Below are 72,089 nucleotides of genomic sequence, written 5' to 3'. Positions count from 1 at the left end.
CTGTTTTTAACCTTTTGAGGAACCTGCATACTTTTCTCCAGAGTAACTGCACCAGTTTGCATTCCCAACAACAGTGTAAGAAAGTTCCCCTTTGCCCACATCCTCACCAAAATTATTTTCTTTTAGTTGTAAATTTAAATTCATTTTACTTTATTGGCAAGGTATGGATATTATTTATACCTCACAATTTTTGTTTTGTTTATTTCTAGCTTTCTTGATTTGTATTTGCTTTTTTCTCTTCATCCTGTATACACAATAAGTGACTTAATTTTTTTAACCTAATCATCTGGAATGTATTCAACAATGCTTTGTTTTGGTTTGTTTTGCTTTAATTCACATTTAATGATAGTATATTTGTTAATTGAAATTGATTAGCTGTGCCAAGAAAGAAGTGCAAATAGATTGACAAAATAAAAGATTGTAAATATTCTTAAATATTTTCTATTATTTTCCTTTAATAATTTGGAAATCATATTTTCTATATTTATTTCAAATAGTAGATTTATAATTTATTATGCCTGTACTTATATAATTTTTTATTGTGAAGAGAAGACATATATTGATAATCACTCGTGTATTTTGAAACATATATATTCTCATTTCTATGTCCATCCAAAATTCTGTATTTATTGGCAATATGTGAGGCCCCATAACAAGATTTTTAATGTTAAATTTTTCTTTTTGGTTTCACATATGTTTATTTAAAAATTATCTATAGCTCTTCTCTTTTATCTCCACATTTTTTTTTTTTTTTTTATGATAGTCACACACACAGAGAGAGAGAGAGGCAGAGACATAGGTAGAGGGAGAAGCAGGCTCCATGCACTGGGAGCCTGACGTGAGATTCGATCCCGGGTCTCCAGGATTGCGCCCTGGGCCAAAGGCAGGCGCTAAACCCCTGCGCCACCCAGGGATCCCTCTTTTTTTTTTTTTTTTTTTGAAGATTTTTATTTATTTATTCATGAGAGACACAGAGAGAGAGGCAGAGACATAGGCAGAGAGAGAAGCAAGGTCCCTGCAGGGAGCCGAATTTGGGACTAGATCCTGGGACTCCACAATAACGCCTTGGGCTGAAGGCTCAGCTCAACCGCTGAGCCACCCAGATATTCCTTATCTCCACATTATTGACATGTATTCAAATAGAATACAATGTTTACTTCCTTTCAATGCCTATTATATTTCCTCTTATACATAATTTTCCACTCAATAGTTCTTTACTGCTGCCTAGTCTTATAAATTAATAGATCAATTTTTAAATCATATTCCCCTCTGGAAATGTCCATAGGTGTTTTATTTCCTAAATATTTGCACCTATGATCAGATATTTGTGTTGTTTCACAGATGACTGCTTTGTGGCTGAGTTGAAAAGCTGTACATCGCAATTTAAAAAATGTATTTATTTGTTTGTTTATTTATTTGTTTGTTTATTCATGAGAGACACAGAGAGATAGAGGCAGAGACATAGGCAGAGGGAGAAGCAAGCTCCCCCTGGGGACCCTGATGCAGGACTTGATCCCAAGACCCTAGAATCATGATCTGAGCCAAGAGCAGACGCTCAACTACTGAGCCACCCAGGTGTCCACACTGTTTTTTTCTAATTATTCTATACAATTATTTTCTAGTGTTTAATATTTGGAGGTGATTAATGAAAATTTTCACTTTTTAAAGATTTATTTATTAGAGAGAGAGAGAGAGAGAGAGCTGAGGCAGAGGCAAAGGGAGAGGAAAAGATTCTCCAGCAGGCTCCTGTCTTGATTTCATGACCCTGAGATCATGACCTGAGCCAAAGCCAAGAGTCAGAAGCTTATCTGACCAACCTATCTGACTGAAAGAGTTTCAGTTTTTTTAAAAAAAATTCTTCAGTAATTCTTTTAACACACATGGATGCTTGGATGATTTTGTGCTATTTTAATTTCAACATGTTTAATCTCTAATAAGGAGTATTCCTTTTGTCAGATGTAAATGTGAAAATTATAGCAATTAATTTTGATAGCTATTCTCTTGGGAGTAAGATGCACCCTTTGTTTTTACAGGCATCTTCTGTAAATATATTTGAAGTAATAAGAGGCCTAGCTAAAGGAATTTAAGAAACAGAGCTTAATGATAAAAAATATTTCTTTAATGGTAAAAGTTATCTCTTAACACAACACAATGGGAATCTGAGACATTCTCTCTCTCCTTCATGGTGAATTCCTACTTCTATGAAGTTTGATCTTGTAAGAGGACAACTTCTATCTTTAATTGTTGTTATTGTTAGTAGTTCTTAAAGCCCATTAATACCAAAGTCTTTCTTAAATGAATTCTGTAGCCAGTCTTAGCCTTTATGCAGATAAGCCTCCGACTGCTTTGCTGAACTATTTCAAAATCCTAAAGGAACAATCTTCTCATATCATGTTCCCAAAGTCACTTATTCTGCTAAAGTCCCGTATATTATGTAATTTAGTAGACATAAAATGTTATAAGGTGTAAGGTACTTTTGAATAAATGTATACTGCTGTGTGTTTATGTGCATTGTTTTTCAGTGGTAGACATTAAACTTTATTTTATTTTTTATTAATATTACTTTTTTTTGAGAAAGAGGGAGGGAGACACTAGGGGGAGGGGCAGAGGGAGAGAAACAATCTTAAACGGACTCCACATCCAGCACTGAGCCCAATCCAGCACCCAATCTCACAACCCTGAGGTCATCACCTGAGCCAAAATTAAGAGTCAGATGCTTATCTGACTAAGCCATACAGGTGCCTCTTAAATTTTACTTTTAAAACACATCTGTATTCTCTACTTTTCTATAGTACTTATTTCTTATTAGACTTATATGTGGCCTGGGTGGGATCGTTGTGGTAAGATAAGCTCTAAGGTTGGGCCAAGTTATCCCCACCTATTGGCACACTTGTTAATCCCTCCTTCCCTCAGTGTTGGCTAATCTTGTGGATTCACCTCTAACAAATAAAATATGGAAGAATATATGGGACATGATACAGAAGTTGTTATAAAAAGACTGTGGCTTCTGTCTTTGGTGTTCTCTCTTCTTTGCCTCACATTTTCCTGGGAAGCCATTAGCTGCACCGTTAAGGAGCCTCATGGTGGCTCATGATGAGAAATGAAGGCCTGCTAATAATTACATGAATATGGACAGGGATGCAAAATCTCATTCTTAGTCAAAGTGCAGAAACACACACACACACACACACACACACACACAGACATACACACAGACATATACACAGACACATACACACAGCTCTGGTTTACAGCTTGCTTGCAACCTCATGAGAAACCTTAAACTAGTCACATACAGCTAAACTGTGTCTGGTTTCCTGTACCACAGAACCTGTGGGCTAAAAAAAAAAAAAAAAAATACTTGGTTGCTTTGACTTGCTAAATTTTGAAATAACTTGTTTCACAATGGTAGATAACTAATATAGTGTTTTTCCTATTTATATTATTTCCTCTTCAACTAAGTTAATAGCCAGAGTCCCACATATTAAGGTGGGGAACATAGTAGAATAAACCAATTATTCATTTAATCATTATTAAAAGATTCTGCAGGTAGAAATTCTGTTTTTTTCTTCAAATACACAATTTTGGAATGAGCTCCACAAAAGAATAAAAATCAAAGGGATTCCTGTGTAGCCAAAGTAAGTGTCCATATTAATCATGTCAGGAGATCATGTCCTACATCATTCTCACACCAACCTGAATTCTGGCCAGTTCATTGAATTGACTATTATTGATTTTCTTTTGTTCTTTTTACCATTTTAAATCATTACATGTTATTTTCGCTGTTGTTGTTGTTATTCTATTTTATAGAAATTCACCAGGAACTAGGCTTTATTTACATTTACATGTGACTGAAAACTAAATTTGGGTCAGTTACAGTAATCAGGATTTTCTAAATTGAATTTTTAAAAACAATAATTACTATAATGATATATTTCAGGATAATAGTTTCTTTTATGTCAATAATTAAAGTAAAAAGTTTTAACTCATGTATATTTTACTAATCATTTTTGAGTATTGAGTACATAGACAGTGGCTAAATCAATCTCTTTTGGAAGCTACACTAACATTTTGAAGGCATGAGGAGGAAGACCATGCAATGCCAAAGCTAAAGAAATACTAACAGTAATTTAGGATGATTCTGTGTTTTCAAATATATTTTCGTAAATATTTCTCTATCCTAACTTGCCCTTGACAAACAGATTTCTTTTTTAAAGTATTAACACTGTTTCTTTAAAACAGCCTGGAAGGCTATCGTGATAACAGCTTTGAAAAATGTCATAAAATCTTAAAATGTGGTGTCAGGTAGGAAGCTCCTGAATCCAAAAGGTCAGGATTCTAAAAACTACTAGAAACTATGGTGATACATGTTGTTATCTTCAGTGAAAATAATTTTTGCAGCTTTTTATCTTAGATTAATTTAAAAATACTTACATAGGTTATTTTTTTATTTCATTTTAACTGTAGCAAGTTAAATATATATATTTTAATTTCTAGGACAAATTTCAGCACCAGAGAAGTTCTTAAATCTTGGTAAAAATCATGGTATTGTGTCTTATCTACTTGCAGGTAACTATCATGTATTAGACTAATATTTTCACATATACAGCAAAACATAACAAATGTGAATATAAAATATTTCCAAGGATCCCTTTCCTCAGTACCTATTAAAGATTTTCTGGTCAATAATGAACTGAGTATGGTAGCTTATACAAAGTGACCAGCATACTCAGTTCTAGGCAGAGTGGTACAAATTGTTAAAAGAAAGAAATTAGATATTCATCACGTAAATATTTTCTTTTCTTGCTACTCAAGTTGATAATTGGAATTTTGGTATTGTTTACCAAACTCTTTGGTAAATGTTTTAAACTGTAAAAGTGAAGTTAACCTAGTGTCAGTTCATTGATAAAGTATTCTGATAACATGGTAAAAATATTGTGGAATTAGTGCTGAAAGGGGCCTAAGAAAGTCTGAGTATTTCACAAGTGGATTCATTTCCTAATTGATTAAATATTATTTAAGATAGTGTTTAGGTTAACATGCTAGTGCTATCGTAAGAAAGTACCATAGATTGGTTGGTTTAAACAAAGATTTATTGTCTCAAAGTTCTAGAGGCTAAAAATTCTGGAAAAATAAAAATGGAAGCTGGAAGCTGTGGGGGAGGATCTGTTCCAGGCCCCTCCCCAGCTCCTCGTGATCACTGGCAATCTTTGGCTTTCCATGGCTTTTGCTACATTGCCCCAGTTTTTGCTTTTATCTTCACATGACATTCGTGTGTGTGTGTGTGTGTGTGTGTGTGTGTGTGTGTGCCTTTGACCAAACTTCCCCTTTTCACAAGGACACCAATCCTATTAGATTAGGGGCCCATCCTATTCTAGGATGACCTCATATTAACGAAGTACATTTGACATAACCTCATTTCCCAAAGATGGGTGTATTCTAAGGGACTTGGGATTATGATATCAACATATGAAATTGGGGTTGTAGAATTCAACCTACAATAGCATTCCCCTTGCTCTCAACCCCTACCCCTAAATAAATGAAAGAAAAGACACAGTCACCACCTAAGAGTTTGTAGGTTATTAATGGACAATAGGGTGGTGAAGCAGCTGCACAGGAGGACACTTAGGTGCCGAATCCTGTCCTTTTTTTTTTTTTTTAATCTTGGAGACTGAGTATCTTTGTTCTTATTTTCTCTTCAAAGATTCCAGCCTCCCCACTCTTTACTTTTGAGTGATTCTCCTCCAGCTTCACCAAATTCTGATATTAGTTTTGAAAGTTAAAGAAAAGGAATAAACAAAAATAACCATAAACAATAAAATAAAAACAAATTATTCAAGTTCTTATGAAGTCCTTCTGTATTTTACTTTTCTGAATAGCAATTAATTTCACTGAACCTTACTACACAGAGCCTTTATTAAATTGCATTACCTTTTTTTTTTTATTTTGGTCTAGGTAGAGGTTAGGAAATATAAAATACTGATCTAGTGCTGTCCTATGAGACAGCAGAATATGGTGGAAGTGTAGAGTAATACATATGTTAAGGACTGAATATTTATGTCCACCCAAATTTGTGTATTGTAGCCCCGACCCCCAAAGTGATGTATCAGGAGATGAGACATTGGGAAATAATTAGGTCTAGATGAGCTCATGAGAGTCAAATCCTCATGATGGGGTCAGTAACATTATAAGAGGAGAAAGAGACACCAGAGCTTCCTTTTCTGCTGTGTGAGGATACAGTGAGATGTCAGCCATCTGCAAGTCAGAAAAAGTACTTTCACCAGAACTCAAACTTTGTTGGGACCCTTGATCTCAGACTTCCTAGTCTCTATAACTGGGAGAACTAAATTTCTGTTGCTCAAGCCACACAGTTTGTGGTATTTTTATTATAGCAGCTAAAAGAGCCTAATCTTCAAATATAAGCCTATCACATAAGTGCTTAATCTCCCAGAATGTTGCTGAGAGATCTCCTAATGTTCACCACACATAACTTATTTGTAAAGGGTATCCAATAGAACAAAATAGAAGAAGAAGCTTAATTGAGCTGAAGAGCTGTTGTTGACTTTAAATTATTATGTTGAAAATAATGACATTAGGACACAGCACAGAAAGTATTTTGTTCAAAGGCAGACACCTGGGTTTGTGAAACTGTAGTCATTGTCTCATGAAATCTTGTTCAGTGAACTACAGTAATGTCTCATTTAATGCCTTAAAATAAGAGTATGATTACTTTTGTCATTTTTAAAAATTACAAAATAGATGAATTATTTTTCTAGTTCTGATGGAAGAAGCATAATGATGCTGCATTAGCAAATGGAAACCCAATTAACCAAATACATGTAACATCTGAATAATTACTTCTAATATTAAAATAATTATTACGTAATTACACAGCTTCCAATGGACTAAACTACATTTTATGAAGCCCATCAATAAGCAAATGTCATAGCATCTTATGGCGTGTGAATAAAGCCCTGTAACACTTTCATTTTATTTATGGACCACTATATGTTAGTATTTTATTTCAACTGCATCCATCACAGTTTATAGAACTAGCTTTTGGTGTCAACAGATGAAATGTCTAATGAGTTATGATCAGAAAAAGGAATACAGATGTACTGTATGTCAAATTCTCTTTTCCTCATTAGTATAGCAGCTGTTTGGCTGACAGTTTGAATGATGTTTTAGTGTTTATTCTAGATTGCTTTTATAATTTATGGAAGTTTTGGTTGGAATTTCCCTTATGCTTCTTTCATTTATTTTTCAAAGAAGTAAGATAAAATAAGCTTAGGTGAACTACCTGTTATATTAGCGAAGCATGATTATATACACATTGACCAAATAACCAATAGTATAAATTATATCATATAGATGCATCTACAAAAAAATGAAAGACAAATTATATTTCGACATTTAAATGTATTATGATTTGTAAAACCTATATAAAAATCTATGCAACACTTTAAAGAGGACCTATACATTTTACTATTTTAAGAAATATATCTCAAGCATATTCGTGGATGGAAGGCTTCGATTCTCCCTTAATACACTTACATAAATTAACATAATTCAAATAAAATAATAGAAAGAACATACTACAGAATAATTTGTCCCAATATATTATTAAACTGCAATACAAAATATCTGTTACTGGTGCAGAACTGGGCATACATATTATGAAATGATTGACAGAGAGGTGTTGTAAGTGAAACTGAATGACAGCTAGATAATTTTGTCTAATCAAATGAAAATTGACATAGTTTGGGGATGAAAGAAATGTAATTTATAAATTGATTAAACAAGTTGAATGGGGAAGGATATAATAAAGAACATGGACTGGGTATATAACTCCATTACAGAAAAAATAGTTTTAAAAACCCAAACAAAGAACCTCTACATATGTCAGGATTACACGCCAAGCTCAAACACATGACTGGTAGGATTTTCATGAGAAACATTTTAATTATAAATACATTTGAGAATCAGACTTCATTCTTAAAAATAATAATAGTAATTCTTGAATTTATGCTTTCTGAATATTTATCTAACAACAGGCAAAGATAAGTAGTATCTTGGTAACTTGTTGGAATCTTAGTGAAAAAAGTCTTAGTACCTCTGTTATTTGTTCAACAGACAAAAGGAATTTCTATGTGGATAAATAAATATCTATAAGTGACCTCCTTTTATGAAGTATTATGATAGTGTTTTTTTTTTTAAGATTTTATTTATTTTATTTGAGAGAGAAAAAGAGCACCAGTGTGGGGGAGCAGAGGAAAAGGGACAAGCAGGCTCCTGGCCCAGCAGGAGTCTAAGACCTGGCTCCAGGCAGGGCTCATCCCAGGGTCCCTGGATCATGACCTGAGCCAAAGTCAGACGCATAACTGACCGAGCTACCCAGGCTCCCCTCTGATAGTGTTTTTAAAAAATTCTTCAACTTTGTACATGTTACTCTTTTAATATTAAGATCACTTGGGCTATTAATAGTTTTATAAATTATAATATTCTAATTTTATTTACTATAGTTTATATATTAGAAACATATACATTTTTATGTACTAATAGTTAAATATTAACCTATCTTAACTCATTCCAGGAAAAGGTGAATCAGTGTTGAACAAATGTGACAAATTGTTAGTTTTTAATTTCAGATTCTGTCTTTGCTGCAATTAAGTTCCTTTCCCAATTGCTTCATTCAGGTGAGTCACTGCATTTTCACACAATTTATTAATAAACACAAATTTAAACAAAGCCTGAAGCTTATATTAACCTAAAAATACTAACTCTGGAGACTTTCCTTTGTATTATAAAATGACCTATATTGCATCATTTAATTTTTTCTTAAATTCAAGCCTTTCTAGTAACTTTCCTTATAATGACCTGTAGGCAAATTAAACTTCTAAATGTATTGGGTTTTCTTTTGAAAGAAGTAACCTGTAACAGTTTGAAAAAAAAAAATTAGGAAAATGCAAAGAAATACAGAGAAAGATTATAGAATATAGTACTATTATCAATTTGATTTATTATCTCTGTTTAGTTTTTAATTTTTATATGACTGTAGAGATCAAGGTGTTTACTGATTTCTTAGTATTAAAACACTCTTATGCTTTCATCTTATTTTTATTTGTATGTTTGTTGTGCCCAAGATTGCGAATACGAGAAACCACCAAGGAGCCGACACCAATGCAAACACACGAGGGTTTATTCACAAGCTCGAGCTTGGGTCCAAGTGTACCCGACACAGCAGAGCAGGGACTTGGACTTGGAGGTGGGCTTCAGCTTAGTTCTAAGGACTGGTCTCGGGGATCTCCAGAAGGGCTGGAGCAATTCCTCAAGTTCTGTTTACATTTTGATATGGGGCCTTCAGGGACATTGAGCTCTGTTCTCATTCTAATAGGGGCTTCCTGCCCATGGCTTGGGCTCTGTTTTTATTCTAATACTGGGCTTTCTAGGATGTTAAGCAATAAACTGTTTTCTTCCTGTAACTGAAGTAAGGTAAAGTTCAGCTCTTATTCGCAGGGGCCTGGGATGGCTGCACTTGTGATAACGCTGAACTTAAAGTGGAATGGCCTTAATTTTCTCGGCCTCCACATGTTAAAGATTTTTCCTTTATCATTAACACATAGTTTAAAAGAGTCTATACATAATCCAGAATAGGTGTCTACATTATATATACACCTCATTTGCCAAGATTCCTTTAATTACCTTGCCATTGTCAAGCCCATGAATTATATCCTATATTTTCTATAAAGTGAGAGGGATGAAGGTTCCAATCTCAGATATCTGGCTGGGCAGAGATGCTCATTTCCTTTCTTTTGCAAATATAGTATCTTGATTTAAAAACAAACAGGCAAACAAAGAGAATAATAGGAATTATGGAACCTGAGCTAGGTTGCAATGACTGCTCCATTGGGGTGTATGTCTTCAGGTGACATAATTTGTATTTAAGTCTAGGCCTTGTTTTGAAACTGTAATTTAATTTGCAGGACTCTGGTATGCAGAGTATTAAAATGTATTCACAAAATACATGTATAATTACCCATTTAAATAAAAAATAAATGGATGATAAAGAAATGTAGCAGGGGCACCTGGGTGGCTCAGTTAAGCAGGTTAAGCATCATGATCATGATCCCAACGTCCTGGGATGGAGCCCCGCATCTGGCTCCCTGCTCCTCAGGGAGCCTGCTTCTCCCTCTCCCTCTGTCTTCTGTTTTCCCTGCTTGTGCTCTCTTTCTCTCTCTCTCGTCAAATAATTAAATAAAAATCTTTTTTAAAAAGTAACAAGAGAAAAGTAAGGTATTTTAGAGACACTGAGAAATGTTCTAGTGAAGAATAATTTTCATATTATTATATTAATTCATTCTGTTTATATCAGCAATATGATTTTAATAAACCAGGTACAAAATCCAAAGTTTGTCTACTATAATACCTTAAATGTACTAAATAACATTTACTTTTAAAAAGTCTCAGTTGTGCTTTTTTGGATTGTCATATTTTTAGATTTAATTTTCTATTTTTCAATATGAAACTTTATGAACAAAACTATGGAAAAGAGCAAGTGTAATAGAGGTAGAAAAAAAAATAAATGTCACATGAAAGTACATTGCCTATATTAAAACTATAGGGTCCGAGGGAAAATATTATGTATTGTAAATATTTTGAAAGTAACATACCATCCAAATACACTACATTATAATATGCTAATTATTTCCTGGGTTAACACATTATTTCTGACAACTCTCTTTTTCTTAAAGATGTATCTGAAAAATATGCTGTGTTTTTAACATAAAATATGTTACCAGTTGATACTCCCTTAAAATTTCATATTTCTACCTTCCATTAATTTCATTTTACTCTTTGTGTATGTTTACTGTTCTTAGAGCTATGAAAAATCAGAAATATTAATAGGTACCTCTCAATTTTTCCCAAGATAATTTATCACTGATAATTTTGCTACTCTCGGAATCTTTCTAGAGAATTTACCAGTAACCAAATAGCAGCAGAAAAAGTTGCCTTCCTAAATTAAATAAAGTAAAACAAAAAGCAAAATGTCCTAAGAATCTACTAGCAGCCATAGACCAAATTTGGTCCCTCTCTTCTGGTCCTTATGATCACCATCTATAATTCCTTCTTCACTTATTACTTAGCCATTTACCTTTTCTATAACCATATTCAAAAAGACTAGATTTTTTGGAATATATATAACTATGAATTATTGCGAACTCGGGGAACATAAGAACAAGAATTTTGACCAACAGTGTATTGTTAATTCAGTCACAATAGTGAACATACTGTTCCATAATACATGCATGTTTTAATAATTACGGGTTTTTTTTATAATATACTTTATGGAGTACTGACAAAATTCCCTACCTCATTACTCATGCAGAGATCTAAAATACCAAGCAAGTTATGCCGATGTACAGCAGTGCCAATGTTAATGTCTGTAGTTAATAGAAATATTATTTTGCTTGTATGTAAATCTTTAAGTGGAAAGTTTGCATTAAGAAAATGGAAATCTTCAGGAACCACAGTTATATAATGAATTTCTTGCATCAGCAATGCCTGATACTTTTTTTCTTAGGATGATCCATGCTTGAGGTGTCTTTAGTTCCATTTTAAGCATCCTAGTTCTTGTTGCACTCAACGTTAGTACATCTTGGAGGCACACAGGATTCTTCTTTGGTCTCAGCCTCCACTGAATTGGCGTCTTCTCTGCACCGGTGCTTCATTGGCATCCTGTCTTGCACTCACCTCTGAACCTTCTGGCCCCCTACATCACATAGAGGCTGCTGTGTCTCTAGCCTTGAAGAAAACACAAATAACAAAAGTGGTAACACTAACCAAACCAGAGTGCTCTGGCTGCAGCCCCCTGGAGGTGTTTTACCCCTCTCTTACTTTTAGCATTGATCATCTCTATTTTTCCTCTTCTTTGCCTTCTTCTTTCACCAAATAATCACTTTGTTACTTGGTGTTTTTTCTAATACCCTTTTAGAGTATATTTGTCTCTTAGAGTTTCACAAAAATACTTTTAGCATAATGACTTCCCAAATATCTTACCTTAAATATAGAGAGAACTTTGCAATAGACAAGAAAGGACCTATTAAAATCCAATTTAACATTCTTCTATGTTAAAAGGAGCAGTATAAAAAATACATGGGAGTAATTCAAATGCAGGGTTAGATAACTGAGAAAATAAAATAGGAGGTGGTAATTTTATATCATTTTAATTGAAAAAATCTAAAGTATTGTGGATTATAAAACAACCTCCAGGAAATAATGCAAGTTTTTAGAATTCAGAGTAATTTTTTCAACAATGAGAGTGAGGTAGTAGACATTTGAATACTATCTCAAGGAATTTTCTTTTAAGTGACTAGCATTTAAGAGATTATTTTACTTTATCTAGGGATAGATTACATGCTTATAACTGCCTTGAGATCCAATGATCTGTGTACAAAATTCAGATTTGCTAATTCCCATTTCAAATAAAAAAATAAACTTTTTATGAATGTGAATATTACTTACACATTTTCATATGTGCACGTCCTTTTACACATAAACACATATGTAGGATAAACTGTTCATCAGTGTTATTATTATTTGTACATTTTCATATTTAAGTTATTTCATATTTAAGTGACTTCTAGGCTTAACATAATTCATAATGCAATGCACATCATTTTAAATAAATTAGCAAGTCCTCCACTGTTGGCAATAAAGAAGAATCCAACTTCAAAACTCATGCTAAAATAATTAGATACTAGATAATTAAACATCATTTTACGTATAAATGCACACACATAAATACACACAGGTTTACAAGTCATGGTCTTATAGAATAGAACAATGTCTGTTCGAGATAAATGTAGAAACTACTGATATTCAAGCGTAACTGGGTTGGGCACGCAGAGACAAAGTGTCTCGTTATTGAACCAGAAATCATCAAAGATTAGATGGACGAAATAGCTTCTGCATTGGGTTTGAGAATAGGTAAGGTTTTGTAATGTAATGTGTTATTTGTGAGTGAAATTAATTGCGTTCTTGAATCACATAGTAATTAGGTGATATAATGGATTAATAATATTATTTTTCTGACAAAAACTCTGAAAGCTATTTGAGCATCATAGATTCTGTTGAATATCACCACGCAGCTGCTTAACAATGTGAACGGCTCTATGCCTGGTGCTATTAAGTGAAGTTACTCTTAGAAAAATATTGGATATTTTGATTAGGGCAAAAGTGAACATATTTTAAAGGAGACACCCTTATAGATGGTTTAAAATAACATCAGTGACCAAATGTATCTGACCTTTGAATGTCACAAAATGTCATTCTAATCTTGAAGCATAGAGTGAAAATAAAGTTTCATTTACTATGGTTAGAAAATGGTGGTTTTAGTTTCTTGCTTATATATTACCATCAACAGAACAGCCAGTATGAGTCTATTTTTATGTTAAATAAAAAAGCCATTCTTTCAGTACAATGAATGTTTGTTAAATATTTTTATTGTATTTGGAATTACCAAATACTAGATTCAAGGAGAGTATACTGTCGTGGCTATTGCCTCATAGAGGTACATATACTATAACAACTTAGAAATCACTCAGTTTTTATGTATGTATTGATCACATATTTTGTGTTGAACCATCTTTTTTTTTTTTTTTTGAACCATCTTTTATTTGGTGAGAATAAGAACAAAGAACTGGAAAAAAAGACTTGAGAGGAACTTAAAGTGCAGTTGATGAAGGGAAAAAAGCAAGACAAAACATACATTGCATTATGTTAAAGGAAGTGTGAGGATCTTAGGCTGTCAGAGAGTAGATAAAGGGAAATCACCTTAAAAGTTACTAGTTGCTAATACTGCTAGTTGGTTAGATATAAATATAAAAAGTGTATAAAAGTATATAAAGTGTATAGGAAAAAAGTTCAATGCAAAGATATTTTAAGAAAATCTGAAGAAAAAAGAAAAAAAAGAAAAAAGAAAAAGAAAATCTGGGGGATCCCTGGATGGCTCAGCAGTTTAGTGCCTGCCTTCAGCCCAGCACGTTGTCCTGGAGTCTCAGGATAGAGTCCCTCATCGGAGTCCCTGCATGGAGCCTGCTTATCTCTCTGCCTGTATCTCTGCCTCTTTCTCTCTCTATGTCTCTCATGAGTAGATAAATAAAATCTTAAAAAAAAAAAAGAAAATTTGTACATAACATGATTTAATAAAAGAGGTGATGAGAAATCAAACTGAACTTACTGGGAACATGTTACCATGGGGACTGTTCTTGTTCAATATTATCAATAAACTCTACATGCAATTTCCAAGCCCATCCTCCATCTAGGTAGTCTGCACTATCAGAATTCAGGTTCATTACCAACTGGTGAATCTATGAACCACCACTCTGATCTTACAAGTTGCTCTAAGTTAGGATTATATTAGAAATGGAAAGGCTGTGACTATGAAGAGATTTATGTCATCTGACAAAACCATTGCTTTGTTTTCAGGATTTGAGTTTACTTGATGTCTTTTTGTTTTGTTTTGTTTTTGACTTGCATAACTTTCCACTGTATAACAATTTATACATTCTTATGTATTCACCAATTGGGTAGTATCTGTAAAAACAGGTAGGAAGGAAAATGAGCACGAAATGTATATAAATAGTTACCAGTGATAATTTATGTAAGAGAAGTTAAAAGAGGCTTCTTATTGCAATGTAGTCTTCAGAAAGACGTATCATTATATCTTGGTCATGAAGAATAATTTGAACAACTGTCTACAGAAATGGAACATAAGCTGTTACAGTGTAGACTGAGAAAAGACATAGAGATCTGAAAAAGCTATGCTTTCCAGAGATTAGGGGTTTTCTAAGTTATCTATTGGTGTGTAATGAATTACATCACTACTTAGCAACTTAAAACAGCAAATGCTTATTTTATTAAAGTTTTTGTGGATCAGAAATTTGGTAATAGTTCAGTTAAGTGGTTTTGCCTCAGGGTCTCTCATGAGGTGGCACTTAGCTGCCAGGTCTTCAGTCACATCAAAGTTCAACTGGGGCTCTAGAATCTGCTTCCTATTTCACTCTATGACTGTTGGTAGCCTCAGTTCCTCACTGAAGTTTGGCAGAGGTTTCTGATCCACATCAGGTAAGCTCCCTCTATCTTTCCATAGGGCTATTTACAACATGGTAGCTTGAACAAGCGATTTAGGGGAGAGAAAGAGAATCCAAAATGGAAGCCATCGTCCTTTTTAAGCCCAATATTGGAAGTGACATATCATCATTTTTGCCTAATACTATTAGTATTTGTGAATTAATTAATCACAAAGACAAGCTAGTACAGAGTGAGAGTGAACTAAACAGAGATGTGAATAGGAGGCTAGAGTCATTGGGGCCCTTTGGAGATGCTGCTACACGGAGTAGAGCAATCAAAACAATCAAAAACATTACCCTTTACCCCTTCCCAGAAAACTTTTGGCAACATATGGAGTCAAGTTTGGTTGTCAGAACTGGGAGTGTTGCCTCTGGTATCTAATGAGGAAAGGCCAAAAGATGCTGATAGACATCCTACAATGCACAGGACGGGCCCTCAAAACTAATTTTCATCCCCTTATGTCAATAATGCTGAGATTATACAACACTGTTGAGCCAAGCTAGGAGGCTATTAAAAAATAATTTGTGACATGCAAATTCTCTATATTATTTGCAAATGATATTCTAAGGAAGCCAATGATATACTCAAATAAAACAAGAGAAACAAAAATAATACTAAAAATATAAATGTAAAATAAAATGATCAGAGAGAAGAAAGGTGCTTGTTTCAAGTGATCTGATCATATGTGTAAAACTAAATAAGCTCTTCTGACAAAAACTAAGAGAATATTTTTGAGAGTTGCAGTAAGAATTTCCTTTATATAAACCAGAATACGCTACTTGCAAATAAATATATTTTCCTGCCATTTTGTTTTTTCTTTCCTCTTTTATCCATGAGCTGAGAATGTTTCCAGCAAGCCAGGAAGTGGGGTTCTGTTTTTCTAGTTTTATTAATACTACTTAGATTTATCACTGCCTAGCAGAGATTACCATCTGTGTGTTTCCAAATTATTTTAGAAAGGATTGAGTTTTCCTTTGTTGTTTAAGACATGATCAGTTTTGTAATTTTATATGATATAAAAAGCATTCTTTTGTGTGTTCCTATTCTCTTTAGCATTATTTAATATTCATTTTAAAACATCCAATAACTTTCCAAGCTGTCTTTTCAAATAATCAACTCTGGCTGTATTATTTCCTTGTGTTTCATCTTTGTCTTTTTGCTTTATTCATTTTTGTTCTTTTTTTATTTTCTTCTTCTTTCATTAGTTGAATGTTATTGTTACTCTAAAACCTTTAATTTGTAAATTTATCTCTGTATGCATTTAAAGTAGATGGCAGTGTTTGGTTTATGTTCCTCAGACCAAATTTGTTACCATGTTCTTTCAGTCTTCTTTACTTTGATTTTTTTCTACTTTGTTTTATTCACAGTTACTGAGTCACCATCTAATATTATTGTGCTTTTATATATATTAGAATATTTATTCGCGTATGTATTTTGTTTACTCATTTATTTTACATGTATTTGTGGTCATTTGTTATAAATTCATATTATTATGTTCTTCTGATTCAATGAGTATTAATTATAATTTTTCTATTAATATTCTTTGCCTTAATGCTTATTCCTGTCTTAAGTTAACATACCTATACCAAATTTCTCTTTGCTACTTTCTGCATAAATATATTTTCAATTTGTTTATTTTCAACTTTCATAGCCATTATGATTTAATCATTATGAATTAGGTATCTTTGAAAAGGGTGTGCATATACCTATGTATATATTTTTGTATGTTCATTTGTATATATAGATATGTAGTAAACTTAAGATACATTCTATTCTACTTAAAAATAAACAGATATATGCATATTTGTTTATATATGTAACTATAATTATACATATCATATATATAATTTTATTTTAATTTATAAACAGTCTATTCTTCATGTTAATTGATACATATTTATTTATTGAACATTTTGAACACTCTATTTGTATTTTCTCTGGTAATTTTTTTCTCATTTTTTACTGTTTATCTGAGTGATTATTTTTTTCTATTTCTGTTTTTTTCCATCTGTTGTTACAAGAGTGAAAGACTAATAATGTTGCTTAAGAGGCTACTTGGCAAAAATTTCTATGACTGTAGTTTGCAGAGTCTGTGATTAATCATCCACCTGGATAATTAAAGAACTCTTGGATGCTCCACCTCAGATTATCTCTTCCTAGTGTCAGGTTTATATTAATATCCCATCAGTTTTTTTCACTATTTTCATTTCATATAAGCTTTGGAATTACTAGGTTTTAGTGAAAAATATTTTAATTCTTCAACAGTTATTTAGATTATCAGTGCTTTCTTTGCTTACTTTTTCTTTTTGCATGTCAGAGTTCTCTCTGTGATAATTTTTCTTTTTCTTAACGTATGAACTCTAGAATCTCCCATTAGATATTGTATTTTTTTTAAGATTTTATTTATTTATTCATGAAAGACACAGAAAGAGGGAGGCAGAGACACAGGCAGAGGGAGAAGCAGGCTCCCTGCAGGGGAACCTGAAGGATCGATCCCGGGACTCCAGGAGCACACCCTGACCTGAAGGCAGGCTCTAAACCACTGAGCCTCCCAGGGATTCCCAAGTTATCATATTTTTTAATATAATGTTTCATTTCTTTGAAAATCTACTTACTTGCTTTTACCATTGAAAGCTATTTTTGTTGTTTGTATAATTAGAGGTTGACAGTTATTTTCTCACAAACTTTGTGATATTTAATAATTTTTTGTCTTCCACTGTTATTCAGAGATCACTTAATTTTTGTATATTCATTGTACTAAAATTGAATACATTACTATTTAATTAGATGTGTAGTTTGATAAATGATTAGGCCCTCCTAGCCTCCATATTTTTTTCTTGCTTATGTTCTCCATATTTTTGTCTTCCTATGTAACTTGCTGATTACCTAGTACAAACTCAGGTGAGAGAAGTCCTGAAATTAAATATTTTCATAATAGACAGTGATTTGTTATACAAAGCGCAAATTTCCTTTGCCAGAGATTGGGTGCATTTCTATTTAGGTTATACTAAATCTATGTGTTTTTATCTATCTTGATCTATCTATCTCTATCTATCATCTACGTATCTATTATCTCTATATCTAAATTGTAGACCTATATGGCTTTAGGCTTGAGGGAGGAAGGGAAGGAAATATCTGGAATTTATTATTAAGGCAGAAAGTTTCAGTGTATCCCCAATACTCATTCTTTTATTTTTACATAAAAATAAAACCTGATTTTTATTTGTAATGGCAAAGAACCTAACCAAAAACACTACATATCCCATCATTCTATGATAGAATTATCCAAAGAAATGTTTATTTAGTGCTATGATAAGATTTTGGGAATAGCCCTTTTACACTTTGCATACCCTTTCTTTCTATTTGGAAAGATACTTAAAATACCAAGATTTTAACCAGTCACATTTAGACCTTCTGGATGAGTACTAGGTATCAATAGCAAACAACGCCTAAGGGTCAGATGGCTACTTACACTGTTGTATAATACTTAGTTGATGTTGTTTTTTACCTTGAACTTTCTTAGAACTTTCCAGATGTTGCTCCATTGTTTACCTGATTGATTTTTTTTTTTTTTCCTAAAAGGACATGCATGGCAATTTTATTCTTGTCCCTCTCTAAGTAATATGTCTCTTTATATTGACTTTATAGTAGTTTTATTATTTTATGCTTTGTTGTACTTTCTTTGTACTTATTCTCTGGTTTTGTTGAGCTTAGTAGATATGTGAATTTATAATTTTTTTATATTTATTTAAATTCAACTAATTAACATAGAATATATTATTGGTTTCAGAAGTAGAGGTCAGTGATTCATCAGTCTTATATAACATCCAGTGCTCATTACATCACATGCCCTCCTTAATGTTCATCACCCACTTACTCCAACTCCCCAGCCCCTACCCTCCAATGCCCCTCAGTTTGTTACCTATGATTAGAATCTCTTATGGTGGGCAGCCCCGGTGGCACCGCGATTTAGCGCAGCCTGCAACCCGGGGTGTGATCCTGGAGGCCTGGGATCGAGTCCCACATCAGGCTCCCTGCATGGAGCCTGCTTCTCCCTCTACCTGTGTCTCTGCCTCTTTTCTCTCTCTGAATAAATAAATAAATTTAAAAAAAAGAAAGAATCTCTTATGGTTTGTTTACCTCTCTGATTTCGTCCTGTTTTATTTTTTCCTCTCTTCCCTTGGATCTTGTTTTGTTTCTTAAATTCCACATGAGTGAGATCATATGATAATTGTCTTTCTGATTGACTTATAATTTTCATCACATTGAAAAGGGTGTATTTATTTCTTTAATGACTTTCTCCCTTCTGCTGTGTGCTCTTGCTCTTCTATTTTAATTATACATGTTAGACAACTTGAAGTTTTTCCTCACATGACTGAGATTCTTTTTTTTTTTTTTTTCATGACAAATTCTTTATTTTCTCAGGTAATGTTTTTCTCTCTGTGGTTAGTTTTTATTTTTAGTCCTGTCTTCAATTTTACCAACTTTCTCTTCTTTAGTGTCTGATTTTCCCTTCAGCCCATCAGGTCAATATTTCATTTCAGGTATGGTATTTTTCAGCTCTAGAAGTTCAAATTGATTTTTTTATAACCTCTATTCTCAATATTTTTATGTTTTAATTTTTATCCATGAATATTTATTCATATTAGGTCTCTACAAGTCATTGTCTGTTGATTTCATAATATTTTTAATCAATACTAATTGATTATGGGTCATACAGTCTTGCTTCTTCACACTTTCAGTAATTTCTGTCAATTTTAGGACCAAGTGATTTCTTTTGCTAAACACCATATGTAATATATGTAATTTTCTAAGTATGTGCGTGTGTATCTATATGTACATATATATTAATTTAAATATATGTATTTTTATATTTTATTTTTTGACACATAATTAATTTACAAATCACCTTAACTCTTTCAAAGTTCTTTAGGACTGATCTATGGTTACCTTTGCTCTAGGGCTATTTTAACCCTATTTTAAGGGTGTAGCTCCTCTGGGATTTCTACCAAATGTCTCATGTTTAAAAATAATCTCTGGGATCCCTGGGTGGCGCAGCGGTTTAGCGCCTGCCTTTGGCCCAGGGCACGATCCTGGAGACCCAGGATTGAATCCCACGTCGGGCTCCCGGTGCATGGAGCCTGCTTCTCCCTCTGCCTATGTCTCTGCCTCTCTCTCTGTAACTATCATAAAAAATTTTTAAAAAATTAAAAAAAAAAGAGATTAAAAAAAAAATCTCTGTCCTCTAGATGATTTGCTCTAGTATTATGTGAGCTTTGGGTAGTCTTCCACTTGTAGCTTTCCTGGTAGTTTTACATTGTCTGTTAGTTTTTCTTTGACTGGGCTTATGGATTTTTTTTTTTTTTTTTTAAGATTTTACTTCTCTATTCATGAGAGACACAGAGAGGCAGAGACACAGGCAGAGGGAGAAGCAAGCTCCCCATGGGCAGCCCCATGCGGGACTCGATCCCAGGATCCCGGGATCATGACCTGAGCCAAAGGCAGATGCTCAACCACTGAGTCACCCAGTTTCCCCGGGCTTATGGATTCTTGTCATTTTCTTAGTATTTATCCCAAGGCAAAAGGAACCCCTATACATGTTTTGACAATTTGCTCTCTGAGTTCCTTCCTTTTATCTGGTACTCTGTCATTAAAGCTCCTGCCTCTTTCATTTCCTAAACTCTGATATGTGTGTCCTTAAATTGGTGGAATTACTGTAATCTTCTTTTGTTTGCCATCCCACAGAAGGTACTGTGTTCTGTAAAGAGTCTTTGTGTAGAACACTGTGAGCTTGTTTTTCTCTGCTGTTAGAAATCACAGTCCAGTGATGCCCCTTTTCTAGTGTCTAAAACAACTGTTGATCTCATGTTTTAGGCATTTATGGAGGTTGGATAAATCTGGTACCATTTATTCTTTATGGCTGAAACCATGTTCTGGTCTTGCTATTTATGGATTATGTTTTTGCTTTTTAAAATTTTAATTCTCATCTCTCAATTTATGGATATTTTCTAGTAATATCCTGAAAATCAGACTCACCTTTGAGATTTATTATTATTTGATTGTTGTGCAGCTGTTTGATAGTTCAGGAACAAGTATTATTCTTTTAATGGTAGCTGTTTTCACATTTATGAATATAACTTCTGCTTATTCCTTTTGTTGGATGAATCATCTGGCATGACAGAAGTTAAACAGCATTATATATTGTTCTGAAGATCATAAATCTGGTCACCATAACACAAACACTAAAGAAGGGATTCTCATTAAAGTTTAGAAGGTACTTCCAAGCCATTATCCTAGACTTCAGATCTGGACCATGAAGACCTGCTCTATCATCTGTTTGCATCCGCCTTAGATAAACAAGTGTTATTGTCCTTTAATTTGGTTACAGATTGCTTAATAATGCCAATTTCTCAAGAATTCATCTTATATCTGGTGTTAAAGATCAAAGTGTTGAAAAAAAAACAAATGTTAAGAGCCATCTATTAAAAATAGCAAACCCCATATCAGCAAAGATGAAAATTGGCAGGAAAATAGAAAATGGAAGTGGAAAGAATCACAGAAGCCTGTAGCGATCCTTCGCTCCAGCATGGAGATATCTTATTCCCAATGGTCTTGGTTACAGATTAACTTCTATTTTAGTATAAAGACTTATAAAATTATAACTTTATGTTCCATATGTATTATTTATAAAACACTTTATGGGAGATGATTCACAAGTCTTTTTTGTCCTTATGAATATATTCATTATATTTTACCAACTTTGTCCAAAATTTTAACCAATTTAATTGATTCTATCTTATTTTTGTAAGTATTTATAATCTTTTTTGTAAGTATTTATAATCTTACACAAGTAATTTATTTTTCATCATGCAGTCTACACTTATACCATACTTCCAACTTCCTGTTTTAGTATCTTTTACTCTGAAACAGTTAAATACTTCTTATTTTAGGACAAAATTATACTTTTTTTTCTTTACAAACAAAATCACATTGGTAACCTTTGAATACATATGCTTCCACCCTTTTATTCTTTCCTCATAAACACACATATTTACATAATACAAAACCATTTAACTATCTTTTTACCTATTGATTTATGGCTACTTTATAATGTGTTAAATACAAACAGGAATATTAGAATTATTTTTGTCTGGAATTGAAGGTGGTTTGTCAATTAATCTAGTATTAGTTTGACTTTAATTTATCTAAAGATGTTGAAATTACAATTTGAAAGAACATATTGAATTTTAGTGTATGACATTTTAAGAGATTTACAAGACTAGGCATTTGAAAAAAATCCATTGTGGTAATTATGTTTGGTTACACATAGTTGCATATGTTTGTAATCTTAAACAATATATCTGAATAGGGTTAATTTACAACAAAAGAGATCTAGAAAGTGTAAACATGAGAAAAAACTGCAGGCATAGATAAAGAGAATACTATTAAACTATAATAGAATTAGGAAGAAAGAGTTGCTTGCAGAAATATTATTAATTCACTGTAATTGTTTTAGAGATATTATATAGGCCTTTTTCATTTAATTCATAAATATCTCTATTCACAAGTTAAGTATTTATGAACTTTTAAAATCTTGTTTAAAAGGTCCAAGTATTCCAATCTCCTTCATATTCAATAATCTTGTAATTAAGGTCATTAGCTTAAATCACAGTTAAGACATTCTTCTCAGGGTTGATGTTTCAATGGAAAAGTTTACCTTAGAATAATTAAAACTGTGAAAATACTAGTAAGTATTTCTTGGAAGAATTTCTTATGAAAAATCTCCCTTATGTTAAAATTTTCCCCACATTGTACCTGAAACTTATAATTATGCTTGAATTTATGCTATTTAGAAAGATAAGTACAAGAATGAGACTACATTATCCAGTCAAGTGGAAGTACAAGTTTATCAACCAGTGAATCTGTAAGGAATTGACTCATAGTCAAAAATGAAATATCATTTGAGAATGCCTTGGTGTAGAAATCAGCAGAATATGTGGAGAGTAGCTTTCTTTCAAAGCAAATTTCTCATATATAATAAAGAAAAGAAACGTTTTTATAAAGTTTCAAAAAATTCCTCCGGCAGTTTATGCAAATGATACCAATCTGAGGGGAACTCCTTAAATTGGCATTCCTTGAGATGAATTCTGAAGACGGATATATTGGCTCTTTGCTCCTGATTTAGGAGCCTAGTCTAATAGATATGTAACAATGTTGCTTGCCTATAGACAGACAGAATGGTTAGTGCAAAACAGTGCTCCTGCAGACATTCAGCAAAGAAAATAAGTACAATTATGATCACCCAACCAAAAAGCTATGAGGATCTTTATTCATCTAGGATAAAGTAAATAACCTCAACCCTGAAGATCTTAATGTTGTAATCAAAGCTTTGATTCAGCATAGATCTTGTGACAGATAAGTTGGCCGTGGCTAGGCTGAAATTTATAAACATAAAAGCTATTACTGAGTCTACAGCAGAGAGATTCATGGCCAAATCTAGTAGAACCTCCAATTTTTTAGAAACCCAACAGCCAATTGCCACAGTTACTTTTCCTTAGTGAAGCAACAAACAATATATATTAAGGGAATCAGTGTGTGTTTCATGAGGAAGGCATTTGGAGAAAAGTACTTAAAGAATTTGATGAACTAGAATCAGTCTTTGAATGGTTTTGGCAGGGTGGATCAGTTTCAACCTAGAGAAGTGCTTCAACAGTAAGTGGAATGCATGATGCTGTAAGGAATTGCTGATAGATCAGTTTTCCTGTAGTAGAAATATGGGACTGAAAGTACTACTTAAGTGAGTTTGAGCTTAAGCATTTGTCTTAAATTTCAGGTTAACTTTTTTTGTAAGTCATAGTATATAGTTTTGCAAGTTCTGGTGTTTTTCTAGGATCGATTCTTAAGTGTTTGTTGTATTTTATCTAGCAATCTTATGCATAATGTAGTAAAAGTTTCTTTGTTTTTTAGGATATCACATGTCAAATATTGCTGAAAAAGGAAATGTCACATTATTATGAAAATGACAGGGACGCCTGGGTGGCTCAGCGGTTTGGCACCTGCCTTTGGCTCAGGGCATGATCCCGGAGTCCCGGGATCAAGTCTCAGGTCAGGCTCCCTGCATGGAGCCTGCTTCTCTCTGCCTGTGTCTCTGCCTCCTGCCTCTCTCTCCTCTCTCTCTTTCTGTGTCTCTCATGAATAAATAAATAAAACATTTTTTAAAAATGACAAAATAAAAAAATTATATATATATATATATATATATATATATATATATATATATATATCTTTACTACCATGAAGGGCTCCAGTGACTGACTTTAGGCATATCCTCTTTCCTTATATCAAGGCATACTCAGATAAGTAGAATTCTTAATATCAGTCAAAAGTAGAACATATTTAAGTAAACATAATAATATTGAACATCCAAATCTCTGATACCTGAAGCTAGAAAGGTTATTCGGTATTACACAGTGTCAGTGATTTTGTGTATTTTTAAAAATGTTTTGCTATGCATTCAACCTAAAAATTGTTCTAATCTTGCCTAAATTCAGACCAGGGTAATACATATATTCTACTTCAAAAATGTGTAGAGAGAGAAGTAATTTTCAGGGATGGGTAGCAAATGAAACTCTAGAATACATTTTTAAGAAAAGTAATTTTTTTTTTTAAGAAAAGTAAAATTAACTGCATGAAGCTATTCAACATTTAGGAGGTCTACACTATTTGGAAAATATGCATAAAATCTGAAATTTTATGTTTTGGGCAACTTATTCTTGGACTATCAGTCCTATTAAAAAACTAAGTCAGGGATGCCTGAGTGGCTTCATTGGTAAGTGTCCCAGTCTTGGTTTCAGCTCAGCTCATAATCTCACAGTTGTGGGATCCAGCCCTGTGTTGGGCTCCACACTCAGTGTGGAGTCTGCTTGAGATTCTCTTTCCTTCTTCCTCTGCACCCACCCCCCCCCGCCAAACAAACAAATTTCTTTTGAACCACAAATTATGTTAGCATTCAGGATTCTAGTAGTCATCAAAATTATACTCTGTAACTATCATAAATTATAGAAGATGATTATTTCTTCTTGAAGTGATATAAATAACAGTACTAATAGAGAGTTAAGGGGAAGGGACTTGGTGATTTTACATCTGTGTGTGTGTGAGCACATGTGCACGTGTGTTCAGCATTTACACATTATATAAGACTGAGAAAGAAGTTCCCTTGGTGGGAATCCCTGGGTGGCTCAACGGTTTAGCGCCTGCCTTTGGCCCAGGGCGTGATCCTGGAGTCCCGGGATCGGGTCCCACATCGCGCTCCCTGCATGGACCTTGCTTCTCCCTCTGCCTGTGTCTCTGCCTCTCTCTCTCTGTGGCTTTCATGAATAAATAAATAAATAAAATCTTTTAAAAAAAATTAAAAAAAAAGAAGTTCCCTTGGATAAAACCATCTGATCATTTGTGAGGTAGATGCTTTTCTCAAGCTCCATTATTCTGTCTATAAACAATGTGGGTAATGCTAAGTAGATAGTTTTAATATACACTTATAGTAGTAAATGGAAGACAAAACCAAACTTAACTAATGTGCCAATGCAATTTACTATATGTGCCAATATAATTTGAAATACACATATATTAAAAATTCAGATGTACTTATAACTGCATTTCTCTAAGAAACATACTAGGGAATAAACTACTATGTATTCATTAGAACATTTGAAAGAATTGGGGAACAATTGAAAACAGAGCCACCTGTTTTTTTTCAAGATTATGTTTTTATGTTTATTTCCTAAAAGTTGTTTTGAGATGCCTTGATGGTTCAGTGGCTGAGAGTCTGCCTTCAGCTCCGGGTGTGATCCTAGAGTCCTGGGATCGAGTCCCACATTGGCTCCTCACAGGGAGCCTGCTTTTCCCTCTGCCTGTGCCTCTGCCTCTCTCTGTGTCTCTCATGAATAAATAAATAAATAATATATTTTTAAAAAATATTATTTTATTACATGTAACAAAAAATAAATGTGACAGAGGAAGCCTGGAGTTACAAATAGGAAATATTAGAATCAATAATAATGATCTTCCCAATATTTAATAAGGCATTTTGCATTTTAAACATTTACACATGATGAACTTAAACATGTATGTGACAAATCCATATTTTATTTTATTAAATTTATTTGCAGCAACCAAAATAAAAAATGAAATTGGAGCTGCGTGCCAAAAAAGAGAAAGCTCATAATGAGAACCTGTACTGAGAGAGATAAGCTCAAGTATGGAGGGGAAAACAGTTTAGATTACTTGGAATGCTTGTTTCCCTTAATTTTCTAATGACACTCTGAGGTATATTTCACCAAACTGATTAATGTGCTATAGTACAGAAAGTAAAGTGCCAAATAAATTTTTTTCCCTGATTATGTCAAGATTAAAAATTGCAGTTTTAAAAACTGGCCTGTGTGTATGCTCATTTCAAAATGTGAGCTTCAATATGGCATGGTGGATAAAAAAGAAGAGAATGACCTGAAGCAGTAGTTTGACAAACGGGAAATATAACTTGAAATAAATATAAATGTATTTTTTGATACAAAAATGCCATTGCGCATAGAGTTCCTGGGTGGCTCAGTCAGTTAAGTGTCTGCCTCCAGCTCAGGTCATGATCCTAGGGTCCTGGGATGGAGTCCTGCATCCCCTGGGATCAAGTCTCTGCTCTGTGGGGACCTGCTTCTCCCTCTGCCCCTCCCTCTCCTAGCTTTCTCTCACACATGCTTTCTCTCCCTCAAATAAATAAAATCTTTTTAAAAATGCCATTGCTCACATTTAAAATACACATCATCAATCACCTAATATTGTTGCTTGCATTCTAATTTTCAATATTTCCTTTAAATTTCCCAATTTAACATGTGAAATATATATTCCTAAAGACAGGTATCATAATTATATTTAATACCTCCATGGTTGTTTAAAACATAACCCAAGCTGTTTGCAATAAGGTTTAATGAGCATTTAGTTTGCATTCATTAAATGATGTAGAGGATGACAAGAGAGACTGATTTTAGCTTTGTGATTCTTATATATCCAAATTAGAGAAGTTAAATTGGTAGCTAAGATGATTTATCATATTACAATGATTTCACAGATGGATTTTGTAGAAAGTATATGCTATTATTAACTCACTTTGTGTTTTTATTATATATGTTCAGGTTGTAAAGTTATATTAAAGTATTAAATCTTTCTGGATGCAAAATTCTACTGAATATTGATTTTAATATTTTTCAAAGTATTGGGAGGTGTACCAGGGAAGTGTATTTAACAGCTTCTTAGAGAGAGACAGAAAGGAGAGTGAGAGACAGAAAGGGAGAGTGGGAGAGAGAGAAAGGAAGAAATGAATATTGTATTATGATTCCCAATTCTTTTCAATATTTTATATTTACTCAGAAATTCATGTGAAACTTGTTTCAATGAATGAATAAGATAATTGAAGAGGTAGAAGAGATATCAAAAAGCACAGTATCAGGTTGGTGCATACTTTATAGATACTCTGATATATATTCTAATGTTTAGAAAAAAAATTACTCTCAAGTAGTGCCTCAAAATTTACAGAAATGTTGACTGGAAAGGTGAGAGCCTCTCTCTCTTATCTAATTGTATACTTTTATATTTTTCTTCATCTTTGCTACGTGGCATCCTCTTTGAATTTACTTCTATAGAAATCTTCCTCTCTGTCTTATGTGACTCCAATACATAGACTGTCTATCTCATCATCAGATCATTTATTTATTTTCTCATTCAACAAACATGTATTTGGTGTTTCAAACACGCTTGACCTCATGCCAAGAAGTACAGAGTTGAATAAGGTAGACACAGATACTGATTTCAAAAATTCGCATTTTCACCTGCTAGCTACAAAGTCCACCAAGCTAAAGACCACTAGAGTTACCTCCTTTTCCAAGGAAGAACGTGATATTAGCTCCCTATTTATTATGTGATAGCTACTAAACAAGGAGATTTACAAATAAATTCTCATTCAATCTCCAAAACATCCTTTTGAGCTAGTTGTTCATAGCCATATTCTCAGCTGAGGAAAACAAAGCTCAGAGACGTAAAACAGTTTGTCCAATGTCCTTAGGTTGGCAAATAGTGGACTCAGTACAAACTTTGTTTCAAATCCATGTCAAACACAACTTCATTAGGTCAAGAATCAATAAAAGATGGAGGTCTTTTATTTTTTTTTAAAAAAATTTTTATTAGGCAGATAATTGCAGATATATATTTCAACTTCTCTAGGATTTCCTTTTTAAAAATAATTCTTCCTCTTAGGCTATTGTGAAAAAAATATAAAGAAGTTATCTAAATTGTATAGACCAAATAAAGCATGCCATTTACATATAATATGAGCTTACTATGCTATGAATATAAATTCTTTCATCTTTTATGAGTCATAAGTCTCCTGGAGGTGAGGCTACACCTCAGCAACCTCATGGTGAGAAGGGTATGAATTAAACTAGACCCCCAAAGCTACTCCAGATTCGAAGATTTGTGAGAAGAATTATTCAGACTCAACTGAGTTTGCTTAGTTTGCTTTATTTTGTTACTGAGCCAACAAGCAAGAAGTGAAAAGGGGAAGATGGGGAAGAGAAAATGTTGGAGTAAATGAAACCTTACAGTGCTCTCATTTACATCATTAATGATATGCCATATCTGAGGAGCCCAGGACCACTAGCCCACTGACTTTTATCCTGCTTTAAATTGAAGTGGATTATTTAACACAGGACACTGTGTTGTCATAAACAGAATTTCACTTTGTATGTGCTTGCCTCTCGGTTTACTTGATGCTGCACCCTGAGCTTGCTCAAGGTTTCAGGGCACCTAGCAGGATGCAGTCTGTCCCAGTACAGAGAAGTGATGCAGTTGCTGGGATACAGCAGGGAGGAGACAAGTAGATGAGGAACATGAGAGACTCCAGAGTGAAGTAAGGAGGCCGCAGTGGATTGCGCTAAGAACAAATAGATGCTTGAATAGAGAGACTGATAGGGCTGGGGGTGGGGAGCAGTAGGGAGGAGAGGTTCACAGCAGAGCTCATCTATTTAAGGGTAAGCGAAAGACTAAAATCAGAGTATACTCATCTCAGGATGTATGACCTTCCGAGGCACTGGGATTGGTGAGCAGAGCTAAGCCAGGGCATATTGACTCAGTGATGGGAAAGATTCCCAGAAGCCAGGCAGTTAAAGTGATTCAATCAAGAGTTTGCCAAGTTAATACCAAGATTAGAACAAGCAGTTGGAAAATGAGGTTAAATAGGTGGAGTTAAGCAGGACAGAGAGGATCGAGACCCTGAATGCACAATTACCAAAATAAAATCCTGCTAGAAAATTGGGTGTTTTCCTTACATATTCTTTTATTCCCAATAGTACACATGTGGATTGTGAATTGGAAAGCATTTGATAATTTGTTAATGATTAATATATTAGTCCTTATAATCTAATACTCTTCATCTCAAGGTGTCTTTTCATTTTTTATAGGTAGACTCTATGAAAGGCATTGATCATTGTATTAAATAAAAAAGTTTTTAGGCCCAAAATGGAAATATATGCTCAGAAAATTGCTATATATATGAATATATATTTTAGAAAGTGGGAGCAGGAAGCCAATAATTTCAGAAGAAACAGTTTGGTTATATCTATGAAAGCATATTTTGTGTTCATATCTGTCTCAACATACTTTTGGTATATAAAAAGGCAACCAAAAAAATGAAGGTTCAGTATTACCTCACACAATTGTCAGCAGTTTGATGCAAACCCATTCAAAGAAGTGAAGATATATCATGGTCAGATATCATGTTCCTCACTTGTTAGAATTCCACCAAGAGAAAATTAAAATGAATAATTTATGTAATACAGTTGGATATAATATATTTGGAGAGCTGGAAAGATACATTAATGAGATAGTTAATGCTTACGTAAGTGATTACTTTTGCTAGGCACCTTTCTGAACATTTAACACAAAAGAATACACACACACAAATACAGACATGCACACAAACATTCATACATATATATTTTTCCACATGTAGTGTCCATACAACTTTGTGACTTACATGCTTTTATGATCTTTATTTTAAAGATGAGAAACTGAGGTACACAGAAATCACATTACCTGCCCAGAGGCGAACAGCTAATTAGTGGTAGACTTGTTACTTGATCTCTGTTTGGCTCCATAAACTTGTTCTAAACCAACACCTAATGCTGCTTTTTCTGAGATAGAGATAAATTTCTAGACTGCAGATAAAACACAATGATAAACTGAAAATATAGAACATAAATGTACATACAGAAACAGAAATATCATGCCAGCCCGCCCCCCCAACCCCCACCGCTACATTATGTAGGACAGTCAGGAAGATATCTCTGAGGGAACTCTGAGGATGTAGAACTCAAAAAGGAAACTCAAAAAGAACGTGTAAAAGGTGTGAGGTCTGAAATGGGGGGAAGAAATAATATTTCAAAACATCAACCATTGTTATATATACACACACACACATAACACACACAACAGATTTTGATAAAAGTAATGATTTGGGGGAACTTACCCAGTAAAATATCAATTTCTTTCTGTTATATATTTCCGTTGAATAGACAGTATCAAAGCTAGTGTTTAATATCTTGGACAAATGTTGAGCTTTTATAAAATACAGAAAGCGATTAGCTTACATTACGTTCAAGACAGAAGTACACCTCCTCCTAATTGGTATGTGTCAATTCTTCAAAATGAAATCACTTGGACTTTTGCACTTCTCCCAGAGGTTTATGGGATAGCAATTGCTTACATTTTATGGATTTTTGTAGGAGGTGGTCAGGAGAACTTTCCCATTATTTTGCAGAAAGATCACTTAAAATGTATAATATTAACATAAGGGCTTTAGAGATGTTTTGGAGATTGGAAAATGTACATATTTTTTTGTACATATTTTACTGAACAATTACTATTTTATATGTTCCAGGAGACTGGGCAACAAATTTATTTTATTCACCACTATATATTCATTAGCACTGATCCTGGCGATAAATATTGAATTAATTAATCAAGTATATTTTAAGGGGAAGAAAACACAGTAATAAACAGTGCACCTGATTTTCATTGTGAAGGCAGTGGATGCCCTAATCATTAGAGCTGTTAGTATCTATTTAAGGCCGATTCTCACTCATACTTATTAACAATCATGTAGGGTGACACATGAGAGAAACTAATCACACATTTGCTTAACAATCTATTTATTCTCTAAATAGAAAAATAGAACATGATATTTCTAAGTATTTGATAAATTAAGCCTTCTCTGTAGCGCATCTTGTGGAGAATACAAAAGAGACAGCTGTAAGTAATGAAATGTACATTTTAATTTATGATCTACATATAAAAGGGAGTATTTTATAAATGAATTAAAATGAAAATTGAAGGAAGTTAAAGCAACATACTTTTGCATGTTTAATTTAAATGTAATGAAATATAAATATAATGGTATAACTGGATATTTTAATCATTCCCATTAGGGTTTCTAATTTTCCACTAGGCTTAAGATGATGATGATAAAGGAGAAAACCTTAAGAGTGGCAAATAAAAGCATATATATTATACAGCTAAAAATAGCAGGTAAAATTCAAGTGGATTGTTAAAATATTTCAAGGTCCTCTTTTATATTTTATTATTAATAACTCAACCTACTTAAATGAATACCTCTATACATGATATGTGAACAGTGTGATCACATACTTTCTGCTGATGAACAGTGTGATCACATACTTTCTCCTGATGAGCGCTAAAGCTTACAAAGATAGCTCTTGCTTTAGAATTTCTAGAACTTTGCTTTTCATGGATTTTAGCTCTGCTTAACAAGCTTATTCCAGCACAGCCTGCTCCCTGCCATTGCCCCATTAGCCTCACATCTGGCACGCTTTCCCCCTTTATGCTGCCTTGGTTCCTTTGATTGCTTCATTTGGGCATAAAATCAGGCCAGTACTGCTGACTTTGCTCAGGAAGCACCTGTCTCATGCTACACCAGGGCTGATCAGGTAAAATGAATGCAAAGGAGAGGCCACTGCCCTTACTGGGACAGTAAGAGAGGTGTACAGTGTGTCTTTGCTCTTCCTTCATGTTTTAATGGAGAAACCCACCCCCATCCCCCACCTATAATACATATAATGTTTTACATCTCAGAGATCAAAGGGAAATCTATTTTGGAGGAGGTTTTCACAAGAGAAATCTCCAAAACACCTACCTCAAGCCTCCTCCTTGTATATTGCTATGATGTGAATATCTATATCATCCATTTAGGGATTCAAGTTAGAAAATATCTTCCCAGTATCTTTCTTGGCTGCTTTCCAACAAAATTATTCTCTTTGTTAAAATGATATAATTAAAGGCACCTGGGTCCTCTTTCAGTTAGGCATCTGACTTCAGCTCAAGTCATGATCTCAGGGGCCTGGGATTGAGCCCCATGTCAGGCTCCCTGCTCAGTGGGGAGCATGCTTCTCCCTCTCCCCCTGCTTGTGCTTGCTCTTTCTCTCTCTCTCTCCTCCTGTTAAATGAGTAAATAAATCTTTTTAAAAATATATAATTCTATTTATTATAATTAATTAAAATTAAATGTTAGAATTTTTGCAGTAGTCTGTACTTTTTCGTGAAACCCAGCGTAATTCCTTTGGAGACTAAGGTTCTCAATCTTCATTGTTCTGTGCCATGTATTGCTTACCATCTCTGCTTTTATTTTTTCACAGTAAAACATCTCCCTTTTTATTAATTTAAAACAGTTGCACAGTAATGAATGGGAAATAAACTACTTGTAGCAAGTGAAAGTTAAACATAAGTATAATGTTCTTACTCTTAGCTGCAGAACACTCTGATTATCCATTTGAAGATTAGTAAATGTTAGGGTCATGCTAAGCACTTTTTCCTCATTGATATAACCAGACATACTGAGAAAAGTCTGAGAAGTGAATGGGTTTTGGTCCCTGAAGTTAAATGTTTTGCAGTTTCTCTATGTTTGCAACAATTTAAATTCTTGCTCACCCTCAGGATAATATTATCCCCCCACTCTGTGCGTTATATAGACAGGAAAACACCCGTTTTGCATAGTTTGAGGTTTATATCCATAAAGCATTGAATTTATTGACTTGAATACAATTCTTAAATGTCCTAGTGTAGAGTAGACATATACACAAAGTCTCAAGGTAGGCATTAGGAGTCTGGTGAGGCACCTTTTGTTCATGAAAGGATCCATATATTCTGTATCATTTTGTTTTGAAGGGCCCAGCTTTAATTTTTAAGGTCAATTCGTAATCCATAGCAGCTTCTAGAATCCATTCATATCATCTTTTTCATGGAAAGTAGAAATGAGAAAGGGAAAGCAAATCCCCATCCTCAAAGCCACTTCCTTTCAGAGTCTATCTTTGAATTTTCAGACAAGGTGTTTATGTCTCATTGACTAGAAAGTAGTTGTATAGTCACTCCTAGCTGTAAGGGTGAATGGGAAATATCCTTTGGGCCAAGTGCATTGCCACCTCCAAATAATAGCATTGTTAAGAGATCAAGAAACAGATGATATTGGGTGCAACTAATGTTATCTAACCCCACAAAAACCTCTAACGTGGCCTAACCATATTTTAGAAAACAAATCCATTAACATAACAGAATAATACATTTTATCTATGATGGAATTTTATCCTGTGAAACCTTTCTAATCCAAATTACAAAATCAATTTAATTGATCACATTTAAGCATTAACTAATATGTATAAATATATTGCATATTATATATAAAGTATATATATAAACTATATATATAAACCAATATATTTGATTATTTCCAATAATCAAATTGATTATTTACAATTGATAATTTATAAAAAATTGATAAAAACTGTATAGTTGTAAAAATTGATAAATTTTTACAATTGATAAATTGTAAAAAATTGATAAAAACTGAATATATTTATGATGAAAATACTTAGCAAAGTACTTATAAAATTAAACTTTCCTAATCTTGTAAGGAATATATAAAAGATGCTATGCAAACCTCAGACTTAATGGTGACTATTGAAAAGCATGCTTCCCCTTGAGATGAGGAATAAAACAATTAAGTCCATTATCGTCAATTTAGTTCAAAATTGTATTGGATTATCTGGCCAAAGTAGTTAAACAAGTAAATGCTATAATGTTTGAAAAGAAAAGAGAGAAGATATCCATAGATGATTTATTACTTTAAAAGAACTTGAACAAGACTGGTGGTACAAAATCAACACATAAAAATCACTATTATATCAGCAAATTATTCGGAAATGAAAAATTATTTTTATTTTTTGAGAGTTCATTTTTATTTTTATTTTTTTTATTTTATTTTATTTTTTATTTTTTTTATTTTTTATTTTTTTAATTTTTATTTATTTATGATAGTCACACAGAGAGAGCGAGAGAGGCAGAGACACAGGCAGAGGGAGAAACAGGCTCCATGCACCGGGAGCCCGATGTGGGATTCGATCCCGGGTCTCCAGGATCGCGCCCTGGGCCAAAGGCAGGCGCCAAACCGCTGCGCCACCCAGGGATCCCCGAGAGTTCATTTTTAAAATACATTTTAGAAATGTGAAGCATCAAAAGTGTGAAGGATTTACGACTAAATTTAACAAAATATGTTTATGTTTTTAAGGAGAGAATTCTATTATTGAGAAAAAAAGAAGTCTAAAGTAAATCAGATGATACTGGCTACTTACTGATTAAAATGTTATATAGTGTTGTAAAGATACCTACTTTCCCCAAGCTGATTTAATACTCACCCAATATCAATTTTGTGTATATGAGAGAATGTGTGTGCACAGGTATGTCTACAAATTGACCAGCAACTGTTATATACTTAGTGGAAAGGGTCAAGAATGGCTTTGCTTTGTTAAATGACTCCCTTCAAATCCATCATGTCAGATTTCTATTCTTAGGTAGGTAATATGGAAAACTCTTCACATGTGCACCACGAAGCATGTGCAAGATTGTCTACCGTAGAATTTTTCTTAATGGCAAAACTTAATAAAATCTATGAAAGGCAATCAATAATAATATATTATGGCATATCCATACAATGCTATACTCTAAGCAGAGGATTAAGTCATCTGCATGGATACATTTTACACACATAGTGTCAAGTGAAAGAAGCAGATCAGAGAGAAATTCAATAATCCTATGAACAGGAAATCTCAAGACATTTGATATGTATAACACGTTGCTTAAATATGCACACGCAGAAGTTAAACCTACAAATAAAAGTAGAGGAGTTATTTAAAGGGACAACAAATGTTTTTGCAATGAGATAAGGAGATTTCTAAAATAAATCGCTAACTGACTTAACTGATTTATGGTTGCATAAGTACTTTATTATTTTCCTTAAGGTACACATGTATATTTCATATACTTCTGGATATATAATACATTACACAAAAACTTAAAAAAAGAGGAATAATACCTTGACTTTTTTCATTCTTTCAGCTTTCATGGTAATCCATTTTACAATTATTTTAGTTATTAATTATGTCCATAGATTTCATTTATACATGACACTGAATCTTAAACACAGAAAAAGGGCAAAATCATATAAATTTAACTTTACTTTACATTATATTTTATTTAATTAATGAATTAATTTTTTTCTGGTTGGTTGGTTTTTGTTTGACATACAAAAAGCTGTATACAATTAAGGTGTACTACTTGTGATGAGCGTGGACATGAGTATATTCCTATGAAACCATCACCACAATCTGTGTCATAAACCTATCAAAAGTTTCCTCCTGCTTTCTTTATTATTATTTGTGTGTGTGTGTGTGTGTGTGTGTGTGTGTGTGTGATATGAACACTTAACATAAGATCTACCTTCTTGGGTACCTGGGTGGCAGGTGGCTCAGTGGTTGAGCGTCTGCCTTTGGCTCAGGGCATGATCCTGGGGTCCTAGGATCAGGTCCACAACGGGCTCCCTACTGGGAGCCTGCCTCTCTCTCTGCCTATGTCTCTGCCTCTCTCTGTGTGTCTCTCATGAATAGGTAAATAAGATCTTTAAAAAAAAAACAAAACCCTACGCTCTTAAGAAATCTTCAAATATACAGCACAGTTTAACTATAGGCACTGTGCTATGCAGTAGAGCTCTAGGATTTATTCCCCTTGTATAACCAAAACCTCATACCTGTTGACTAATGACTCCTCATGTGCCCTATTTTAAACTTTAAGAGCACTTTGTCAAGGTCTGTGAAAGGTCTGAGATCTTACCATACTTGCAACCTTATAAGTCTGTTTCATGCTGACATAAGTCTGCTGTGTTCTAAACGAAGACTTTATTACAGCAGAGCAAACAGGCTAAGCTTCATGTTTGTATGCATCTCTCTCCACTCAACAGCCCATGAGGGAGGGGCGTACAGGTGACTGATGTGTACATAGTGGGTTTACATCATTGCAGAGGAACTCTGAGTCAGAAATCCTCCATCACTTACGGGGACTTCTGGCAAACTGCCCAACCTTTGTCCTAGTGTCTTTACTATTCTGGACAGTAAAAATATTTGTTCTATGCTTTAGAGTGAAACACCGTCTCTGTCTTCCAAGGTTGTTTGCTATACAAACACTCTTGACATAATCACCCAAAACAAAAGACAAGATGCTGCAGAAACTGAGAGACCTATGAAAAATTGTTTCTCAAGACACACTAATTACTGAATACTTATCTTGGAATGTTACAAAAGGCATTTGAAGATGTTTATTTAAATAATGGAAATTTCAAAGTCTAAAGTAGTATTTACAGTAATCCTAATTATATTTAAATTAAGTATAACAAAAAAATAAAACAATAAATTAAGTATAACATTTCCCATAACAGAATTTTAAAATAAAGTTCCATTATAATTTTCACTAAAAACAAAGTCTATGTATAATTTTTGTCTATCTTTACCAAATAAATTGACCATTTGAATTTATCTCTAGAATCAAATGATCTATTAGATTAGAGATGGCTAGTATGTAAACTCACATTATATATCTAACATATTGGTGTTTGAGTTCCCTGAAATGCTGGGTTGAGAAGAATTTTGAGATTCCAGTTATATTCATAATGAAAAAAAAAATCACTGATTAAAAGTGTTTACCATAAAAAAACAAAAAGAAGGGAAATAAGGAAGTTCTGTTTTATACTATCTTAAAGACAAAGCAAACAAAAACACCATTTCAGTAAAATGATATGTCAAGATTCACACAGCTATTGTTTTTATGGAACACTTTACTTAATGTAATATACAGACTACACGTATTATTTATAACTCTTTTTCCTTGTTTTTAATTACTACTAATAAGAGTTCTAAAGCTAAGGCAAAGGTTGTACATTGGTGTCCATTGGTGTACAAACCAAAAGCCTTGTGGTGAAAACGAAAACAGGTAGCATTGGAAGTAAGATGTACACAGAAAGGGTCTATCTCTGAAAAAACAGAGTATTTAGTGCTTCAGTTAATGGAAGAAAGAAAAGCACATGGCTCAGCTGGAAGGAACCAAATAGGGAAGATTTGATTCTTATTGATGTAGAACTAAAGGGAGTAATCATAGAGTCTTGCTTAATGGCTCCTTGAATTGCACTGAATTTAGATCTCATCTCCACAAAGCCCTGGGTAATATGTTCTCTTATTTGGCTAATGCATGTTTTCTTACTATACCCACCCATATCCCACCCAGTTCCTGAAGTAGCTATGAAAGAGTATATGTTTAGCAATAGCACAAATTTAAAATAAACTCTGTGCTTTTAGTACGGTCACTTGGGAAATACAATGCATCCAAAAACAGAGAATTTGAACTTGGATATGACATTACGGTAAGGTGGAAAAATAATATTTCTATACTTAACATGAGGTAGAAGATGAATTTCTTACAGCAGGTGTTAACAAAACTACTAAAAATATATATACATATATTTTTTTTCTTATTACTCAGGAGTGTGTTCACTGAGATAAAAAGTGCCACACTACAGCTGCTCCCCTGAGAAATCAGGGTGAAATAATTCAAGATTGACCTCAGAGTGCTCCACCTAGGAGCTCTTACCAACTAGAATATGCATCATGGTAGATCTCAGTACCCATCAGGCTGAACTTTTGGAAAGCATATTTTTGACTTGGTGCCTCAGATGCAAGGGGGAAAAAAGTAGCATATCAGTAGAGTGACCCATAATGTTTATAAGATTCAATCGTCTTGTCACATACTCCACTGTGCACAAGTGTTTGGTTTTAAAGTGCCAGGCAGAATTACCATATTAAGTGGCTACAATGCCGTCTGGCAGCACTTCTGAATTTTTGACCTTTACCAACAGATATGGCACTGCCATTGTTCTATTGGTACACTGATTTTTTACGTAGTTCATTTTGGAATTGATTAAATGTAACTTTTCTTCTCTAGCCTGAAGAATGCTAAACAATAATATCTATATTGGGCTGGGATAAAGCTAGAGAGAAATAGAAAGCAAAGTTGTAAATTCTGAGGCTAATCAAAGAAAAAAAATTGGTCGTAAGATACACATCTGGATGAATGATTTTGAAATGGCATTGGATTACTCTCTGGATAGAGATTAAAGACTGATCCTGTTGTATTTGTGATTGCTAGGTAATTAGTAGAAATACTAGAAAACACATGTTTTAGATGAAGAATGTGTGTTTATGTGTTTCCAACCAACAAGGTGTATAATGTATAATATTAAGAAAAACTGCCACAACTATGGTTTATTGCAGAGATAATTTGTAACATATTGCTTCTATTATTTGACTATGACTAAGTAAATTTTTTGGTTTGAGGTTTTGCGTAACTGTGTCTTTGTGTATCTTGTGACTCTGCTCCCAAAGGACAGGAAGGATAGGGCTAAATATAGGGTCCTTATGCAAAGTAAGAATCCATTTGTTGGCCAGCAAATTAGGACGTGACCTAGTGTGAAAACACACAAACCGAAAATTTTGAGAAACAAGGACTCACATTACCTGTAAACAAAGATAGGGTCAATTATCTATGTGAATCAGGGTTCTCCTTTTTGGAATGTTAACAGAAAATACAATGAAACCCTTAAGCTTGTAACAAGAACAGGAATAAAAAAGCAGGAAAAACACAAATTTATGGGAAGTTCTTTATCTGGGCTAAAAATGAAGCACCTGGCTGTATTATTAGAATCAACGAATCACCTAGAGAGCTTTGAAAAACTACCAATGCCAGGACTCCTGTCCAGATCCCTTTGGTCTTTTAAGGGACCAAGACATGAGTTTTGTTTTTGTTTTTGTTTTTGAGATTTTCCAGGTGTGATGTGCAGCCCATATGGAGAACAAAGGCAGTAAACTCAAATTCCTACAACAAAAATCCCTGGATCAGTAGACTCACATTTAGTTTCAGCTCAGAAGGCCTGCTGTATTAGGGTGAGTCTCAGCTGTCTGTAACTGCAAAATCCTGAAATCTAAACGTCCAAAACCAGTGAAGTGTCTCAGTCCTTATCAGGGACTTGCTCTCCCTGTTGAGAGCCTTTTGCGACGGGAGAAGAGAACAGAGAGATACTGAGGAAGCAGCCAACAATCACAAGAGACCAAGAAGTGCTATTTTCTGCTCTCTGATTCCAGGGGAGCCCCCTCCCAAATGCATTTAAGAAACCTTGTGTCAAAGTGAAACACTTATTTATTGCAGAACTTTTCAGTCTTTAATATACAGAAAACTGAGTTTCCAAGAGAAATAGATTTGAGTTTTCCAAATTTACTTGAAAAGTCTTTAAAAATAAAATCTAGGGATCCCTGGGTGGTGCAGCGGTTTGGCACCTGCCTTTGGCCCAGGGCGCGATCCTGGAGACCCGGGATCGAATCCCATATCGGGCTCCCGGTGCATGGAGCCTGCTTCTCCCTCTGCCTATGTCTCTGCCTCTCTCTCTTTCTCTCTCTGTGACTATCATAAATAAATAAAATTAAAAAAAAAAAACAAAACAAAAATAAAATCTAGTATTTTCTCCCTCCTTCCCTCTCTCCCTCTTCCTCTTCTTCTTCTTCTTCTTCTTCTTTCTTCTTCCTTCTTTTCCTTCTTCTTTCTCCTTCTCCTTCTCCTTCTCCTTCTTCTTCTTCTTCTTTTCTTCTTCTTCTTCTTCTTCTTCTTCTTTCTTCTTCTTTTCTCTATTTCTCTCTCTCTCTCTCTCTCTCTCTCTCTCACACACACACACACACATACACAGACACACAGTCCAAATTAAAAAAAAATAACTTTGGGAAACACCACAATACACATTTTAATCATAGTTATAAATACAGGTTTCCTCCACCATCCTAAAGTAGAGCATTTCTATGAAATCTTTTGTAAGTCTAAATGATGTAAGATGCATAAACAATTACCATTAATTTAATATGGAAAAATTTTGAGCATTCCCACACCCCCAATATAACTTCTTTGGCTTTTAGGACACACTTTGTTAAGGAGGCACAGAATAAATCTAGATAAAGCACAGATGTTCACAGACTTCAAAGCTCTGGCTGCTTGATGCTGAGAGGCTGAGTGTGGTTCCTTGGAAGAAGCTTGCAGGGACCATTGTCACTGCTCATGGTATGTTCTGCTTCCATAAGGCTAGCTGCAAAACAAATGTTGAATGCTATTTTTGCTTTTTGTCTTTTTTCATAAAATCAAAAATAATATTTGTATTTCTTTTGGTTTTAGTGAAAATAGGTACCAACTGTAGGTCTTAAAAGTGAAATGGCATAATGCAAACTTTCAAGGAAAAATGAGGAATAACTGTATATAGTAAATATCCCTTTTTCTTTTATTTCTGCCTACTAATAATTTCTTAAAAGATTTTATTTATTTGTTTGACAGAAAGAGGGAGAGCACAAGTGAGAGAAGGGGCATATGAAGAGAATATCCAACCTGACTCCCGCTGAATGTGGAACCCAACTTGGGGCTTGATCTCAAGACACATGAGATCAGGACCCGAGAGAGGAGGACCTGAGCCAAAACTAAGAGTCAGACACTTAACTGACCGAGCCACCAAGGCACCCCTATCTACTAATAATTTTAAGTAAAAGAGAGATTCTTGCCTTAGATATTTCAGTATATCAAAAACAAACTTTTAAAATGTATAATTGCATTAGTTATTTTATATTTAGTTACAATTCTATAGAAATCTATTATTCCTGCTCCATTTTCAGATAACCCCAGGGAAAATGTTGTAGTTAGTCATGCATCATACCATGCTTCATTCATCCCTAATACTGCTATTTGAACAGAGGTTCTTGGTTAATAAATTACATGGGAGAGATTATGATATCCTGTTATAAGGAATTAACTTTCATGCTATGCCTCAAAGGATAGGTAACTCTTCCCATGGAGAGGAATTTAAAATATATCTTCCTTTATAAGAATCAGGTTCCTGGTGCTTATTCCAGTACAAATATTCTCTAATATTATGACAAAAGTGCAATATGTTTAGGGAGTCTAAAGACTTAGAAGTTTGTGGTCAAGTAAAGTCAGAAACTAACATTTTATTTAAATAATACTTATTGATCACTGACAGACTTAGGTAGTAGTACTTACATGTATCACAAACTACTAAAGGAAACAAAGCCTTCATTGAACCGAAGACTCAGTACAAAAAAGACGCATATTAAGCAAAAGTAAATGGTAGTAAGTCTTCTTACCACACCAAAGAAGAAAAAACAAGTAACTAACATGGATGTGTTAACTAACTTGGTTGTGGTGATCATGTCAAAATGTCTATGTATGCTAACCCATCATTTTGTATACCTTAAATAGATACAATTTTGCTTGTCAACTATACTTTAATAGTGCTGGGGAAAAAAGATAAGAAAAAGAAAAAAATGGGAGAAGAGTTAATTTGACAAATTTGTTCATTAATATAATTGTAAAATCCTATAGAAATATTAATAATGCAATAGCTACAGTCAGACTGGCTTCACTGAGCTTTCTTCCAGGGGCTCCTAGACTGTAGCTGAGAGGGGCTGGACCCACATCACTGGCCATTTTAGGTTCAAAGTCTGCAGGCCTACCTATCACCCAAGGTAGAAGTGGGCATGACTCTTCCTGGATCCCAGGACCACAGAGGGTGAATTGGCCATCTGGTCACAGACCTGCCTTGGCAATTTTGGACTCCAAAGGGGTGTCACAATTTCCTACCTGGATCTCTAAGCACCCACAAGGCACTTTGTCTTTGGATGGCTGCCAAATCATTGTTGCTGAGGGAGATATGAGTAGGGGAGCTCTTATTCTTCTACCTTGCTGACATCACTCCTCGTCTTTTACTCTCTGTGCCAGCTTTTGTTATCATTTAATGCTGAGAGGTAATTAGTTAGAAGATTCTCTGTGGGCCACATATCTTGTAAGTGAGGCTCTGATTGCCTTGTATTCCAGAAAATCTTTACAAGTTCTTCATATAGTGAAAGCTTTGGGAACAAGAAATACTATCTGCCTTTGGTAGGTTACTTTCTAGTATAAAGGGATAATATCTGTCCCTAAAGCAAAGATAGGTAGACTTCCAGAAGACCTGAGGTCCCTAAACCAGCTGTTCCTGTCCTATAATATAACTCACTGTGTGTACTGGAGTCAACTGGCTCTCTTTACATTACACTGTAATTAATAATGGTTTATGAGTCTAAAATACGGATAAAATAAAAATACGTACAACAATGAGAGAAAATTCACACGAGATATAAATGGAGTTATAGTGTTCTACATTCCTTACATTTTCAGGATGTTTTAAAATTATTAATTTTTTTACATAAAAGTTTATGTGACCTTCTTAAATAATAACTGTGAATTTTATAACTCATATAACCACAAAAAGAATATCAAGTTGGTATACAATGAACAAGCTAATAGAAAGGAAAATGGAAGAGTGAAATATATCATTAGTTCAAAAATGTTGAAAGAAACACAGAATAAATGTCAGAATTATTAAACATGTAGTAAAATGATAGACTTAGCTAAAACATAATTATATTAAATATATATGTACAAATATATACATTTAAAAATCTGTTTTTACCTAGGTCAGGATAGATAAACATTTTCTGTAAAGAACCAGTTAGGGAATGTTTTGAAATTGGTTGGCCTTGTGGTTTCTATCACAACTGCTCAGCTTGGCAGTTGAAGCATGAAAGTAGCCAAATGTAACTCAATGAACAAGGTGGTACTTTACAAAATAAATGGGGGGTGAGATTTAGCCAGTTGGAAGCAGTCTGCTGACCCATGGTCTACAGCTTAATAGAATATTTAGTAAAATAGACCCAATTGCTAATAAGAAGTAACATAATTTTTTTAAAGGTTTTATTTATTTATTTATTTATTTATTTATTTATTTATTTATTTATGAAAGAGAGGGAGCATGGATGGGGGGAGGAACAGAGGGAAAAGCAGACTCCCCACTGAGCAAGGAGCCTGATGTGGGGCTCCATCCCAGGACCCCAAGATCATGACCTGAGTGGAAGACACTTAACCAACTAAGCCACCCAAGCATGCCAGAAATACCTTAAAAAGCTTGAAAGTAGTAGTATAAAAAAGGCAAGTATTAGGTGCACAAATATTATTTAGCTATGCTAATAACAAGTAAAACACACAGACAAAATGTATTACTAGAAACAAAGAAAGCATACCCCAAAATTAATGTCAAATAATAGAAAAAATAAAATGCTAAGTCTCTATAAACCTAAACATATAATTTGAAAGTATTGTAAAACAACAGGACAGAAAAAGGGGAAAGAGACAAATTGAGAAAGTGGAAGATTGATCATTATTCTCTCAGTAACTGATAGAAAAAATAAAGAAATCAAAATCTATTAAAAATATGAAGGAATTGTAATACATTAAAATAAAAATCATATTAATTTACCTTCACAGAACATTGTATACAACTATTATCAGGAATATTGTCTACATATTTTAAATTCATTAAGATGCCATTACTGCTTATAAGTATCAATTTATAATTTGATTTTTTTCACATATTTACTTTTCCATTGCTTTTCTTTTGTTTGTTTTTTTCCTGAGTATTTATTTGTGCTTCCTTTGCCTCAAGAATGCTCTTTGTTACATTCTTCAGCACAGTTCCTTTGGCAACAATCTTTCTATTTGGTTTATCAGAAATTTTCTTCATTGTTTACCTTCATTTATTCTGAGTCAGTAGTTGTTTTGTTTTGGTACTTTAAAGATGTAATTCCATTTGTTTTATGGATCTTAATTTTTCTCTTGAGAAGTCAGATGTAAATCTTACCTTTCTTGCCTCTGAAGAAATATGTCATCCTTTCACTATCTGACTGCTCTTTATCTTTGGTTTTCAGTTATTTATGATTTGTCTATATGTGGTTCCTTTGTATTCATCATGAATTTGTTTCATTGATCTTCTTAGAACTAGGGCTTTATGTATTTTTGCAAATATTGTTTCTGTTACTTTTGGAATCAATCATAATATATTACATTTTTCACCATGTTCCATAAATATTTTGTTATTTTTCTTTCATTTTCTAATCATCTTTCTATGTATGTTTAAATCTTTATAAATTATTTTCTATTGTACTAATTCCCAGTTGACTTACTCCTTCTTCAACTATATCTCATCTACTACTAAAATATCTACTGAGTTCTTACTCTCAGTTGTTATTTTAGGTTCTTAAATTTCTGTTTGAGAGCACCATATGTATTCCAATTATTTCATTATGTTCTAAGTTGTTATTAATTTACTGAATTAATTAATCACAAATATTGGGTCTGCTTGAAAGTAAATTTGAGCTTTTGTAAAGCTGTTTTTTAATATAGTTTCCTTTTATGCTTGTGTTATCACCTTTGATTATTTAAATTGAAAACTCAAGTTATCTATCAGTGACCCTCCTTTTTGCTGGTCTTTGAACTACCCATTCCTTGTGAATGGCTAACGATCTGTTTAGCAACTCAAGGGAGAGTAAACCTAAGTACTTTGCTTCCCCTTCTCTTCACATTCTGGGCACCTTCACAATTCTTGCTATCTTGGTGAAATTTTGACACTTTCATGTAGATTTTAGTTTCCAATTGTGTCTATTTTTCCAGGTGTTCTCACTGGGATTATATTCACATTAAGCTAATCCATGATCACTAAAAGAACTACGCCTTGCCCACATTTTTGGTGGTGAACTTTATTGAGATGGGAAAAACTAGAAAAGAAAATAGCTTGGTATTTATAACCAATTCTACCTTATAAAACTATAGATTTGGGGATGCCTGGGTGGCTCAGTGGTTTAGCGCCTGCCTCCAGCCCAGGACATGATCCTGGAGTCCCGGATCCAGTCCCATGTCAGGCTCCCTGCATGGAGCCTACTTCTCCCTATGCCTGTGTCTCTGCCTCTCTCTCTCTCCCCCGCCCTTTCTGTGTGTCTCATGAATAAATAAATAAAATCTTTTAATATATATTAAATATTATTACCTCAAATATATATATATATATATATATATGTGTATATATATATATATTTGAGTTACTAATGGGATACACTAACATTTTCAGATGGCAGCTGGATATCATTTGGATGGTTTATCATTTGGACAAGCTTATCATTTAGATGGTTTTAATTATCAATTCAAGTTGATTAAATTCAATGAGATGCATAGTTATAGGAATAGAGCTTTAGAAGCCAAAAATAAAAGAGGGTTTAGATATAAGTTCTGTGGAATTGCAAAATTCAGATTATAATGGAGAAGAACGATACCATCAAGGAAAATCATAAGAAGCAAGCAAAGAGGATGGAAGGAAGTCAAGATAATATGTTGATCTGAAAACTAACAAAAGAGAAACATTTCAAGGATAGAATAGTCAATAGTGATAAATAAATTATGCATTTAATTAAGATAAATCCAAAACTGTATCAATTGGAAATGGATTTTGTAATAAAGTTTTTCTATCAGAATCATGGGGTAAATAAAACCCAGAGGGGAGTGGGATAAAAATGAATGAATACTATAATTTTAGCAATTTTATTAACTAAAAAGGTGTATAAACCTCCTACTCTAAAACACCACGTAATATTGTGCACAATATAAGAACATTATTTTACATGCAAAAAGGAGTACAGAGCCATCAGAAAAGATCCCTAGAGGCTAAAAACAAAAAAGAGCTAGAAATAAGGCTATGAATTGAAACAAAAATTTCTGCTTTGCATCTCTGCAATAAATGACCTGCTTGTGAAACACTTCATAATAATATTACAAAATGTAATACATATTATATAATTCTTGAAAATAAATAATAAAATCACAAAAATTTGTTAGAGCTAAAACAGAAATTAAACTATTTAAAAATGCATATATTTAAACAGAAACACTTAGAAATAATAGGGTGAATTCAGATATAGGAAATAAGAAAAAGATTAACAGAACAAATCCAAAGGGATTAGGAACAGGAAAATTAAAAAAGTTCAAAAACAAATGAATACATGAAAAATAAATCGAGATATTTGACTTTGCTAAAAGTTGGTTATTTCAAAAGATGGATACAAAATTCTCCCTGAAATTTTACCAAAACACACACACACACACACACACACACACACAGACGAGAAAAACAGTGTGAGAGAGAGAGAGAGAAAGAAGGAAAAATATTTTAAAACTAACAAAAAAATAGAGAATATGAACTACTTTTGACCAATCCATTTGGCATATCACTGGTTAAATAAATTTGGCAAGTTGAATGACTTTACCAAAAACTGGTGGTTAGTAGATATTGTTAAAAAAAAAAAAAAAAGAAAAGAAAGCCTGAATAAGCATATAATTATTAGAAAAGTGAATTCAGTAGTAAAATTATGGACACAAATAAAATTAGCACACAAAATAAATACCAACAATAAAATTCAGACTGTAATTTTATTTTATGTATTTATTTTTAAAGATTTTATTTATTTAACAGAGAGAGGGAAACAGAGAGCACAAGCAGGGTAAGCAGCAGGCAGAGGGGCTCCCCACTGCGAGAGCCCAATCCTGGATCCTGGGATCATGACCTAGGCCAAAGGCAGATGCTTAGCCAACTGAGCCACCCAGGTGCCCCAAAAAAATCAGACCATAATTTTATAGCATGTTTTAACAAATATTCTAAGGACATATTATCCTAAAACTATACAAATTCTTTAAGATAATAGACACTAGGGATGCCTGGATGGTTCAGCGGTTAAGCTCTGCTTTCATGATCATGGCATGGTCCTGGAGTTCAGAGATTGAGTCCCATATCAGGCTCCCTGAAGGAGCCTGCTTCTCCCCCTGCCTATGACTGCCGCTCTCTCTCTCTCTCTCTCTCTGTGTCTCTAATGAAAAAATAAATAAAATCTTAAAAAAAAAGATGATGGACACTAATTTTACTATTATTATATAAACTTGATTGCAAAAAAGCAGTTTTTAGAAGTTAACAAAACCGTAAATTACAGCCATTATTAGTTTTTAGCAGATATATCAATATCAAAATAGAACAAAAGCAACCTAAATCCTGCAAAGTATGAGAAAAGCTCATCTATAATGATCGAATTAGGTTGTTTCAAGGAATAAAGGACTATTTTGAAACTTAAAAATCTGCTGATGTTATTTACCACATTAACAGAAAAAAAAGAAAGATGACAAATGATCCTTTTCAATAGAAAAAGACTTCAGTAAAATTAAAAAGTCATACAAAATCTAAAATATTTGATCATGCAAGGACATTCCTAATTTTAAAAAGAAGTATTTATTGATCAAAAGTCTATAGAAACTCCAACCATAATGATCAAACTTTAAAGCCTTCCCTTTGAAAATATAATTTAAGGTGCTTAGATCATCATTTCTTTTCAGTATTGTCGTCAAACCCTTCAAGTACAGCAAGACAAAAAGAACATAAAGATTGATAAGGATGAAGCAAGAACCTTTATTTTCAGGTTATTTGTCTTTTCATATGAAACATAAGAGAATATAGACAAATTTTGGGGAAAAGCAGTATTATTGAATATAAGATCCTATAAAATAAATTTCATATGTACTAGCAGCAAATAATGATGAAAACAGAATTACATACATTATTTATAATATCAGTAGAAATAAATTTGATGAGGATTAAACCTATCAAAATATAGCTTTTATAAGCATGCTTATAAAGAATGGAGGGCCTCAGGACAGTCAAAAACTTGGACATATCAAAACTTGAAAAATAATAAATTTAGCATTTCAGATCATGAGGACCATTAAATAAATAGTTGGGGACAACTAAATGTATCCTTAACCATACACCCAACATATTTAAAACTAGTCTAGAATTAAATCTTAAATATAAAAGTAGAATCTTTAATATTTAAAAAAATATGTTCATCCAAATATAATTTCCCTGAAAAAGACTTTTTCAATAGCACAAGAAGTGAAAGCAGCAATTATTAATACATCTTATTACATTTATGTCAAAAGGATAAAAGGGATGAGAAGGATGTGAAAATGCAAGTTTACATACAAATGTAAAGAAATGAAAATACCATCTTTAAAATATAATAGGCAAATCTGACAGATATCTTCAAAATAAAATCAGATTGTTAAAAAAATAGGTCTCCTTCGCATAATCTGCATAATCAGAAGATAAGTATAGCAAATAGTTGTAAATCTTTAGACTATAAAAAAACTGTGTTCCAAATACTAAATACTAAAATTACTTGCGTACATGTGTTGCGTGCATGTATCAATTTTTAACAAAACTGAAAAAATATTCTTTCACATGCAAGGACCCATGAAGCACCCTATTTGAGTACCTCTCTAAACAAAATCTCAAAAGTAATTTTTAACAATTTTTTAAGAGGAATGAAAAACTCTCGGGATGTCAGAAGTTTTAGTGGAGATCTAAAAGCTGGTGTTACCTGTTATATGTATTTGTCTGATGAATCAAAAAATAATTACTTCTTCATTAAAGTTAAAAAACCAGCACAAGCTATGTTACAGCAAAGTAGATAATGAAAAAAAAAAAATACAAGTGTTCATTCACACATCGCATCCCAAATGGCAGCAAATTAAATACAGTGAATTCAGTAACATTAATATAATCACACCTTAAAAAAAAAAAAAAAAAAAAAAAAAAAAAAAAAAAAAAAAAAAAAAAAAAAAAAAAAAATATAATCACACCTTTATGTCAAAATATAAATAAAATCAATAATATGATAAAGAAAATAAATGTCATAAAATCATGCCTTCTGAGTAGAATACCCATTAAACCAAAGTTATCCTTTTATTTTTTTTTAAGTTATCCTTTTAAAAATTAAAAGAAATAACATCTACTTTAAAATATCTTACATGTGGTGAAAACTGAGGTAGGCCTTATTTTTTTTGTACAATTTGACTATTCAATTATTTTAAGTGTTATTGTCCAAGCGTTTTAATGCTTTCTTTGTTCTTTGTTCTTTTTTTTTCTCTCTTATTTTCCAGTCCCCACACTCCTCATTGGTATCTCCTCACCTTCACCCTCCACCTAGGGAACCCATGTGTGTCCTTTCAAACAATGTTAAACATTGTCTCTAGCTCTATCTCAGTCTCTATGTTTATCTCTGGAGCTAACAGTACCTAAATACATATTTAGTCAATTATCTGAAAACATACTTACCTGTTTGTTTCACTTTGAGTCCAGACTGGAGACATAAATCATAGCAGCTATTGTAACACAGAGAATTTAGTATCAGTAGCTGTCAAAAAGATATAAAATCATTAAGTTAATCCAAAAGTGCAATAAAAAGAACATTAACATATCAGAGAGGTAGTAGCTACAGAAAGCAGCATTCCTAAAGCTGGGATGCAGAGGAGAACTTTTTGAAATTAGTAAGGAATAAACTCTTTGAGAGAGGAACACCATGGAGGACAGTGTTGGCTGAGCTTGAAGGAAGGGTCTTTTGAGGCTAGGACCAGGTCTGTGAAGAGATTGCCAGCTGGATGATATTATAGTCCCGAGGTGGGTGAGCCTGATTTCACAAGCTTTAGAAACCTGTGAACCGTGTTCAACTGCTGATACAGAAAGGGACTGCCGATGCCGGGGGAAGAAATGTAGGACGTAGGCAGAAATCAGCAAACAGAAAATATACAGGAGACCAACAGGAAGGGTTCAGTCCTTTGGTGGCCAAACTGAACACAGGACACCTGGCACACTCGAAATGCAGTTTGCAGAGCCCAAGCATTGAAGTCACAAAGCAAACTGCAGAAGTTTAGCTTTGGAGCTGAGAAGCAATAACTTCATACATGGCACTGTCCACCCTTGGGTTACGCAGCGTCTATATGTGCACTTCCATCAAAAGCAAACAGATAAGCACTCTTACCTTGCTTCTGGCTACATCTTTGTTAATAAAAACCCGAGAAAACATATATACAGCTCTAAGATCTGCTCTAAGTTCAGCTGTAATTTTCTTACCTCTCTTTTCCAAAGCCTCCTATGAGTGAAGCTATAATGTAGTCTCTCTCTACTATGGGTGATGATAGTGTACCCAAGTAGGATGCATCTTGAGAATTTCCACATAATAATTTATACAACGTATACGTGAATACATAATGTTTGCTAGAAAACAAGTAAGTTACAGCTCAAAATTATGCAAGAGAGTCACAGATAAACACTAATATTGTGTGTGCATATTTGAAGCAAGGTTGTGGGAAAATATGAAATTGAGTAATAATAGAGTATACAGAGTCCTTCAAATTCTTTTTCTCCCTACAATTTGTTAGCATAGATAGTTTGTGTGAGCAGTGGCAAATGTCTAGTAGAGAAGAATCCTACTTTATGTCTGTTTAGCATGGTAGAAAGCAGGGAACACCTGTAATCCTACAATAATTGGAGCAAGCCCTTATTAAAGAGAGGAAGACTGGATAACTCCTACATCCTGGCCCGGTTCTTATTAAACTACCTAGAGGAGGAGGAGAAGAGCCTCCAGGACCATCCAGATTTGCTTGTCCTTACTTAACTATGCTAAATGCATTAAAAACTTAAATAAAAAACAAAAACAAAACAAAACATAAAGGAATAGGAGAAAAGAAAAAAATGATAAATGACTATTTACATGACTTTGAGTGGGAAAGAACATTGTGAGTAAAACACACCTAGAGAAGTAGTCCTGTGAAAAAAGCAGATTCTAAATAAGTAGATAATTTCTTTATTAGATGAAATATTGTTAGGATATATTGAAATCTGTAATAGCACTATGTCTTTGTGGTCCGTTTCTCTAATTTTCCTAATTTTCTATCACTAGCATATATTTCTCTTGTTATCCTGGAAAAATAAAATGGGCATTGTTTGCTGTGTATTTTTAATTGCTATGTTAAAATTATTTGTCAGGTAAGTATTCTCTCTCAAGCCTTAAGAGAAAAAAACGATTCTTAGTGTTGCATACACTAAGCATAATTTTAAACATTAAAAATGATCAGGATATTCCAAAAATGGCAATTGCAAAGGAAGGAAAAGTTAAAAGCAATATAAATTGGCATAGTTAGCCTATTATTTTAGAATCTGCCCAGCACAAATTGGACTGGTATTCACTCCTTGGAAGATTGTCCCTGTTTCTTCCCACTCCAGCCATATGGAGAGAGCCATATGGTTGTAATTGCCTTCAAGTCTTTTCTTAAATGTCGCCTTATCAGGGAAGTCTTCCCTGACCATCTTATACTAAACATAACATCTCTCCTTTGTTCTTCATGCCCTTTACAGCTTTATTTTTTGTGATAACATATGACAACCTGACACATTGCTTTATTTGCCTCTTGTCTTTGTGCTCTGCCTGTTTAGAGTTAGAACAGGGATTGGACTTTATTAGTCTATGTCATCCCAAATGAGAAGAAGACTGCAGTGGATGTGATAGGGCCCAATTAATATTTGTGAACATTTGATGAATGTGAAAATTGCCTATTCACTAATCACATTTCAGTTTTGGAGGAGTTGCATGGATCTTTCAGAGTACTTTCATCAAGGCTTTACTCACTAAGAGTAAGGAAGGGCTGTCTAGTCTTGTGATGGTTAACAGGGTGAGATGCTAAGTGACTTACAGCCATTGCTATGTTCTCAATATTATGGTAAAGGATGGTCAAAAATAATGAGAAAAAAAAACAGAAAAACAAAGATGATCAATTAAAGTCCCAGTGAGACTTGATTCTCTCATTCCTATAATACTTAAATCTGTACTGCACATGCCACTGCCACGGTCTATTTATATGAACAATATATTTTCCTTGTGCGTACACTTACATTTGAGTTTCTATCACTTTCAACAAATAGATTGCTGACATTATATTAGAATTACATAATGTACTATAAGAATGTAAAGCGTCAGGCTCTAAATAATTCTCAGTAGATTTAAAAATAAAAATGAAATTAACATTAAGTGAAATTTGAAAAAATAAAGGAAGAATATTGACTTTTAAGAGATAAAATTATCATTCTATACAGTTTGATTTTTTTTTATCAACTTGTACCTCCTCATTGTCAGTGAGAGTCTAACTCCAGAGCAGCTTTGAATAAGGTGCTAGGAAAAGTTGTAATCCTTTCTGAACTAGTTCACGTAAAGTCCGTGAGAAGAGCTAAGCCACTGTTATTTGTTATTAATTAGTTTCCTCGTTGTCAAAGTATTTTTCAAATATAGCATGCACTTGTTGAATCTTTACTCATTTATTTTATTTAAAATCGTCGTTTTTCAATTTGCTTTGCAAAAGATCAGCTATCGGAATTAATTTTTAGAGGAAATATCTGTGAGATAGTGTTTTGTTTTGTTTTCTCTTTCTCGCCTTTAATTTGTTATCTTAATCTATAGGAAAACTGAAGAGATGTGTTGTCTCTACTAGGTATAGAAAAAAAGAGCGAATGTTCTTTCCTTACAAAATCAGAGGTGAAAATAACTTCTTCAACGATGAGCATGAAGATATTTTGTAGAACATTAAACATCCCAATTATCAGCAATAAATGCAGGGGTTTCCTGATTACGCATTTAATGCTAACTGCAATTTACTCATCAAGACACCCTTTTAATTCAACTAATAATCCTTCTAATCATAGGATATTTGATTTATCTTTGTAATTAAAAACTCTACATCAAGTATGGCACACAGTAGGCATTTGAGAAACATTTCTTTTCTTTTTTTTTTTTGGAAATATTTCTTATGACTCTCATTGGGCTGGTTGATCATTAACAGATTAGAAATTTTTTGTGAACTTCTAATTTTAGAATAACTTTTAAATTACAGAAAAAATTTTAATAATATAATATAAAAGCATAAATTGTTCTTATACACCCACACCTAGTTTCCCTATTATTAATATCTTACATTAATATGGTAACTTATTACAATTAATAAACCTCTATCAATACATTATTATTTGCTGAAGTTCATACTATGTTCACTATATTTCCTTAATATCTTTTTCCATTCCAGTATCTTATTACTACATTTCATTTAACTATCAAGCCTCTTTAGGTTCCTCTAGGCTTTAACAGTATCTCTACTTTCCCTGGTTTTGATGACCTTGATAGTTTTGAGGAGTCTTGGTGAGATATTTTATAAAATGTCCTTTTATTGGGATTTTTTTCATGATTTAACTGAGTTTTGGATTTGGTGAGAAAACCACAGAAATAAAGTGCCTTTTTCATCATATCAAGAGGACATACTATCATCATGACTTATCACTATAGATACTAACCTTATTAAGTTGTTTGATGTACTTGTTTGCCAGGTAGATGTACCCATCGATAGAGTTGTTTCATTGATAGATGAGTTTTGGTAAATTCTGCTTTTGTTTTCACTGAGCTCAAGATACTTTCTAACTTGCCTTTAGTTTCTTCTTTGAATCATAGATTGTTTGACAGCATGTTATGTAATTTTCAAATACTTGGATATATTCCAGACATGCTTTTGTTGTTGGATTTGAATTTAATATTTTGTGGTCAGCAACCTTTGCTGTATAATTTTGTTATTTAAAATTTGATTAAGTGCATTTTTGTTCAGAGACTAGTCTATCTAGATAAATGTTCCATATATAGTTGATAATGTTTATTTACTGGTTTTGAGGTGTAGTTTTTTATATATATGATTTTCTATACACATGAATTAGTGTATATTTTTGTGTAAATATGCACTAAGAATCACCATGTTCCTTATTAGGAGAGGTGTTAAGTCTTCTATTTTCTTACTTAATTTTTGTCTGCCTTGTACTATCAATTACTGAGAGGGGAGTGTAGAAACTTCCAACTATGAGTATTTACTTCATTTACTTTGTAGCTTTTTTCAAATACCAAGAAAATAAATATCTTCATGGATGATTAGGACCTGCATATCCTTAAGGTTAATAACACTGTGTTGCACACCAATATATTTGTTAATGTAGAAAAACATACACACAAACCATAATAAATCTAAATCCATGGACTTTATGGATGTAACCATTGAACAGCTTACCATAGAACCTCCAAGTCATTAAATATGCGAACTTAAATTTTTTTCTCAATGCAAAGTTCTATAAAATAAGTTATGCTACCAATCATTACATATGAATGACAAATATATGAAATATTTTATGTGAAATATATATTACATTATATTGTGAGTTCCTGAAGATCTAACTACATTTTATTTACCTTTGTAGCTGGTGGGCTGGGGACTGGCAAAATAATTGCCAGATACAAGAATAAATAATAAATATTAAATGTCCAGTTTAAAGTGTGGAAGGTACATAAACCTTTACCCATACCCCCTATATTTTATTCAAATTCCAGCTGCTGAATTCCTACTTGTAAATATATCTGGATGTGTGCCCTACCAATGACTTCTAGACTTCAGTCATCACTGAATTCATACTACATAATTCCTTCAAATATATTTTCTATTTTCATATTCCCTTAGCCTTACTATAAAACTTTTAATGATTCTTTTGTGCCTGCCAGAGCAAGAACAAATTCCTTTTCTGGACTTCCTGAATTCCTCAGTCTTGACTTCATATTATCCCACCTCACTTTTTTCTACTTCAATTTCCTCAATTGTAAATTGGGATCTACAAAATTCCTTTAGTCACCCTAAATCTAATTGAAAGAAACACCATGTCACACAATGTATCTCCTAGTCTTTGTTCTGGTTTCTTTCTCTCCCTATCACTTTATCACTATATAAAATACTTCACATTTATATGTTTACCAACCGAAATAAGCTAGGATATGCTGCAATATTTAAAATCAAACTGAAAAATGCCAGGGCTTAAAGTGACAAAGGTTTATTTTTTAATCATGTCATGTATATATTATGGGTCAACTGGCTTCATGTCTCGGTTTTCATTACCCTCACTCCAGACCCAGAGTGCATAAGCATCATTATCTAGAGCTATTCCGGCCTCAGTTCTAAAACGAGAGTGATTGTGACAACATGTGTAATAGCAGTTAACTTTCTGTCCAGAAATGACAAATCACTTCTACTTGTATTTTATTTCCCGAAGTAAATTACATAATTATGAAAAGGTCAAATGATTATTGTTTATTTGGATACTGTCCATCTTTCTCACAAGCAAGTAAACTCAATCAAGTTTGGAAGCTTTTTTATTTCATTCAGTCTGATATAACCTGTTCCTAGAAGAGTGCCTTACCTATGGTAAACTCCAAATAAATACTTGCTGAATGAATATATTTCAATAGATTGTTCATAAAATAAAATTTGTCAATAATTTAAAGCATTTATAACACTATCTGGCACATAGAAAACATTGAATAATGTAAGTTACTCCTATTCAACAAAACAGAAACTTATATTAACAACCACTGTTTATTCATTTAATCATAACTACTTTGTGTCTTCTGCTTGGTAGGTAATGTGGCAGGTGTGTGTGTGTGCGTGCATGCGTTTCCTGGCTTAATTGTGGTATAATTGACAAATAAATATTGTATGTATTTAAGATATGTAATCTGCTGTTTTGTTGGGTATGCTTTATACAATGGTGGTAAGATTTTTAATATTGTTTTTTCATTTCCTGAAAACCTAAAGGTAGAATCTATTTCCCTGACCCTTCAGTTTAGGCTGGGTTTGTGACTTAATAAAATGTTCATAAATGACATTGTTGTAGTCTACCCCTAGATCTAAAACACCTTGCAAGCTTCTCACCTTGCTGGAATTTTGCCTCTGTAATGTGAATAGACCCAGGCTAGTATGCTAAAGGATGAGGGACAAGTGGAGAAGAGGTATACATGCCAGCCTGCAAACTTCTGACCTCCAACCACATGAGATAATCTGCCCTAGGTTCAATCATGTAATCCACTGACAACTCACCACAGGTATATAGGATAAACCCAGATATGACCAGAAAAAGAGCCTAAGTGCTATATGCACTGATTGAAATAAATGGCTGTGGAAGTAAGCCACTAAGTTTTGTGAATCTATTACAAAACAGATAGCTATATATAAAAAATATAATAGCTATATGATGTCCTGAAACATCACACAGGAACCTAGCAGTGCAAGGTTATCAGACCAGAGAATGGGATGCCTATCATCTTGACTCTGAGATTTTAAGACTCATGAGCAGAAGAAGCTCTTGCCTCTCTTTTGTTGGGATGAGTTTAGGCCGAATAGAATGATGACATAACCAAGTCTTGTCTTGTAGCCAATCCCACAACATCTACATTCATTGTTGGGAGTGTACTACCCCCTATCATTTGCAATCAGTAGCTTGAAGCCAATGTATCTACATAATGTATTTGATGCAATACATAATGTATTGGATCAGATCCAATATCAGTGTTATTACTAATATTGGAATCATTGGACTAATTTTAGGACATTTTGTATATTATTTTATTAATGAATATTTTACTAGTTAAGATATATTGGAAATCTGGGAATCTCTATGGTGGAAAGAATAGTTATTATATTTTAAGATTCCAGAAGTGTTGAAATAGATGAGAAAAAAAAAAAAGACATTCAAGAGGCCTCAAAATGAAAAATTTCAGCAAATCCTTGGATCATAGAAGATTGCAATTTAAACTCCATATTTTTAACTCAAATACATGATTTTTGAGTAAATTCTTGGTGGAATGTCAAAGTCCTGGTGTTGGGGACATTGAACAATGGATATTTATAAAAGAATATGGAAATATTTCTTTACTTGTAAAAATCAATAAAGAAGCAATTATTGTACGGTATGACCAAAATTGGCTCCATGATTTAACTAGTTTAATTTTTTAAAGCCCTAGAAGGATATTATATACAATTTATAATTTAAAAAAGTAGAACCAACCTCAGAAGGGAAATCACAAGACCAAAGGAGAGTATGAATAGAGAAGAGAAAGAGTTCATGGAGACAGAGGAGAGAAATGTTATATTATGAAACCAACAGTAACTATTTCTGAGTTAGTGAAAATGGAATCACAGAACTTATATAATTTTGGTGATTGAATCTGGGGAATTGGCAAATATCATTTTTATAGTGATATTAGATAAAAATTCAGTGCAAGATAAAGTAAAAGCAGCTAGGTAAGAAAATAACAGCGTATTTTGGGTCATTAGTAGACCAAAGGGTTTTTAAGAGTCTATACAAATTTTTTAATGCTCTTATTGTTAAAATAGTTAAACTTTTAGAGATCTGTTATCTTTGTTTTAACCTGATTCAGTTCTTGAAGTTAAATTATAAAGGGAGAAATGGTATTTTGAAAATAACCTTGTTATTTTACTCAATGGTATATTTTTAATAGAATTTCTAGAATCCTGTTCATCCAATTGCTTTATAATAATACAATTGTTCTGTGTTACAAATGATGTGCTATTTCACAAAGTACATTATTTTATAAAGAGAGCAGTATATGCCAATAAGAGAATCAGGGTTTATTGCAAAGCAAAATATATATTTCTCTGAAAATTGTTTTTACATACACAATAGAAAAGTGTCTTAGTAAAAGATCATGATTCACTGGATACAGTAATTACATGACTTCAACTGACATGTTAGTATTAAAAATATGCTCTATTACCTGAAAATGAACAATTTTCATTTTATCTCATTGTCATGTCTCGACACTTTTTGTAAATTAGAGGATGTCATGTAATAACTGCTGAATTTGCAAATGTTAAAAAAAATGTGCAAATTCACAGTAAGCATTTTTGTCAAGCTGAATAAATGTTTCATACATTTTCTGTGTAATATAGAACAAGTTTGCCCCCATTACTGGTTCATTACTGTGCTGAACATTTTATTTCATTAGCATCATGTAGTGGCATTTTTGTGTCTTACCATAAATTTTGTAGGTTGAAAAAAATATAAGTGATTAAAAATAAAGACCAACTTTAAATCAATGCCTAGCATCATAGACATTCAGTAAATTTTGAATATTTAATTAATCACCAGGATTATATTCCATTTTTGGTCATGTTATAAGAACTACATATCTCTATGTTTGCACTCCAGAAAATGTTGTCTTAATTAGAAATGTGATGTTTCAGCTTTGTTTGTTGAATCCTCCCAAGATGTATGAAAACAAAGATAAATAAGCAAAAATAAATTTACTTTTTGCATATGTTACACCTAAAACATAATCACATGCTATTTTATATTTCTCATTCTGAGAGGCAGTCTTTTATTCTTTATTTTATAGGAAGGAATTAAACAAGTTAAAGGATTTGTTCAAAAAGATTCACCCAGGGATCCCTGGATGGCTCAGCGGTTTAGCGCCTGCCTTTGGCCCAGGGCATGATCCTGGAGTCCCGGAATCAAGTCCCATATCGGGCTCCCTGCATGGAGCCTGCTTCTCCCTCTACCTGTGTCTCTGCCTCTCTCTTTTCTCTCTCTCTCTCTCTCTCTCTCTGTCTCTCATGAAGGAATAAATAGAATCTTAAAAAAAAAAAAAAAAAAACATATCCGCCCAGTTATTTTAAGAGGAGGAGTTGGATTTGAACTATTTTATATCTCTAATACCTCTTACTCTTTATAAAATAAGTTGTTTATATAAAAATTAGGAGCATATACCCAATTCCTTTAAATTATATATGAAGAAATATATTTAAGAAAGATATAGCAAAAAAAAAAAAGAAGTCTAGGAAATGCTGAGTATAATAAACTCTCAAATTGATTTTCAAATAATCATGAATTTTATAATGTTTGCTATTACATTTATTCTTAAAAATGCATTTGTTGTTATGCAGACTATTTTCGAAAATGCTAAATTTCTCAGATAACCTCCCTCTGCTTCTTTCTGTAAAATAATTTCTAGACTAATGGTAGGAAAATTGAATGAATTATATTTTGTTGCAGCATTAGGGGAAAAGGATGCTTCTAGACTCATACCAGCTTTTGGGGGTGTTTAGCTGAAGTGCATTAATCTCTGGTGTGCATAATGTGCATTAATCCCTTAATTGGTAAACATGTAGCTATCTCTAAAGCTGATATGAGCAACAGTTAAACTATCAGCTGAAGTCACCAGCTCACATTCTGCTATTGAGAAAAATTAGCCAACCTCATTTCCTTTATCTTCACTGGCTTAAGCCAACACGGTCTTTGCTACACACTCCATCCATGATTGCACGGGACATCAAAGTCTATGTCCTCTGCCACAGAGTCAGAATTTGCCATGGTGAGCACCCTGGCAAGAACACTGGTTCTTTTTAGAAAACAATCAGTAATCAATTATTTCAAAAAGGAGAAGGAAACACTGTTTTCATCTCCATATTGTCCCAGTATCTAGCAGAGTTTGAAACTACAAATATTAGCTGAAGAAATGAATTGGATGTGGATCTGAGCTTAACATCTAAGAGGATACTAGCACTGAAGAAAATAAAATATAAAAAATGCGAGATTTTGTCAAGTCCAATTTGGCAAAGAAAGAAAAGAGTCATGGATTCTAGGGGCAGAGACTAAAATGCTGTTCTGTGGGATTTATATCACAGGGAGCTATGGACGCAGAAAGGACAAAGAACTGTAATATCAATATAGGAAGAAATATTAGAATTTAAAATAAGTGTGAAATATATGGAAACACATTACTATACTATTATCCTATAGCAATACCTAATCATCTTTTATTTTCTGTTTTTACTTTCTATTTTCTATTTTATTTGTGTGTGTTTGTCCTGTGTATATATCCGTGTCTGTGTATCTGCATCTGTGAATCCATGCTATAATACATATTTTAATTTATCTTTGGGAACTCCTTAATAAAATACTTTTGTATTATACCTTCCTCCAAGATGTGTAAGATAAATTTGTTAACTCCACAGATTTTAACATGGAAATATATACTGTGAACACTGACAAAGAATACATTGAGAATTTGAAGATTGAGGGGCACCTGAGTGGCTCAGTGGGTTGAGTGTCTGCCTTTATTTCAGGTCGTGATCCCAGGGTCCTGGGTAGGAGACCCGAGTTGGGCTCCCTGATTAATGGGGAATCTGTTTTTCCCTTTCCTTCTGCCACTTCCCCCTGTTCCTGCTCTCTCCCTCTCCCTCTCCCTCTCTCTCTCTCTCTCTGTCTTTCCAATAAATAAATAAGATCTTTTAAAATAAAGAATTTGTAGATTGTTCTCATATTTTCACCTTATTATTTTGGCAAAACTGATATACCCATAGCACACATAAAGATATTTTTAACAATTAATGAATGTTAAACACCTTTATAAAAACTGCAGCTCTGAAAGTGTCATTGCTATTATAATTATTATCAGTATATAAGAAAACTAAAATCCCATTTTAGTACTAAGTTTCAACATGTCCAAAATAGATTTGGAATTCATACTTTCTTTTTGAATGTCAACCACAATCTCTTTACAATGTTATTATTCCACATCTACTATAACCTGTTTCAGAATATATATATATACATAGAACATGTACATAGAATATGTACATATATTCTATATAATAGAATATCCAATTTCTGTATATTCTACATATATGTATTATAATATATTTAATATGTATGTATTATATATATGAATTATGTATACATATATTCTATATATTTTGTATGTATATAATAGATATTCTATTATATAGAATAAATACAGAATATAATACATAGAGAATATTTTATTATGTAGAATCTATACATATATTATAAATATACACATATTTATGTACATATAAATATATACTTATCCCAAATTTTATTATATTCACACAACAAAATTCTGTACAGCAATAAAAATGAATTCCAAATTTGCACAAAAAAAGATTAATATGAGAAACATAGTGATGAGCAAAAGAAGATGGACACACACACAAAAATACTACCATATGATTTCATTATATAAAGTTTAGAAAAAACAACTAAAACTAGTCCATGCTACCAGAAGTCAGGATAGAATTATCCTGGATGGGGGGTGGAGGGGGTGGTAAACAGGAAATGGAAGGGAACATGAAAGAGGTTTCCAGAATGATTATATATTCTGTTACTTGATCTGGCGACTGCTTACATGGGTGTGTTCCACTTGTGAGGTTTCATCAAGCTGAATACTTTGATATGTGCACCGTTCTGTATATAGAAGATTGAGAAGGGAGAAAGTGGAGAGAATCACCATCACTTTAAAGATATGATTTGGAAGTTAGACGTATAGTCTTTGCTCCCATTCCTTGGAAGCAGTCTAGCATCATGACTATAATTAGCTGGAAGGAAGACTGGGAAATGTGGTCAGTTTTCTGGCAGGCGGGTATTCAGCTAAAACTGGTGTTCTATTACTAAAGGACAAAGGAGAAAAATGGAAATTGAGGGACAATTAGGAGTTCTGCTGCCATGAGTCAGGACTTATTTCCAGAATAATGTTAACTTGATAGTTCAGTAATAGTACCTTTCCTGTGCATTAAAAATATGTTAGAAGTTGAAGTGAAATTTTAGGGGCAGTGAAGGAGCAATTTTCTCAATAGAAAAAAATATCTTGGTGAGACATTAGGAAATTGTTTGAGAGCCTATAAAAATGAATAATCACAAAAGTTCTCCACATCATTTTTACCTATCGATTTATTCTTTTGTTTAAATTGCATTAGGGGCACCTGGGTGGCACAGTTGGTTAAGCGACTGACTTTTGGTTTCAGCTCAAGTTGTGATTTCAGGGTTGTGAGATCCAGCCTTGCATGGGGCTCTGCTCAGTTTTGCCTAAAAGGCTCTGCTCCCCAGCTACCCACCCCTCCAAATAAACAAATCTTTAAAAAATTATACTAAAAGGTGCTTGTATTTGGATTGTTTCTTGTATACCTACAACTGATTTGGAAAATTATTTTGTGTAGAGCATTTAAAGTCAATGCTATCTGTACAGAGAGCTGACAACTGATTTGATTGAATGAGGCAAAAATGTGGACAATGAAAAAAAATATGGACAATGCTGGAAGAACTTATTTTAAGGGATAGGAGTAGACCATCATTATCATTGGACAGGATAAAGCTATGTCAGAAACTGTGTATGTCATTGCATGGCTTTTTCTTATAGTAGATAATATTAAGTCTGGAATATTTCCAGAACCATTTCTTACAAGTTAATTTAGTCAACTATTTGGTCAAGCAAGTAGTACATAGGGGAAAAAAGCTGACTTTTGTGATAGAAGGGATTGGTAGGAAACCAAATACTGGTTTGCCCACAGTATATGGCCAAACCTGGCCCAAGAAAACCTGGCCCACATAGAGGCATCATCCTCCCTTCTGGTTAGTTGTCAACATATGAGGAGAGATGAGTCTTTAGGATCTATAACAGTAAAAACATACAACCAATAACAAGAAAAATGCCCTCAGATACTTGTTAAATATCTCCCCATAAAAAAAAGCTAACCAAAAAAGTTGGTTTTTAAATGGCTAAAAAAATATCTAAATGCCAGAAATGACCTGTGGACCATCAAATTGCAAGCTCCGCATTATAGTTTGAAATCTTTATTAATGTACTGCAAGTTAAGTATATCATTCTACCAAATATGAAATGCTGATTTTCATTATTATTTCTTAATTTTGTTGTTAAGGTAGAGCCTTCATATTTGAAGAACAATTTTTGGAGAAATTTTTATAGGAAAATGAAAAAAAATTGCAGAGCTCTTTTTATTTATTAAGTAAAAAGTGCGTAAATGAAAGCAAACTCATGTATCATTAAATAGAATTAAAAAGGACATTAAATTTAGATATCACACTGATAAATTTTCACAAGATTGATAGATTTGCACAACTGAGTGGTGGGATATTTATAGGAAAGATGTCATGTTTTAGTGTCCCATTGTTTCTAATTAGGTTTTGTAGGTTTAAGAACATTTAAAACTTCAGGCTTAAATGTAGATAGGACAATTTTAAGTAAGCAGTTCATTAAGACTTTTCAGTAAGCCCTTGGATAAATTTTTATTTTCTTTCTTTTTTTTAAGGATTTTATATATATATTCATGACAGATACAGAGAGAGAGGCAGAGACACAAGCAGAGGGAGAAGCAGGGTCCCTGTAAGGGGCCCGATATGGGACTTGATCCCAGACTCTGGGATCACGCCCTGAGCCAAAGTCTGATGCTTAACTGCTGAGCAACCCAGGCATCCCTAATTTTTTTTTTCTTAACCTTGTTTCCTCACCAAAGATAAGTAAAATATTTACCTATGTAGAATATGTAAGCCAGAAAGGGAAAAAAATCCTTTATACACACAGATATACATATATACATTTTTCCTTTCCAAAATTCTACATATGCTAACATATGTACTCCAGAAGTGACCTATTAGAAAATCTCCTTTTCCTCTCATTGTGCTGTTACAAATTTAAAATGTAAGGTAATTTTTCTTACATATTTTATCCTTACAGTACAGAAGATAAACTCTGAAGTTCATCTTAAGAGTTTTGACTCAATTTAAGGTTTGGCAACTATTTTTGAGCTTATTGAACAATATTACATTTTAAAGATCACTAATTGTGTTATTTTCATGTTGGTTTTTGTTCCTTCTCATGCACACAAAGGTAGAGGGTCTATACATGTAACGGGTCATAGCAGTACAAGACCTAGAAGTAGGCGAGTACAAATAAGCAGCAATTAGGCTGGAAATGGGTTAGGAATGAGAATAGGCTAATCCAAATAAATGGCTGTAATAGTAACAGAACAAGATCTAGGATTAAATACAGTCAGAAAAGCAAATAGAAGAAAGCAGATATTAGGGATAAAAAGAGGCCCAAGAGGAATTCCAGGAACAAATCAAGACACATATAATTAGAGCATACAGTGTGTCCAGAGAGTTGATTTCTTTCAGGCAAGTATTGAAGACTCCAGCAGTCATTAAAACTCAGCTCATAAGAGGTCAACTAAATAGAAGAAAAATCTGCATTCCACAGACCAGGTTCTCAAGCACTAAGGTTCATCAACAGATTCAAGACCAAGAATGTTCACTAATTTACAACAAAAGCAAAGAAAAACAATAGCTTACTTTTAAAAAGTGCTTACTGTATCATTTGATGGATGGACTTCTTCTATAATCTCATTTAAAGTGACATGTCTGAAAGGAAGATATTATTATCCTCATTTCATATTTGAAGAAACTTGGGCACAGAGATTTTAAGAATAAGCCCCATATCACTAAGTCATTTAGCAGGAGACCTGAGAACTCAGTCTCTGTCCAATAACACAGTGAATTAGTTTCCACTTTCTATAACTTTTTTTTTTCTCAATTTCTACTATTAATTGCTCCTCAGTTGCTTCCAACAACACAAACCTATTATTGTCCAGTTCTGGAGATCAGAAGTCAGAGTAGGTATCACTGAGCTAAAGCCAGGCTGTCAGCAGGGCTGCATTCATGGTGGGAGGCTCCAGTGGATGATGGATTTCATTCACTATCCTGGATGCCTTTGTCACTTTTGAGGATGCCTGTATTTCTTGGCTTATCACCTCATTCCTCCATTTTCAGGGCTGAATCATTCTCACTCTATACCTTCCTTGGTTCTTCAGAGTCACAGTTTCCTCTCAATCTTTTTAGGACCTTTGCAATCACATTCTGCCTACTTGAATAATTTGGGCCAATCTTCCTTTCATAAAATTGGAGGATTAGCAAACTTACTTCCCCTTGCAAAACTTTAGCTTACCTGTGTAATGTGAGCTATCCACAGGTTCTGAGTATTAAAGCCTGGGTGTCTTTGGGATAGGGTTCGAGGGGAGGCACTGTTCTGCTGACCACAGACGTCAAAGTCTGATACTTGCCCTAACCTTTAAGGCTTCATCCCGTCAGGGGAATAAATATGGGGAATAAAGTTATGAACACATTCCATCTTCCCCCTCATCTCTTTGTCTAACTAATCTTCTAGTTTTAACTCAGAATCAGGACTAGTCCTCAAAAGTGTGTAATCCAGAAGCAAGAGCTAAAGATAAGTATGAACCCTGGTTAGAAAAGAGACATTTTATGTTCAGTTTTCTTTTTGTTTTTGTTTTGTGCTGATGAAGAAAAATGATGGGTATGTCATGCACGGAATCTGATCAAAAAATAAAAATTCTGTGGCATGGTCAGGTAATATATTTTTTTAGGGAAAGAAAGATAATGATAAGAAATGTAGATGAATATTTTTTAAAAATTCAGCGCTCGATAGCTAGGTGGACACTGTGTTAGAAACATGTTGTAATTGCTGATGTACTAAGATTTCTCTCTAGTGAATTCCAGCATACAATATGTGAAAATGATAATATGATAGACAAAGTATTTTAAAGTAGTTGTGAGAAAAAAGAAGTCTTTTTAGGTATAACGAACTAGCATACGGAGAAAATGGCATTAAACCCATAAACTTGTGAAATCCTAACATTGAATTAAAAATCCAGAGGTTTTCTTTTTTTACTTCTTTTTTTAAATTTAAAAATAGTTGACACACAATGTTAAATTAGTTTCAGCTGTATAACATAGTGATTCAACATTATACATTATACTATCTTCGCCACGAGTGTAGTTATCATCTGACAGGATACAGTGCTATTATAATTTCATTGACTATATTCTTTGTTTTTTTTTTTTTTTAAAGATTTTATTTATTTATTCATGATAGTCACACAGAGAGAGAGAGAGGCAGAGACATAGGCAGAGGGAGAAGCAGGCTCCATGCAGGGAGCCCGATGTGGGATTCGATCCTGGGTCTCCAGGATCGCGCCCTGGGCCAAAGGCAGGCGCCAAACCGCTGCGCCACCCAGGGATCCCTCTTTGTTTTATTTTTAATAATAAATTTATTTTTTATTGGCGTTCAATAAGCCAACATACAGAATAACACCCAGTGTTCATCCTGTCAAGTGCCCACCTCAGTACCTGTCACCCAGTCACCTCCACCCCCCACCCTCCTCTCCTTCCACCACCCCTAGTTCATTTCCCAGAGTTAGGAGTCTTACATGTTCTGTCTCCCTTTCTGATATTTCCCACTTATTTTTTCTCCTTTCTCCTTTATTCCCTTTTACTATTATTTATATTCCCCACATGAATGAGACCATATGTTTGTCCTTCTCCGATTGACTTACTTCACTCAGCATAATACCCTCCAGTTCCATCCACTTTGAAGCAAATGGTGGGTATTTGTCGTTTCTAATGGCTGAGGAATGTTCCATTGTATACATAAACCACATCTTCTTTATCCATCATCTTTCGATGGACACCAAGGCTCCTTCCACAGTTTGGCTATTGTGGACATTGCTGCTAGAAACATTGGGGTGCAGGTGTCCCGGCGTTTCATTACATCTGTATCTTTGGGGTAAATCCCCAGCAGTGCAATTGCTGGGTCATAGGGCAGTTCTATTTTTAACTCTGAGGAACCTCCACACAGTTTTCCAGAGTGGCTGCACCAGTTCACATTCCCACCAACAGTGTAAGAGGGTTCCCCTTTCTCCACATCCTCTCCAACATTTGTGGTTTCCTGCCTTGTTAATTTTCCCCTTTCTCACTGGTATGAGGTGGTATCTCATGGTGGTTTTGATTTGTATTTCCCTGTTGGCAAGTGATGCAGAGCATTTTCTCATGTGCATGTTGGCCATGTCTATGTCTTCCTCTGTGAGATTTCTGTTCATGTCTTTTGCCCATTTCATGATTGGATTGTTTGTTTCTTTGGTGTTGAGTTTAAGAAGTTCTTTATAGATCTTGGAAACTAGCCCTTTATCTGAAATGTCATTTGCAAATATCTTCTCCCATTCTGTAGGTTGTCTTTGAGTTTTGTTGACTGTATCCTTTGCTGTGCAGAAGCCTCTTATCTTGATGAAGTCCCAATAGTTCATTTTTGCTTTTGTTTCTTTTGCCTTCGTGGATGTATCTTGCAAGAAGTTACTGTGACCGAGTTCAAAAAGGGTGTTGCCTGTGTTCTCCTCTAGGATTTTGATGGAATCTTGTCTCACATTTAGATCTTTCATCCATTTTGAGTTTATCTTTGTGTATGGTGCAAGAGAGTGGTCTAGTTTCATTCTTCTGCATGTGGATGTCCAATTTTCCCAGCACCATTTATTGAAGAGACTGTCTTTCTTCCGGTGGATAGTCTTCCCTCCTTTGTCAAATAGTAGTTGACCATAAAGTTGAGGGTCGACTTCTGGATTCTCTATTCTGTTCCATTGATCTATGTGTCTGTTTTTGTGCCAGTACCACACTGTCTTGATGATCACAGCTTTGTAGTACAACCTAAATCTGGCATTGTGATGCCCCCAGCTATGGTTTTCTTTTTTTAAATTCCCCTGGCTATTCGGGGTCTTTTCTGATTCCACACAAATCTTAAAATAATTTGTTCTAACCATATGATCCTTTCAATAGATGCAGAGAAAGCATTTGACAAAATACAGCCTCCATTCCTGATCAAAACTCTTCAGAGTGTAGAGATAGAGGGAACATTCCTCGACATCTTAAAAGCCATCTACAAAAAGCCCACAGCAAATATCATTCTCAATAGGGAAGCACTGGGAGCCTTTCCCCTAAGATCAGGAACAAGACAGGGATGTCCACTCTCACCACTGCTATTCAACATAGTACTGGAAGCCCTAGCCTCAGCAATCAGACAACAAAAAGACATAAAAGGCATTCAAATTGGCAAAGAAGAAGTCAAACGTTCCTTCTTTACCAATGACTTGATACTGTACATAGAAAACCCAAAAGCCTCCACCCCAAGATTGCAAGAACTGATACAGCAATTTGGCAGTGTGGCAGGATACAAAATCAATGCCCAGAAGTCAGTGGCATTTCTATACACTAACAATGAGACTGAAGAAAGAGAAAATAAGGAATCAATCCCATTTACAATTGCACCCAAAAGCATAAGATACCTAGGAATAAACCTAACCAAAGAGATAAAGGATCTATTCCTTAAAAACTATAGAACACTTCTGAAAGAAATTGAGGAAGACACAAAGAGGTGGAAAAATATTCCATGTTCATGGATTGGAAGAATTAATATTGTGAAAATGTCAATATTACCCAGGGCAATTTACACATTTAATGCAATCCCTATCAAAATACCATAACTATATTCTTTGTAGTGTGCCTTTTAGTCCTGTGACTTCTTCGTTCCATCACTGGAAGCCTATATCTTTCACTCTCCTTTACCCATTTTGGCCATCTATCCACTCCACTTTCCTCTGGCAGCCATCAGTTTACTCTCTGCATATGTCTGATTCTGCTTTTTGTTTGCTTGCTTACTCACTTGTTTTGCATTTTAGATTCCACATATGAGTAGAATTCATATGGAAATTGTCTTTCTCAGTCTGACATTTTTCACCTTTCATAATATTTTCTAGTTTCACCCATGTTGTCACAAATGGCAAGATCTCATACTTTTTCTAGCTATGTAGTATTCCATTGGGAAAAAAAAAAGTTTTTGTTTAATAGAATCCAAAGATTCTTAATACTTTTGTGAATAGAAATTTGAGTAAGATGAAAAATTCCTCTATCCTTTTCAAGAGCCATGGTAAGTTGGAAGTATAAATGGCTTAGTAGTAATTAATAGGTCGTGTCTAAACAATAAGTTTTTCTACACCAAATAAACAATATTGGAAATAAAATTAGATGGTGACATGATGGGGAGAGAGGGATGGAGTGAGGGAGGATGGAACACCGTACGGTCGGGAGATATCCTAAAGGTCAGCAGTGATCATCAAGCACAGAGATACTTGGATCAGTTAGATTTTAAAAATCCAATGCAACTATCTATTTTATAACAGGAATATACTTGATTAATACGTTCATCTCTTCATGGAGTTGCCATATGTGTGTATGTGCATGTGTGTGTGTGAGAGAGTAAGAATGCAAGTACCTGAAGTCTACCCTCTTAGCAAATTTCTAGTATACGTTATAGTAATATCGACTGTAATCATCATGCTGTACATTAGATCTCCAGAACTTATTTTATCCTAGATAACTTCAACCTTGCACACTTTGACTAACATCTCTCTTTACTTTTTGCTTCTGTGTATTTAATATCTTTGCATTCTACATAGAAGTGAGACCATGTAGTATTTTTCTGTATGTGTCTGACTTTTTCCACTTAACATAATGTCCTTCAGGTTCATCATCTTGTGGCAAATGGCAGGATCACCCAATTGTTACGGCTGGATAATATTCCATCATTTGTGTGCACATGCATATGTATATGTGTGTGTATATATATATCGCAATTCCTTTATCCCTTTATCCATTGCCAGACACTACAGTTGCTTTCGTATATTGGCCATTGTAAATAATGCTGCACTGAACATGGAAGCAAAGGTATCTTTTTGAGGTACTGATTTCATTTCTTTTGGGTATGTACATGGAAGAAGGATTGCTGGATCGTATGTTAGCTCTATTTTTAACATTTTCATTTCAGTATGTAAATGTATATTGAAGCTCCATGTATATCTTAAATATATCATTTTCATTTGAAAATAAATAATAGAAAGCAAAACAACATAAAAACAGAAAGAACATGCTTAAACAAAGAAAGGTGAATCAAAATAAAATACAAGGAAATATATGAAGCATACATGAACCTAAATAAATCCCAGGTATCAGTTTAGTACCAGACAACTGAGACTTGGACATGAAAAGCATTATAACAAAAAGAACAATTTTTTGTATCAATAAAACAAAATAAATCAGCAAGGTTTCTTTTCGTGTGTGTGGTTGTATGTCACTTGACAAAGGTAGAACCACAAAAAACAAAAGAATAGTAAAATTACCATATATAGAAACTAAAATACAATTTTTTACCTGTGATACATACAATCTAGGGTGACCAGACTAGGTCATGCTAGATGCCAAAAATGACAGATATCACTGCATTAGTTATATTTCCTAACATATGATTCTGTTTAGCAGATTAGAGAGAGGTCATATTCTGCTGGTCTTGAAGAAACAAACAGCCAGGTTGTGAACTAAGGAGAGGGTCATGCATCACTAAACTGCTGGCAGCCCCTGAGACTTAAATGTGGCCATCAGCCAACATCCAGAAAGAAAATGGAAACCTAATTCCTATAATCACTAGGAGATCGATTCTGCCAACAACCTGTGGGAGCTTGGCAGATGATTTATTCCTAGGCAAAACTCTGGCTTAGACCACAGATGCCAACACCTTGATTGCAGCCCTGTAAGACCTTGAGCAGAGAACTCAGCTAAGCTGTGCTCAGACATGTCCCAGAAACACTAATGTAATGTGGGTGTTGTTTTAAACCACAATGTTTGTGTTAATTTGTTTTGCAGTGATATGTATCTAATATATATGTATCTAATAAATATGTATCTTCTGCATATCTAATATGTGTTATATATCTATAATATATCTATACATTAGATAGATAGAAGATACATATGCTTTGATCAGATCCTACTAGCAACACGTGTCTAAACATGATGGATGGGACTGTGGTTGTGACTGAGCATACTGCGTCTTGTAAGCATTTGTGAACATGAGCACATATGCAGGCACATTAAAGGAAGCACCTTGGGAGTGGGGATTCTGAATAAAGTAAAAGAAAAATAATTTAATTATTTAAATTAGTTTTTAAATTTTATTGTTACTAAAACCCGAAGAGATTGTTAAGTGGGGTTATAAGTATTGCAGAGAATATGATATAAAAATTAGCACAGTTAAACTTTTGAGTACTGAGAAAAAATATAAAAAGAAAAATGCAAATCATTGTAATGAGAGTTAAACAGAACACTATCAGTTTTGACATAAAATAGGACAAAAAATGCAATTTAAATACTTGAACAACATAAATAATAAAACGGGCATGAACTACTAGTGCAGAATTGGAATTGTCTTTACCTTTTCCTATTTTTTTTTTGTAGCATTTTCTTTTGTTAGATTATATTACCTAGGGCAGTTTTAAGTGTACAGAAAATACAGTGTTCCCATATACCCCCCACTCCATACAATTTTCCCTATTTTTAACATCTTCCATTAATGTAGTAGATATGTTACAATTGTTATTAATAATTGAATAAAACTGATATTGATACATTATCAATGTATCAATCAATTACATTGATTATCAATGTAATTGATAATCAATTATCACTAATAAAAGTCTATAATGTACGTTATAATATACTCTTTGTATTCTACATTCTATGGGCTTTGACAAATACATAATGCCATGTTCCATCATTAGATTATACAAAATAGTTTCACTGTCTTAAAAATCTTCTCTATTCTATCTATTCATTCTCCCTCCTTTTTTGTGTGTTTTAAGATTTCTTTCTTATTTATTTGAGAGAGAGAGAGAGCACAAGTTGGTGGGCAGAGGGAGATGGAGAAGCAGACTCCCTGCTGAGCAGGGGGCCTGACACACGACTTGATCCCCGGACCCTGAGATCATGACCTGAGCTGAAGTTAGACTTTTAAGAGACTGAGACACCCTTGCACCTCATCGTCCCTCCCTCTTTCTTCCCCAACCTCTGGACACCACAGATCTTCATATTACCTCCATTTTCCAGAATACCATATAGGTGTAATCATACAGTACATTGCCTTTTTAGATTGGCTTATTTCACTTACTTATATGCGTTTGGTTTCCTTTATGTCTTTTCATAGATTGATAACACATTTATT

General features: G+C 33.7%; 1 long non-coding RNA gene across 1 annotated transcript; it reads right to left on the bottom strand.

Moving 5' to 3' along the window:
• Positions 1-37,868: 37,868 nt before the first annotated feature.
• LOC125754574 (uncharacterized) lies at positions 37,869-50,667 on the bottom strand. Its single transcript, XR_007409198.1, has 3 exons — positions 50,537-50,667; positions 49,742-49,820; positions 37,869-40,744 (listed from the first exon to the last, which is right to left on the bottom strand). It is a non-coding gene; the product is annotated as an uncharacterized LOC125754574 (long non-coding RNA).
• Positions 50,668-72,089: the final 21,422 nt, after the last annotated feature.

The sequence above is a fragment of the Canis lupus genome, chromosome 38 (genome assembly GCF_003254725.2).
Source record: "Canis lupus dingo isolate Sandy chromosome 38, ASM325472v2, whole genome shotgun sequence".
Classification (NCBI taxonomy): domain Eukaryota; kingdom Metazoa; phylum Chordata; class Mammalia; order Carnivora; family Canidae; genus Canis; species Canis lupus.
This window is presented reverse-complemented; position numbering and strand designations above follow the sequence as displayed.